The sequence below is a fragment of the Argiope bruennichi genome, chromosome 9 (genome assembly GCF_947563725.1).
Source record: "Argiope bruennichi chromosome 9, qqArgBrue1.1, whole genome shotgun sequence".
NCBI classification, from domain to species: domain Eukaryota; kingdom Metazoa; phylum Arthropoda; class Arachnida; order Araneae; family Araneidae; genus Argiope; species Argiope bruennichi.
Genome location: NC_079159.1, coordinates 65,914,097 through 65,986,185, shown reverse-complemented (window position 1 = coordinate 65,986,185; position 72,089 = coordinate 65,914,097). Strand labels below are relative to the sequence as shown.

Genomic DNA, 72,089 nt, shown 5'->3' with positions numbered 1-72,089 from the left:
ATTATAAAAAATTATCAAACTATTTAGTAAAAACGTTTAAAGTTTTTCAGATAAATTAAGAAATTTATTAGAATATCTGTATTAAGAATAAGCTGTATCTCTATCTAATCTTTAAATACTGAAAATTAAATACTGAAGTTCGACTGATAAAATTGGAAATTTTATCAATATGAAGTATTAAAACAATTATAAAATGTTAAAATGAACAGATAATTTGTTTTTCAGTTTAGGAACTACAGAGCGTAGATGTATATTTTTTTGCTGAAATTTGATATAATGACATTAAATTCATGAGATTTTTCTCTTTAAGAAGATTTTATTTACATAAGTTTAGATTTGTAGGAAATAACGATTAAATATGACTGAAACATAAATTGTACAAATATAAAAATCAAATGTCACTTCAAAAAAAAACAGCAGAAGCAAAATTCAAACGATTTTATAAAGACTTTCAGAAACTTAAATAAATTATTGAATAAAAAGTGTTTACATATTTTCGGCAAAAACCAAGGAAATATAGAAAAAATAAAAAGGGATTAAAATGTGACAAAATGATTAAAAAATAAAAAGAAAAAGTTTAACTTTTCTTGTTCGCGAAAACATGTTTGTAAACATCTTTTCTAAATACCTAATGTTTAAAAAATATTTTTTTTAAAAAAAAGAAAGAAAAAATAATACAGTAAACTGTTCTTTAATTTAATTTTCAAGGAATAGATCGTTGTTCATATCATCGACATAAAATTATGACAATTCATACAATTTTTGCATCAATGGGAAATTTGAATAATTTTTTGCATTTAACATTGCATTGCATTAACAACATGCATTTAAAAGTCAAATAGTTTAAAGTTACAAGATCAAGATGTTTCAATATTTAAATATAATTTTCTGAACTTAACTGCTAGTCATATCAAAACCGTAAGTTGAAAAAAATTCTTTTATATTAAAATCGAAAAGGAAAAAAAGTTAATCATTGGAGCGAGTACAACATATTAAAAGTAAAGACGAAGTATTTTTTACTACCCTTCATTCAACAATAATGTATATTAGCAAATACATAATTAAAACACATATGCACTAGTAATAATTAAAACAATTCTACGATACTGACTTAAAATTGCTCTAAAATAATTAACATTTTTATGATTTCCATGCAATCTTAAGTAGATTTTAACAAGAAATTATTTTCCGCATATATATTATGATAAAAGTTAAACGAAATAAGTTTTACTAAGAAAATCATTCATATGCTTTGAGTTTTCTTATATAATTTTTTATTAACTTTTATTTTGGTAGAATTTAATTATACTTCCAATTTTTTATAAAAAAATTCAAAAATTATTTTTTAGATTTAAAATTATAAAAGTTAATATACAAAATAAATTGATTTTATGGACATTAAATACTGAAACAGTCATTTCATTTCTTTTTGCTATAACTATTTTCCTTTTAAATTGACGTACATTTTTGAAACTCTATAGATGTAAAGAAAACAAAATGTTGACAGTTTCTCTTTAAATAATTTAAAATTAGAAGTAATAAAGATTTTAGTGAGCGGAGAATAATTAAATTCATAATAAAAATAAAAACGTATCTCTATATTTCAGAAGCTGGTTGTCTTCAAAACTCATTAAAAATTGATAAAAGATTTAAAAATTGTAAGAGTTTAGTAAATTTTTTCTTTAACCACTTAACTGTTTTATTTTCTTTACTATCATACAAGATGGCATCTTCTATTTTGGGAATAATTTCTTATTTTGATTCAAATGAAATTCCATTGAATTCTTGACTTATCTATGTATTCGAAGTAATTTTAATAATGAATTATAATCGTTATGAATGGTTTATTTTTTTTTGCTTACAACTGTCAAAATTCGATAAATCGATGCACGTATGACACTCGGGCAAAACAGTTAAGTGGTTCAAGACAAGAAGCCAAATTTTTTTGGCTTTCACGAAACAGGGTACCCTTTGATAGAGGTCTGGTGGCGATTCTTAAATGACATGCTCTTTTCTATGCAAGTAAAAGCAGCCCGCCTTATTAATGTTGTAATTTTTGGACAGGAACTTTGGTTTTGTATGTTTTTTTTTTTTAAATTTTACTAACCCTTCTTTTGCATGATTTTTTTCTTTTTTGGGGAAATAAATCAGGGTGATATTATTCATGTTCTAGATTAAAGAAAAAAAGGTTTAAAAAATCCTAGTATGAATATATATAATATAAAATAATTAAAAACAGTAAGATGGAAATATCCATTGTGCAAATTCACATATTAAGCGCAGTACAAAATCTTAAATGTCCCTCTCTTCTAAATTTTTCCTCTCATTATTGCTTTTATTAGCAAAAAAAAAAAATCTGATTAGTTATAAAAAAAATATTTAAAAAAAATCGTTTTATCCAGCCATAATAAACAGGGGAATGACAAGTTCAAACCCGCTATAATGATTGTAACATTTGATAATTGTTTTGGCAACTACTCTTCTTATTACGCAATAGCAGTGAAAAAAAATGGCCAGCAACAACCAATTTACAGTACACATGTTTTGAGTACAATCTTTTGTTCACTAAATGTTATGATGCAAATTTCCATCATCATGTAAAGAAGAGTTAAAACGGGAAGAGTACAAATAAAAATAAGAAGATAAATTTAGTTTACAAGCGAAAGTAAAAATACGAAGGAGAAAATTTCTAGGAATAATGTCCTGAAATCAAATAATTATTTGATCTGAATTTGAGTAAGATCGAATTCACCGCGGGTCCAATCGATTCAAGTTAGCTCCGCAAATAGATAAACTTTCTAACTAGGATTTCGCTCAAATTTCGATTAAAAAAATAGCTGGAAACAAAGATTATGAATCAAATTTTGTCTCTCTAAATTATTTTGTTTTCGAGTTATCATGTTCGTAGAAAAACAAACACAATTTCAAAAAGTGTGTTATTCTGACTCAAAGAGGTCTGAAACACAGATTCGTGGAAATCTGGAAATGGAAATTTTTGATAATTACAATATTTTCTCTTTGTTCTCTTGGTATAAGAAAAAAAAAACTTCTTATGCCAATATAAAGATTTCGTTTTCGTTTTGTTTTGTTTTGTTTTGTCTATGAGCGTTGAAAGTGTAATAAATATAAGAACTATGTGGGAGTATATTAATATATACTCCCACATAGTTTAAGCATATAAAACATAAGCATAATTAAACATATATACTGCTAATATGTATATGTTCCTGCATATTAGCGTTGCCCTTATTTGATTATAACAATTCAGTTATTTCGACTATTTTAAAAGTGTATGAAGAATATAATATTATTTTTTGTGAATTTAAAAATTAAAGTGTATTATTTATATAAATTTTTGAAGGGATTACATATAAATATAGTACCTACAAATAAAACATTTCCAGATACAGGCAAAATTAATTATAAAGAGTATTGTTCCGCTCAATGAAATAATCTCGACATAATAGTAATATATTTAAACAAAAATTGAAATTCTTAAATATAATTTTATTCTAAATACCAATGTTCAATATCATGAGCAATAAAAACATAAGCAAGTGGCTATTTATAGTTTCATTATTTAAGAATAAAATATTATTAATATTTTATTTTTACTACTCATTAAAACACTTTGTGTTTAATAACGTTTTTAATCTAAATTAAAATAATTGTCTTATTATCTTCAAAACTATATTTAAATTTGATGTAAATTAATAATAATTAAATATTATTTACCAGTCTAGAATTTGAAATAATTTTTATCGGCATTGAATGCTGTAGAAAGGAAAAAAAAAATATCGCCAAAAAGAGCGCTAAAGAAAAACGAATGTGGCAACCATGAATTTCATACTTGCGCTATCTGAGTGGTGAAAGAGTGAGAGTTACTAACTGGTCGTTTCCCATCCGCGGAAATTAGACCAAGGTCTGTAGGTCAGAAAACCATTAACCAAAGAGTAGAAAAAAACAATTGCTTATTATTTTTATAAAATAAAGAATGATCGCGAAGAAATGCAAGTGGAATTCATCAACAACTGGCAACATCAACAAAAAATAACTTTTGACATTTCGCCAGATTCATAAAACAATGACCGTTTCAGCAACGAGTTTAGCTACTTGATAACGGTGAAGAGAATGTTTTAGTTGTCCATTGATTTGGAAGAATGCCATGTGCAAAACGAGTTAACGAATTTAATGTATAGCTTTGTGAATGATTTATGTTATTTTAGATCAAGTGAAAATAAAACAACTCATGTTTTCTAAAAACATATGTGAAAAAAATACTAATTATTTTAATTTATATTTTAATGCGCAATGAGGGCTGGCTAATTTTCAGTTAAATGATTTTAAATATTTACTGACATTTCTAATTTATAAACAAAAAAAAAGGGGGGGGGATTCTTTGTTGAATACTTCATTTATTTCTGTAAATTTTGAAAATAATTCTTTTAATTCAGGTTTTGAAGAACTCGGACATTTTATAGGTCATAATCGTATACATGGAAATAATAATAAATTTCAAAAAAAATAGTGCGTTTATTTTATATCAATAAACTATGAAAATAAGCAGGCGTGAAATAATTATTTTAAATTGACTTTTCAGAAATTCATACATTCTATAAACCTTTATAGTAAATAATGACAGAGTTCCAACAAGGAAGGTGCCTAAGGCTGCTGCCTGAAGGAAAACTACAAACAAGCGGTTTTTTTAAAAAATATTTTCATAGTTGTCATAAAAATAAATTTGTAAAAAATACAAAATTCTTTGAATTATAACTTATTAGGGTAAAACGTTAAACACTTTATCAAGCATAAGTGGACAAGTAACTGTATGTTTCATTACTTTCATCAGTTATTAGAACATTATATAATATATTAAACTTCAGTTTCAATAATATCGTGTACGATCAGAAATGCGGAACAATCTGAAGTCTTTATAAGTATTTAAATAAATACATTGTCTCAAAGTTAGCAAAATAAAAAAAAAATTAATTTAAAACAATACATCATTAACATGTTAAAAATGTGTTAAAATATGAAACTAAATTGGGCAGTGTGTTAAAAGAGAGGCCTCATAATATGCACTGTCTAGTCGCTAAATATCAAAATCAGTCACTGACTGTAAACTATGAAAACAATATTTCTAATTCAATTCGATTTTAAAATGCGTACAGAAAAGAAATGCATATGAAGATGTTTTCAATATTTAAAAAAGCTTGAATATTCAAGTGCGCGTGCTCGCACATTTTATTACACACCACCTTAGAGCACTTCGCCATTTAGTGGAGAAAATAGAGTATAAATAGGGACTTACCCCATTGAATCTGTTGGATACGTATCTACAATTTTAAGACACACGTAAATTTTCACTTGTTTAGCTTATTTTGTTTTTACGTATCTTACCCATATATATGCGAATACATAGCCAAACAGACGTACAACATGTTTCAAAATTAAATACATATAGATTTTAATTATATTCACAATTTCATATAGATCTGCCATTATAATGATTAAACTATATTCCGAATTCGAATCATTCAATTTGCTTTTTTTGCATCGATAAGCAGATAAACTTCTTATTCAAGCTTTTTGACCATGATTTGATATAATTCTTAAATTTGGGTACATAGACCACATAGAAAATTTATTTGATCCATGCTTACCAGTTTTCAGTTCAGTTTTCACATTCACATATAGTCGTAGTTTAAAAATGGTTCCTTCGGATTCATTGTTTTCGAATTCACTCGAAATGTTTGCTGATTACTGTGACAATAACTGTGTTATGATAATGTTATAAAACATTGCTACAACAGTGTAATAACAACGTTGTAACAATAATAAATAACAATTTTATAAATTTTAATCACAACCAACCATTCAATTCGGGTTTTTTTTTTTTGTGTCGACAGTCAGATAAACTTCTCATTTATGAGTTTTGGCATGATTTGATATAATTTTAAAATCTGAGTGCATAGACCACATAGAAAATTTATTTGATCTACGCTTTCCAGTTTTGCGTTAAATTTTCGCATTCACAGTCATAATTTAAAAAAGGTTCCTTTGGATTCATCGTTTTCAATTCACTCGAAATGTTTGCCGATTACTGTGACAAGAACTATTTTATAATAATGCTTTAACATTGCTACAACAGTGACGACGTTATAATAATGTAACAACAACAAATAAAGATGTTACAAATTTTAATATTAAAGTAATGGCTCTTGACTAGATATTTTAATAACTACAAAATTCATATAATTAAAAAAATGCAGCTGAAAAACGATAAAAAAGTAGCTTGAAAATTAGCTTTGTTTAATGACAAAGAATGCATATTCTAGAGAAATACTGACTTTTCTCATGAATCACATTTTTATTTTTATATTATGCTAAAATTTATGGCATCAAAAACATTTTTCATTTATGCATCCCATAATTAAAAAAGATTTAATTAAATCTATTTTTTTCTTCCTATAAAACAAAAATCTTTCATAACATGGCAATTTCTTCTATCTCTTCAGCGCCGTCTCAACTAAATTTAATGTAATTTAAAATTGCTTATAATAATAGAAACTAACAAAAATGATACATTTGCATGACATACCGATTATATTAATTTCTATTAAAGGCTTGAAAAAGATATTTTCATTTATATTCAAAAACAATTGGTATGATTTATAAGCATTTTAAAATAACTATTCATAGTTATAATAATTCATTTATAATATATTGTCTTTGACTGAAAAATGATATTTTATTTCATCTTTATTGTCAATCGACTCATATCATATATTCCTAATGGAATATTTAATGAAACAATGGATATACTGCTCATTGAAGTTATTAAATAAGATAAGTAAATTTAAATTACGTTCATTTATTTAAAAATTAAAAACATAGTAAAACTAATTTACTGCAGGTAACATTGTAACGACTTCGCATATTTTCCGGATTCTTTAATTGAAATTCTGAAAATTAAAGAAGTCTTGGTGGAAAAATTTGACCTAAGAAAAAAATTTGAAATCGAAAACCTACTTTTGCTTTCCCAATTTATGAAGTGAAAAAGTGTTCTAATATATTAAAAATCATTGTCATTAACTAATTACCTTTGAAATTAAATTAAACTAATTACCTTTGATATTTTAAAAACAAATTGGAGAATTGGATTTTATTAATTTTATCTACGCAGGACGATTTAATATGCATAGAATCTTAAATCTTTGAATTATATAATTATTTTTCAAATAATTTGTTTTTGCTTGATTTACAAAGAATTCCGTAGTAAGGTGGGTGAAGGGCTAATGTGTTTTAGAGGCAGTAAGGCACTAATTCTATCTAAATTATGCTAAAAACTTCAATATTAAAGAATTCTTCGAAAATAACTTTGATTTTGCTTTTATAAGGTAATAAAGAAAGTTGCATTTAAGATAATGAATAGTTAAAAAAAAAAGCATTGAAAACAAATGGACGATTAAATAACTACAGTTAAACATTTTATTTTTTGCATAATTCTTTTATAACAGAGTCCGAAATAAATTAACAAATAGTTAATTTATTAACAGACGATGCACTTTAAGATGCATCATTAAATATTATTCATAACTTCCTAATGATAAACAGCCAAATAAATTTTTATTTTTATACATAAAAAAATGCCAGCAATAAAGCATTGTTTTCGCGGTCTCATTTATGCGTCTTTCACCACAATCTTGATTCATTTGTTACCATCGTATTGATAAAGTAGGGAAAAGCGAGGCAAGATGATGATTTTTAATAAATTCAGTTTTTAACAAATTATTTTTCTTTGCATATATTATTATTGAACTGTCCTTGTATTGCATACCTAGATGGATAAATTTTTATTTCAGTATAATCAATATTATTTTTCTTTTCTAAAAAGACAATAAAAACAGCAGGAATGGTTTCTCCCAAATGTTCTCTGGTAGTCTGTAATAAACTTGTCATGCCTTGAATGGCATTATCATACAATAATTAATTTTCCACATGAAATTAACATTTTTACTGAATCTATCGTGTCATCTTTGGACAATTATTTGGCGATTAATCCCTGGCATTAGTTAATAGTATCCAAAATTCGAATATGCGTTTTAGGCATGTTTTTCTCAATAGATTGAAACAAAAATTTGACACAAAATTGTACTTGTAGTAACAACATACTATACTAAATTTGATATATTTAGGCCACTGCGTTTTTGAATTATTGCGATACATGTTTCTGAAAGCACAGGCCACAAGAAAGCCAATCCTTTGTTGGATTTGGTTCAAATAGGTGACAATATAGATACTAAATTCTTCCACTGTTTACTGAAAATTTGATAGAAATCTACAAATTTGGTGTAAACTTATACCAAATTTCATCTATCTAGCTCAAAACGTTCATGAGTTATTTTTATCATAGACAGATGAACATTTTCCAAAAATTTGTCTTTTTGAACTCAGGGGGGTCTAAAACAAGGAGATTCTTCGAAATTTCGAGTTCGAATTTTTTTGACGATTACACTATATTTTCTCTATATTACATGTACGAGAAAATAAAAAAGTGATATCGTTTCAATTCACATGTATATAAAAGCAGTAACCAAAACAATAAAAATTAATTCTGAAAAAATATATATAAAATTATTTTTAAAAATCAATTACTATTAGAAAAATCATATAGAAATAAATAGTCTCATTGAGAGACTATATTTTGGAATATTTAAATATTGTAAAATTCGTTTTTGATTAATATGTTCCGAATTTATTGAAAAAGAGCACTAATAATTCGTTAAATTTTAATTTAAAAAAATATAATTTTAAAAAGCATCTTCTTTTCATGAAATAACTACATTTCAAATTTAATAACTCTAGATCCTATAATCTTTTCTACTGAACGTTTTGGAGATTTTTTTTATTGCATAAAATTTGTGAAATATGGGCAAGGTCGTGAATGCCATGAACGCTCAGATTTTTATTTTCAGAGCCCAACGTATGAAAATATAGTAAAGTAGACGAAGTATGCATTTAGGACGCTTTATTTCGTTAAATACTATTATCAGCGTCTTCTTCACAGATTAGAATTTTAATATCTAGCAGTGTGGAATACTACTGACAGTATCCATAAAATGGCTCAACTGGCAGAAACATCCATCAAATCATCTCAAAAGTGTCCTTTGACCCATCATCTTGGAATAGGCTTGACATTATCTTTGCAACTGGCCATGGCCCTTTCCCTTCATATTTGAAGAGATTCCATATTAAAGGATCTGATCAATGTGGCTGCGGCGAAGTAGGCGATCCCCTTCATTATGCCACTAGTTGCCCTCTCACCACATCTTTTCATCTGAAAAAACCCACCCACGACCCAGAAAATATCTGGTGGACCAACGTTATGAGAAACAAGATGTCCAAGGTTAAAATTAGAAATCTCGTGCGGTTCCTACAAGAGAACGAGGAATTGATTTCTCCAGACCCAATCCCAGTATAAATTTTCGTTTCATTTCTCAACCAAGCTCTTCTCCAGAATATATTACCTTCAATAGATTTCATCTACTCCCACTCCCCACCGAACACCTCCCTCATCATTATAATATTGTATATAGTTACTTTTTATGTGTATTGATGATATTTTATGTCTTTTTATGTGTATATTGATATTTTATGTCTTTTTTTTTGTGTATATTGATTTTTTGTCTTTTTATGTGTATTTCTTTTATCTTAATAAATTCTTCCACGTATATCCCTTAAACCGACAGGGAATCCTAGAGATTCCAAGTTCGGGGATATTCTGTGGCGAAAGAAAATATCCATAAAATGACGAAGTTGGAGTTGAACATAAACTAAGTCATACTTTACTTTGCTCCGCTCTCTCCAACTTCGTTTAAACAATACAAAGAAAGTAAGGCTTTCATTCTATATAGTTTTTGGGTATCAATTAAAGACTGGAATCTCTTGAGAGTGGGAATACGATCAACGTTCTCAGAATCATTATTTCGGAATAATTTCAAAATGATAAATTAATAGATGACAAATCCTCTGGTGCTAATTTTAGCGATGGTGAAAAAAATAGGAAGAAAATACATCTTTTCAGCTGCAATAAACTTTTTTTTTGAAAATTTCGAAATTATTTTATTTCCCAGCATTTTAGTGAAAAATATTCAATGAAATTAATCCGATTCATAATTCCTTACTTAATATTCCCAAGCAATCAGTAATCTATACGACGGTTTATAAGAAATAAAGATGAATTTTTATCAGCATGCAAAAAACATTATTGAATAAGAAATGTATAACTAATAGTATTCAGACTATCCAATAAACACTTGGTTTTTCTCAATTTATGGAAAATATTTATTCTTAAAATTTATGCAGTTATAAGCTAATATTATTTTAAAGACTATGAAATTATTACTTTTAAATGAATTAGCATTAGTAATATTAAAACTATAATAATCAAAATTGCTTATTAAAATTTCAGTTATATACGTATTCCAATTATATATTTGTTGATTAAAATTTTTATTTTCTTGAAAGGAATATAAATAATGTTTTACCATATATTTTTAATTCTTTAATTATTCCTATATCATATATTATTATACTTTATAGAGTCTAATTAATTCTATATACATTACATAACCAGGATAAGAAATATTATCAGCTTTTTAAAAAAATGTAATTTTTTTTTTCAATTAGGAGAGAAGAAGTAGTAGTTTCTCCTGTCGACTTTCATTTTCGAAGTGAGCTACTAAAAGGATTTTGAGCCAATTTTCACATCAAATAGTAAACGGATAAAAATAATTCTCCTTAGATATTATTTCAAATAATAATTAACGGCCAGAGAATCTTTTGCTATTTAGAATATAGAAAATCTTCCTCGCTTGTGTCAACTCAACGAGCATTTCCTTAAGAAATATTTAACAAATAAGCTTACCATCAAAGTATTCTGCATTGATTAAGCCAATTAAAGGAAAATTATGAATCCACGAGATTGGAAACTGCTCATCAATTGATAAAGAAAATCATGGCTAAATAATTTTTATGGAAAATCATGGCTATATAATTGATGTGGAAATGGCTGATTAATTGATACAATTTCTGATTAATTATGTTTAAAAAAAAAGAAAAAGGCAGGCAAGTCATGGTTCACATCATTTGCATGTGCTTCCGAACTTGGTACTCAGGAGTCAACCTCACTAACTGAATCAAATGAATATTACACAATCATTGTAGAAAATTTAACACCTCCTATTACGTCTGAAACATACAGCATACAGTTGCAACAATAAATGATGCGCCGTGACAAAAAACATGTTCTATTATCGTCGAGTAAAAGGAGACTTCGTACTGATGATTCTCTCTTCGAGAAAGAAATATACAGGGCACTTTAAACTATTTAAAAAGAAAATAAAACTTTCTTTTTTTTAAAAAAAGAAAAAATGCTAACAATTGTCATGTTTATAATAGTTTTCGGAATATAGAGAATTTTAACTTCGATTATTATTTTACCAATGTATTAAGTTCTTTTCCCTCCTTGTTTTGGTTATGAAGATTAAATATCTTTTTGCGAGATTATAAATTAGACTAAATAATTTTAAACTTACAGAGAGTTTGTATTTACATCATTATTTCCAATTTAGTCGTTTTGGTCAAAATTTATATCAAGTAATCAGCATTATTTTCCATAACAGTTATATTCAATATCATTTCTATCACGACTTTCACATTAATTGAAAGAAAAGACAGTTCAATTATTCAAGTTCAAATAATATTTACCAGAGTTTTGATATTTTTTTTTTATAATGAAGCAATCATTTTCTTTATTGAAAAGTTTTGAGAAATAAGAAATAAATTTGAAATTTAAAAAAATAAGAAGTTTTCCATATGTTCTGAAGTCATTTTGCCCATTTTTAGAGTATGTTTAGGAAAGGGGGGGGGGTTAAACCATATTTGATATCATTTACCTTACACTAGTTAAAATACTGTTACAGAAAAACCAAAAAACCGTACGTGAATTCTACGACAAACAAATAACAAATAAACATTAACATTACAAAGCACGTACAGGAATTCATAGGCGACTTTACTCAATCACTTAAGATCAATTTAACTGACCATTACTGATTATTTTAACCCCTCTGCTATTCTTATTGATTAAACGACTCCGGTTTTGTCTCTCGGCCTTTTCCGAGACAGAGCACAGAAGTTTCGAGAAAGATATCGTATCTCTGCTCCTAAAAGAGTCATCGCCAAATTTCTCGCTTAGTGTGAACCCTTCATTTTTACTCCGATTCATATCCCCTGTGTCGGCATTCATTCAGTAGCCATTGCTATATTAAAACTGTCAATCTTATCAAGAGATTTTACGCGTAGTGTATTCTCAATAATAGTAATAATATATTTCTATTAGTATACATTCTCAGATTCTATTATTTGGAAATACTAAAACTTTCTATACAACTCGTTCTATGGAAGTTAATTACCAGAAATAAAAGCTAAATCCGGACAAGCAATATTTAAATCAGACGATTGAGAAATATTTTCCCTCGTCAATTTTAAATTTTGCTCAACGAATTTTAAACCGTAGATTCAAATTCTTTGTTAGGTTAGTTAGTTCGACTGTATCATAGGATAGAGAAGATCGATATTTAGTTCCACAGGAAACTTAATCTTTCGGATCCAACAAAAATACAATATAAGGGGAAATGATTTCTATTGCAATAGATTTTAACTAATTCTAGGAACAGTGCTCATTAAATGCATAGATTGGATGCCTCATTAAATCCGTTAGTTCTAGGTTGCAGTAAGTGTTAACACAAAACTCTGAATAATTCGTGGAAATTCAAAAGGCTGTATCGAATGAATGATAATTTTCTAGCCTAATCCAGGAAGTAGAAATAAAACCATAACCAAAGGTAAAAATAGGATTCTGTTCAATTATAAGGATTTAACGAATATAAACAGATGTGGATCAAGTTTAAGAACAGAGCAATATCTTGATTCTTTTCCAGATATGAAAGAGCCGAGATGGTCTGGTGGTAAGAGTTCAGCTTTGACTCAGTAGATTTTAGGTTTAGATAGATTTGTATAAGAATTATACCGCGATGGGTTGATTGGTTGTCAATCCGTATATTCACGAAAAAATGTGAAAATGGCAACTAAGAGCGCAACGCGTTACAGAAATTTTAAGATATAACATTTACTCCGAATTTTGTTTAGACTCATTTCATCAAAGGTTGGATTTGGATTGCTTATTCATTCATTTCTAGTATATAAATACGAAAATTTAAAAACAGTAAATAAAATAAAGCTCGGTATGTAATCTTGACATTAAAATTGTAGATCTGTAGAATTGAATCCATTTTGAAGTTAATTGATAAATGAAAAATGGTCCAAAGAGAATATTTGATTCTCTTTACCATCTAAAATTAAACACAATCTGAAAATATACCATAAATTTAAGGGTTCTGCATATCTATAATTTTTCTTATTATGCAAGCATGTTTTTTTTATATCCGTTAATGTTACATTGCATAAACCTGATCAGCATTTATATCTTTACTTTCTCTAAAAAGAAGCATAGAAAGAGAAAGTATTAAAACAATTAAAAAATGGTACACGGAAGTTTCACTAATATCTATCAAATCTCTCCAAGTACGAAAAACTATTGGAATTACGTCAGTTTACCTGTAAACACGATGATTAAAAAACACTTTGAGATAGACGGATCATATTTGGTATATATACATTACACTAGTTTGCAAATTATCAGGTTTTAAGCGAAATCCATTCAGAGGAAGTCCAACTGTCTGAATTATTAGAAGGCAACACAAGTACTGATTTTCTTTACTATATTACGAAGCATGCAGTAGTCATATGCGTGTCCCAAAATAAAAGTTCGGACACTCAGTATTCACAGTCTTGTCGAAGGTCCATAATTTTATAACCAGAGAGAAGAGGGTAAAACGTTTATTAGAGATTATGCAAGAAAGTTTTGGAAAAACCACTCTCTCAGGTTTTCTAAACGCTCATTAGCCGTCAAACTAATGATAAGATAAAGCAAATATGAAGTAATTCATGAATGAAGAGAATTAGAATTCTATTCTACTAACAAGTCATTCATCTTATTTATATTTTCGAATATAATTTCCATTCACAGGTGCTTTGAAAAGCTGAAATCAAATACCCAAATTATAAACCGTGATTATTTTAATAAAAGGGCAAAATAACTGCAAATGCTGTAAACAAAAATTCAATCTGAAATCACGTTACATTTTGAAAGGTGAATTTCCTTTTTTTTATTTTCTCGTCTACATAGTATTGTAATTTTTTTTAAAAAGTGGAAGTCGAGATTTTGACGAATCTTTACATTTTAGATATCCTTGAGTCAGAAAATAACATTTTTGTCATTATTTCTGTTTGTGTTTTATAAAGCTAGCTCAAAAATGCTTTGAGCTACGCGAATGAAACTTTGTAAACGGCCTTTACCTCAAATTTGTAGATTATTATCAGATTTTTAATGAAAATTCATTTAGAGAAAATCTGCCTGTCCAACTGTTCCGATATAAATTAATACGATAGGTACAAAATGAAGAGAGCTAGAGGAAAGAAATTCTTTATACAGATTTATCTTTTTTAGCGCAGAGACCTAACAGATTTTGAGTCAAATCCAACAAGGGCTGATTTATTTTATGCATGCGATCACAAAATTTCAGAAACGCAATGACGTAAATATATCAAATTTGGTATGTGATTTTGGAAAAACACACACACACACACACACACACACACACACACACAAAAAACAAACTGTAGTTTGTCAAATTTTTAATTCAATCGGTTGGGAAAAGTGCATTTAGAATACAAATTCAATTTTTGGATATATTAACAGCATGCCAGGTTTAATCGCCAAACCCTCACCTAAAATCATATTGAATATTCAGTAAAATTATTAAATTCACGCCAAAGTTTAATATTTCTTAACTATTGTACACCAATGCTAGGTGAAGCGTTCTCTGCCTGACCCAAGGTTCTTATTTTATTGCGGGAGGTGGGATGAGAGCTAACACCTTTATCAGAGAGTAAAAGAGAAATTTTGAGGAAAACTATTCTAGCTGGTTTGTTATTTCAAATGGAGAAAAAGATACATTTTGTATAAATCGGAAATAACAAACACATAAATCCTTCATTGCATTTAAAATTTCAAGGTATTCATGTAAATTCGTTTTATTACAATAATTACCTTGAAACTTTACCGACGACTTTTAAATACATACAGCTAGTCTATTTTATATGCCGAATGAAACAATTTCCCTAAAATAAACGAAAATTAACTGCCACTCTGAGATTCCATAAAGTGTTCCATTTCTCACTTCCTCTTAGCATTTAAAAGCTGATATAATATCGTATTCCATTCGATAATTGAGAAATCATAGAACAGTCACTGTAACTGAGCTTTTGTGTAATCAGAAATTTTATAACCGGGCACCCAGACAGTCCTAAGAGCCTTTCCGCGTTTTAAAATAACTTGAAAAGACCACAAAGCAGCTGCATTGTTCCTAGATTGTTGTTATTAATGTAACACCTTTTGTGAACGCAGGCGCGCTCTTCAAGATACTGGAACCAATAAAAGAGTGAAATATGTGCAAGCGATTTCATAAAAGTCCTTGCACAACATTTAATAGCTACATATAAACCATGCGATGGCATCAGGTAAAGCAGAATAGGCCTTAAATTAACCGCCTTTATAGATAACAAACGGGATTGCCAAATTTATTTTTCGTGGTAATAACTCTTGAACTAATAGACTTCATTTCAGATTTTACAAATATTAGATGCTTAACTAGCTTTAAGCTGGAATACGGAATACAAATGCAGGTTGATCTTTAAAATCGTTTTCTACAGGCCAAATTTGAGCAGGGCTTGGAACTTTTTACGATTGCTACCTCTATGTTTCAGAGATGCAAATCTTCCAAACATTGATTGATTTGAAGAATATTTTTGTCCTTTTATTTATTCTTTTCTTAACTTTCATTGAGTGATTAATTGATTCTGTATAGAAAATTCAGGTTGTCCATAAATTCCGCAGTAAATTTGACGGTCAACAATTTTTGTCAATAATTCTTCTTCAATATGGTCAATAATTTCATCTTTCTTTCCTAATACGAAGTGAGAAATACAAGAAAAACATTATGATCAAGGAGTTAGACTGGTAGAACCTTACTTTTAAAAAAGATTGAAAAAATATATTATTTTGTGGCGTGTTAGAATATTAACCATGATTAAAGAGCAAGATACTTAATAGATTATCGATTATTAAGGGATATCATCTGCTGCAGAGTAATACCACAGGTAATTTATTTTGAAAATGAACTGTCACTTAATTTTGACATAAAAATAAAGAGGATATCATATTAAGACAAAAAATAAATAAATAAATGCACTAGATGCAACTTTAATACTTGCTATTAAAAAGACAAGTTTCCGAAGCTCTTTAATACATATTAATAGAATAATTTTTTTTTATAGTAGAACAAAATAAATAGAGCATACAGGTTGATATAGCAGAGCATATAGGAACATCAATCACTTTTGTAATATAATGACTTCAAAATATTTGGTCTATCATTTTCGAAATAAATCACCATCACAGCGATTATTTACTCATAATAGTTTTTTTATTTAAATGCTAAAAGAATGGAAAAAGAAATTTTCTGCATTAAATTATCTAGAATCATTAAATTCAGACTAATTACTTATTAGTTGTCATCTAAATGTCAAGTTTCAAATACGTTTTAAAAGAAAGCATATCAAATTTATTTTTAATAAAAAAATATTAATTTGAGTAATACTTTCTAAGAATCTTATATTTATTTTAAATTTTTATTGTCTTATAAAGTTCTAATTTATTAATTTTTTTAAAATTTTTTACAAATTCAAAAATTAACATAAATTTCCTAATTTATTTTTCAAATTTTTCTTCAATCAATCAATTTTTTTAATTGTAAAACCTAACAGGTCGTTGTATTTTGAATCGCCTCTCTTTTCCATATAGTAAATAAGTTTTGCGATTGTTTCAGCAATCTTAATGTAAAACATAGATTAAATGGAAAAAGCAAATGCTTAGTTATGTGCATTTGACAATTCATTTTGACATTTCAACAAAGTATCTTAATGTTAATTTAAATAAATGTTAAGAAATATTGCTTAACCCATAATGATAATATTCAGACTTTGCTTTAAAAAGTGGAATGATATAAACAAATCTGTATACGAAAAAAAAATCTTCTCATCTCAAGTACTAAAAGATAAAAACGACTTAATTATCTGTATACTTAAATTATTAAAGTGGAACGATGGATATCGTCTTTCAATTTTAGTTTTAATAATTAGAGTTTCATTTAAAACTAAAAGATTTTCAATTTATTAATATAAAAATATTGTTTTCTTTACACAGTGAAGATGTTATTCGGAAGACAAACTTCATCAGTACTTAACAGTATGGCAGCAATGTCGATTATTTGGCGTTAAAAGAGGACAGTTATCAAAAAATTCTAAAAATTCCCTCGATTTTTCAAAAATTATTGTGGAAATGTATTTATAAAAGTTTTAATTTAATATGATAATCGTTATATGGTATGGATATTGTGAAGTTAATAGCAACCTATAAAATAAATTAATAAATTATTTTATTTGCAAGTGAGAATTATAATTTTTTATAAAATTTTTAGAGTGGATGAAAACAGTTATAGAATTATTTATTTATTTTAGTATATCTTATTTAATTCTTATTTTAAAATAATAAATAATTAACTACGAAGAAATTTTCTTTGAATGCTTTTCATAAAAAAATAAAAAGAATTGGCGATCCATGAATTAAAAGTGCTTTCATGAAATGTTTATCACTATTTTCTTTGGTTAAAATAAACTATCTAATTTTTTTAAAAATGTAATGCAAATATTATTACAAGAACTTGGCAATGGAATTTTTGGATATAAAAAAAGGCACCAAAGATGAAAAAAAAATATATTCAGATAAAATAAATATGAATCTAAAGTACAATAATTGCAAATAGCGACGAATACTAACTATTGAAGAACTGCATATAATACAAAATGCTTTTATATTTCAATATGGGAATTCCAAGTGTTAAAAAAGTTCTCAAATTTCCTCTTTTTCGAATCTTTTTATAACAGAATTAATTATTCATTTTTACCGAGTTATTTTTTTCACATTTTGAGTAACTAAATAGTTACTCAGTGAGTTCAAATATTCGAGATTAAAATAAGTACACATTCTATCCAATGTGATCACTTAACTGACCTCGTTTGTTTTAACTGCTTTTGTAGCAAACACACGTTCTTCTTCCAGCTACAGTTTCATCCTTCCCAATTACGACTTGTAATACTATTAGTAAAACAGATAGAGACGCATTATTTTCCAATTTGAACCATTCCTGTCTCATATTTTCTCATATAACATCTTAATAATAGGATATTAAAACAAGACTTCTGTTTACTTTTGTAAGTATACTTGAAAAAAAATGGAGGATTGGATTTAGACTTTATTTATGACATTAGAAACATTTTAATAGAAACTCGCCATAAATAATAATTATTAACTTATACTTCTTTTGAGTTTTGACTAAAAATCCAATAAGTGAAAAATTTTCATAGAATTAACTGTTTATTAAACTAATAATGATTCATGTAGGCACAATTCTAAACTAGATCACGTTCAACTATCTTTACAAAACGCAGCTTTTCGATGAACAGTAAACACAAACTTCTAAATAAATGTCAATTTCAGGGAACTTTTAGAAAACTTAAAAAGATAAGCAGAAATAATTAATTCTATAAAAGTCAGATACCTTTTAAATAAGGACATTTCCATATCTTTTGCTCCAATAATATTTTCACTAAAATGCTCGAAACAATTTTACAATAGACCAGTAGATATTATTCTCCGATTAAGCCTCCACTTGCTTGAAAATCGAGTTATTAAAAGTTCTTTATGATTATATACTATTTGGACGAAATAATATGCGTAGATATTCTTTATTTATACAATACATTTTTTTCTTATTTTACAGTTTTGTTGCGCAGGTCTTCAAGATTATTAAATAGAAGCAAGATGAAATTGCATATGGTTTATATTTAATCAAATATAATTTTGCATTTAATATATATATTAATTTTACAGCAGTAAGTCTTATATAAATATATATAAAATAAAAAATATTCTAAACATAATATTTCATACTTGAAGGCAACGGCAATTTTATCTTTTAGTCTATATTTGAATCAAGATGATGCTAATGTTGTTAAACATTGAAAAGATTTTGACAAAAAAAAAACACACACACACACACACACACACATTTTTATAAAGGTGCAAAGAAACGTAGAATAAATCTTAGAAATAAAAAAAGAAGAAATTGTGCAACTCTCTTAAAGAGTCATTTCTATTAAAGAGTTGTTTTTTTTTACAGACTCTTTCCTTTTTCTCAGATGTTTTCTTAAAATAACAATCACATCTGTAAGTGAAGTGAACAGCTGTGCTACATCGATAGACACCAACTTTAAAAAATGTTAGAATGAAAACGAATATTTTCTTTAAATATATTCTCGCAAAGAAACACATAGTAAATTCCAGCTTATCCTCATAGATGATTGGCCCGACAACCGTGGATAAGAGATTCTGTGGATAATCCGAGGGAAGACAGAAAAACAACATGAAAATGATTGCTGTTTACAGATACAAACAAGACTTAATAATCAGTAGAATTTTATTTTTACAAATTCTTTGTTTATTTTTGTAAAGAAAAAAGGGGAAAAGAATCTAACTATATTTTTGTTTATATTTAAAAATCTTCATTTTTATTTGTGATAGAAAATTTTAAAACAGATATTTAGGGATTAGTACTTTTTGACAATGAATAATCCTGACCTATCCAAAGCAGAATTCCACATATCCGATTTTGATTAGTCGGCTATTTTTTTCTATGTTGGATATCGCAAACATAGAAAGGGTAAAAAATATAATATTGCGAAGAATGATAACAAGCAAGAATGCTTTACTGAAATACTTCCAGCAAATAAATAATAAAAAAACTATTAAGAATCATGTTTCGTTAAAAATTTGTGATTATCTTTGGAATGAAAGCTACAAAATCTATGAAAGCAAAAATTTAAATGATTACCATTTTTCAGTTATGGATATATTTAAACGCAAAAGAAAATCTTATAAGAGGTTATTAACGCAATATTTGAATTTGACTCCATTCGTGCAGTAAAGTGTTGGCAACCCTATTAAAAAACATTTGACAGTTCATAGTTTAGAGTTAGTAAAAATTTAACTTTACATTATAGAACAAAGTGTTTCCATTGTTGAACAATATTTCAAAAATAATGAAAGACTGGTGGCCACAGTTCGCAAATTTGGGAACTGGCCCCCTAGATCGTATGTTTTAACACCATTGGATTTTTTTGGGAATGATTTGAAGTCAAAGGTCTATGTCAACAAGTCCTACACGTGCATCAACGAAATTCACCCACATTTATGCAAAATGGCCATGGAAAATTTCGACAAAAGAGTGCGTATGCCAGCATAGAATGTGCAGGCCTTTTCCCTATATGCTATCCCATACATAAACCTATCCTGTGTACTTTACAATTCAATAAAAATATAACAATTTTAAATTTTTTAAAATTTAATTTAAATTTAGTTTTAAAACGTTGTTCTATCGTTGTATACTTTGACTTTCCCTTAACTGTCAACTGTCAAATGTTTTTTTATTAGGGTTGCCAACATTTTACGGCACGAATGGTGGCAAATTCAAATCTTGCGTTCATTTTGGGACACCCTTTACATGACTAGCACTGAGACCACTCGGATATATTTATGCACTTCATGTGCTGAAAATTCCTCTTTTTTAAAAACGCGCAAACTTTCTGTATACGAGCCGTTTCACGGATAATTTAACAAAAGATAGAAAATAAAAATCACACAATGATCATCTTTTGAATCAGCAAACCAAACTGAAGCACATTATCAAAACTATTTATCTTAGGATAATTTATGCATTTCACATAATAATAGATACACAGTACAATCGGAAAATAAATAGCTGTCTGCAAAGAAAAAAAAAAGTGTTTGATAATATCGCATAAGGAAAATGCACCTATTCAATTCAATGGTATATTAAAAATTGAGTATGCTGTCTGGGAGCCATTATTAAAATCAAGTATGAATGCGATAAAAAATTGCATAGTAACACACAGCAAAAGGAATCTTCAGTAGTAAATGCTACAAAGAAATTTTTAAAACTAAATTGTTTGTACAATATTTGCGAGATGTCGATAGACCAAAAAATATCTGGATACTTCTGATAAACAACACATTATATGCATGAATTTTAAAGTAAGTGTCATTGTATCTGGAGAATATATATTTTTCTTAGTTATAGCAGGACACATGGAAATAATATTTGGAATAGTTTCAACTTACTCGAGCAAATGTAAATTTCAGCATCATATTCACAAATTTTTCTTCATTTAATATAATACAATATTTGGAATTTCATGATTTTATTTAATTGCTGTTATGTGATGATTAAGTCAATGAAATAATTAGCTGGAAATAATTGAGATTTTAGAACTTTAAATACAAAATTATCATCAATTATATATTTTTTTTATTTAATTAAACTATAAATTTTATAACATTTTAACATAATCGTTCCATTACTAAAGTACAAACATTGTGTAATTTCTTTAGAAGCTAATTCATCAAAATGATACTTTAAAAAGAAGAAAGAACTATTGTACATAAAACAAGAATCGATTCATATCTTTATAAAATAGTTTTCAATGTTTTTTTTCTGCTCGTATTTCATTTAAAAAATAGAATATATTATGAAATTTTTTCAGATATTTCAGTTTTTCATTCACATGATGAAGTAATTGTCTAGTATAATAGTTTTCACAATTTAATTTGATTTGATTTTAAATTTGTACCGCTCTCTTAACTGTTAAATCGAGATTTTCTTGTATGTTTTATAAATTTTCCCTATATATATTATTAACTAACTGATATAGAAATATTTTATAGAAAAAAATTTGAAATAAAAAAAATCATGTTTTTTACTGATGAGAAATTTGCTTTTAATTGTTTCAAAAACTGCATTAAAATCTTGCTTATACTTAACTAATTGTGAGCAATATTTCAGATTACGTCGCCTGCGAAAAATTAAATATCTGTTTAATTTTACATACAGAAACTGAAAGCGATCACAGACAAACTATTTTGATATTTTTAATGCAAAAAAAATCATTTTATATAAAATATTATTATATACAAATCATTCTATTGTCTGCAAATTTGGAATTAAAATTAAAATCTGCAATACAAACTGATTTTAAGTTTTCGTAGCTTTTCGGAAAATAATAAATTCCAAACGATTTTAAAAACCAAGAAAAGTTATTTTCATTTATAATTTTTGAAGACTTATACAAAATTTAATTAAAATAATGGCAACTAAAATATCTGTTTATAGAATAGAATATGGAGTTTTGATTGGTGAATTTTAATCTCCAATGACCGTTAAGAATAAGTAATAAAATTTAAAAATAATTCTTTAAAAAAATGTAAATGAAATCTACGATCTCAAATTTCGAGTTATCATACGAGAACATTATTTTTTAAGTTATTGTTTGTCTTAATTTAAATCATTAACCAGTTTACACTGGTTTGAAACAATCACGAGACTTCTCTATCGGTCTCTATCTCTCTCTCATATATTAATATGTATAATTTTTTTAAACGTTCATTTTCAATTTTTCTAGCTGGCAAACAACGTTTTGGAAATCGACCGATTTTGAAATCAAATAATAGCTATGATGTCATACTTCTATTCCAACCTTTTAAAAACGCATCTGCTGTCAAAGCAGCATACGTAATAGTAAAGCAATACTGGTAAAAGCAGGACAATATTTAAAAAAAGAATCTGCTTTCAAAGAAGCATACATGATAATAATGCAATACTGGTAAAATCATATAATATATATTCGATTAAAAGATGATGATGAAAATTGCCATTTATGGTTTATTCATTGCCTACCCGATTTCGAGCTTCAATATTCATTGCCCCCTAACTAAAACAACATCATCTTTTCTCAGACGATAACAACATGAAACCTCAAAATAAATTTTAAATTAAGGGGATATTTTGTAGCATCAACCAAGTAAAGTAAATATTTGGCTATTTTAAATTGCATGTGCTAAGCGAATTTTCGGCACCATAACGTTCTAGTATAATACTGCGCATGCAAAAATGGAAAAGTTTATAATCAATTGAAATTACACATTTAACCAGTTGTCGAAAAATTCTAAAATATTCTTTATACTTTACAGAATTTTCAAGAAAAACATACTGAAAATCATTTCAGTAGTTAGTAATTTTGATAGATAACAAAAAGATTGCTTTGATAATTTGTATGCAATTCATGAATGTTTCATTTGAATCAACTTGAATCTGTAGTATCCTGTGGGTATTTGAAAAAAATCAGAGCTAACATATAATTTCTATTCTAAGATATAGCTTTGTGAAATTGCAATTCGTCTTAAACGGTAATAAGAATTACCCTCATTTCTATAAACTGCCGTAGTTGGTCATTTGATTAAATTTTGTCTTAAGTGTGTAATGCTCCCAAAAATATATCCAAGCAATTTTCTAATATATTTTTGACAACCTCCATTCTTCAGTTCCAAAACTTTCGAAACTTTAACTTTTAGCATTTTATTTAATTCTAATAGGAATACTATTAAAGTGATATAAAACTCAAGCAGTTAATCATTTTAATAATCAGGTAGCATTTTCATTTCATATGCATGAACTGAGATTGTTTCAAATGATACTGAATTACGAATCTGTGCAAATTCATGCTTACTGTATAAAACGAAGACTTAAAAAAAAAAAGAAAAAAAGAAGTCATTAACATTTAATAAACTCCAGCACGTTCGAGTCCGCAACATTAAAATTATTATAAATAACAAGACAAAAGATTTAAAATAATTTAAGTTTTAATTTCGTTTTTTTAATCAATGAGTATTTTATAACTATTTTGAAGTGGCTTGATGATAGTAAGATATTTGTTCACAAAAATTAATACTTTTACTAATTTATCAATAATTTTGATATGATAAATACCGTTCATTGTGTTTTATGTATTTATAATACATAAACTTTTCATTGTTTTATCCCTAATACTAACTGTTTCTTAAATTTCCATCTGCCAATTGCATTTTATTCATCCCGAACAAAGAATTTAGATTTTTTTTTGTTTCCGTTACTTTTGTATTGATGAAAATCAGATGTTCCGTAAAAGTTATTTTCGCTTTAATCACAGTTAAAAACCGAGCAGTTGAGTGACTGACACTAAAAGAAAAGTAAATAAATATATTCATATTGTCAATTTTTTTTAGTATTTTCAACAATTTAAATCTTGCGTAAAAAGTATCAGAAATAAAGGGGAATTTTTATTTATTCTTGAGTTACAATAAGTTAAGCTATCCGTAAATAAATTAACAATGAATATTTTTTTATTTTTTATTTTTTTTCTCAGTAGATGTCTGACATTAAAATAAAAGAAAAATTTAAAAATAAGCTCTTTCAAAACCATTCTTTCATTTTCGAAACAGATTTTCTGATATGATAAATACATTCAAAAACAGTTCTTTAAAACGAATTATTTTTAATAATTCATAATACTTACTGATTCTTTGCATCTTTAACGCAAATAAGATTAAGAATTTAAATCACTCAAGCCTTATCGAATGAAAATTGGCTATATTAATTCGTCTTTCACTTAATTTCAGAAACCACTGTTATTTAAATTAATATGAAAGTTTTTAAAAATGCTTGTATTAAGAATTGAGATATTAAAACCAACTTTATGCTTTTAAAAAAAATATTTAGGTGGGTTATTTTGTAGTAATTAATTTATAATGTTTATGCCGGAAACTGAAGCGGTAAAGCATATTTTCCTCTTGAACAGTTAAATGCTTCAGCCTTAATTGATAGAATGCAGAGAAGACTTTTTTTAGTTGTTATAAAAACAATTAAAACTTTTCCGGTGAAAGGATAGGATTTTACAGATTCATTCAAGTTTAGAACCTAAGATCCGGAATGATTTTAATCCCATTTGAGGAATAATCTTCTTAAGTTTAAAGGTATCATTTTCCAAAAGTTTACTTGAAATTTAAGCAAAACACGAAAAAAATTCCAATTACAGATCAAATCAAACTTCAGATATTAAATAGTTTTTCACAATGCATAATATCATCCAATTAGCTGTACAAATGCTAAGCCGATTAGCAAAACGTTTGTTAATAATCTTCCATTGCTAAATTGTTGAAATGAAGGGGGAAAAAATCATAACTTACGGAGATTTTGATGGAGAAAAAAAAACTAAAGATAATACTATAAAAGACAGATGAATAACAAACCATTGTATAAAAGCAAAAATTGTCTTAAGTATCTAATTATAGCTAGAAATAACGCATTTCGCATCTATCTTAGCAGAATAATTCAAAAGATTTCCCAACTTTTTTCATATCTTTCATAATTACGCATTATGCATTTTCACATTAAAAAAAAACAACTGGCAACTTAAATCTGATGAATTTAATTGCACTGTAGTAAATCAAACAGATTTTTGATGACAATGGTTCCGAGAGCATGATGTTTAAGAAATTACAAAATTATCTTACAAAAAATTTTTAATCTTCATCGTTAATTTGGAAACGAAGGATTATTGTTCTTTCAGAATTTTTATAAATGGGTTCTTCTTCGAATTTCGCAAATTTGCATTGCTGTGTAGCTAGGAAGATCATTATGAAGTATTTTTACAGGGGATGTTTTGTACTGAAAATTAATTTCCGTTCACGCTTCTTTGACAAGAGGGAACGCAGTACGGGTATTTAATCTTCTAAAATGTTTTTAGCTCCAATTTTGATGGAGAAAAATTCTACTTAAATACTAAATACTAACCAGTAGCGTTAATCTTCTTAACAATTAAAAAATAAGAATTATTTTAAGATCATAACTTGATCGATGCTATTCCTTCTAATTTCTGTATTGCAATTTAGGTATTTATTCCTTTGGTGGCATTTCTTTGATTCTATTCTTCTTGATGCGCTTTGTAATTATATTTCTTCTTTGAGAATTGTTCATTTGAGTGCAACAATTTCAATCTTCTCTTCCAAAAAGAGTAAATTTTTAATGCCACAAAGATGTAAAAGATTTTAGAAACTAAGTAAAAACATAAGTAAGGAACCATTTAAAGAAAATACTGATGCTTTAAAAATTTAGTTATTTTATGTGAAAAGTATGCATTTACTTACTTTATAATGAATGGTCTTGATAAATAAATTCATAACTGGTTCTTTTCGGTATATTTCGGAAAGTTTAGAGTTGAGTTGCTCCTCAGGTATGATCCTTATTATCTGAAAGAAATTCAAAATTACTACTTCAGTTATCCTAATAAAGCGCGATTTGGCATGGTATGGCTTGATTAAAAGATTTCCAGCAATTTCGAGCATAAATAATATTTTAATTAGGAACAGTTTAAAAAAATGATTTAATGATGTTTAAAGGAAAACAAATGTATATTTAAAAAATATTCTGGAAGAACATTTAAAGAAGAAGCTTAATAACAGATGGTTAACAATTTAGATCAGAAAAAATTATTGATTTGATTTATTTCCATGTTTCTGTTAATGAGAAATTAACTACTTAATTGTATTTATTAACTAAAGGTTAATTGTAAAACACTTTTTAAATTTCACTATTTGAGTAAAAAATTTGAAATATGTATATAGCAATGTAGAAAATATGATATTAGCAATGTTTGAAAAATCGTCTGGTTCAAATGATGTTCTTTTCATTTTAAATAAAAATTCAGACGATTAAAAGATTTTATATATTATAATATTTTACACAAAAGTAGTTTTTGTATTGAAAATAATATTCATGTAATATATTTTAATCCCCATAAATGATGAATTACCCACTAATGTTTTATAATTATAAACTGACTTAATGAGAGCTTGGTAAACTTGGTGAATTAAAAGATAAGCCTAGTTCCGAATGATTAAGAAATAATTACTATTAGAACATAGATAAATTAAAATTATTATTTTTTATCGTTAAATTTTTAAAAATCTATTTTACATAAGAAACTATCAAGCAATCAATAAACAATTATTAAAACAGCAAAAGAGTTATTCGTAATTTTAGCAACTGCTAGATGCAAGTTGAAATTTGCGTTGAAACGGATATATTTAAATTTTAATTTCTCGTACAAGAGGGGGGGGTATTGAAACTGTCGGAAGTTCGAATACGAACTTGTAACAAAGCTTCATGTTACAAACATCTGAGTAATTAAAAACACATTTTTGGAATTACACCTTTCTGTCTGAGAGCACAATATTTCAAAAATGTTTTGAGTTAATCAAAATTTGGTACGTGTTATTTTGCAGATTTTAATTCAAATTTTAAATAATATCAATGCACAAGAAAGATGTTTGTATGTTCTAGTCAAAGAAAACAAAATTACTTCAAGATGCAAAAGTCTAGATAAATAAGATTTGGAACATAGCTTTATCATCTAAAGCATAAATCGTCGACTGATATTGAAATCAATTCGTCAGTAGATTAATGTTCTGCTTAGTCCGGACATTTGAAAGTAAGTAAGCGTGAAAACTCAAAGAGGCAACGTTTTGAATAGATGAAATTTGTTAAGTGATCTTGTTACTGAAATTATAGCTTCGCGACAAATTTGATTTTCAAGAGTCCTTCAAAAAATCATTTAAAGTGTATAATCAGTGTTATTCATAACTGCTACGAAGAACAAAATGTTCATATGCGCAATTTCATTCATGATGTTCACGCTTTGGCCCAAAGTAGGTAATTTGAATGGGGGAGTGGAAAAGGAATCGTACTTTTACTAAGAAACATGCGAAAAAGCTTCGAGATGACCACACCCTCAATTTTTTATATGCTTCTAAATTGAATCAGAAAAAATTTTGTAATAAAAAAAATAGTATTTAAAATTTATTTATCGAGGTTTAGAAATCAAAGCCACATCATAAAGTAACAAAAGTATTATTTTGGAATATACCTTGTAGTACTAAACAGGATTCAGACAGCAGGGTTGACACCTGAACCGGCATTCCCTCCCTTTCTCTGAGTTTCCGCATTCCATTAGCTGGATCCTGAAATTTAGATTTAATATGCATAGGATATTATTAAAATTAGATAATATATGTTTCACATATTTCCACTTACAAGATGGATTCTAGATAGATTGAAACATATCGGAACTTGTAGTTTATCTGTAAGCTATCCATGGCCCATCAATTTAACATATTCCTTATTATTAATAGAATCTTAAAATGTATTTGTGAAAAATGCGCGATAATTTTTAAAAAATAATACTATTTAAGAATTTTTAAAAAGATTGATTTTCTGATGGCACCACGACTGACCAGTTTGTGCTTGGTTCACCGACCAGAATATTACTTTACTGACTATAAGACTATTAATATGAGATGCATTTATTTAAAATTTTACTGTTGTTTATGAATGAGACTAAAAATATAAAATTAATGGATGCAACCTAAAGTGTATATACTATGAAATAATAGTGGAAATGAATGTCTACTTCTGCTTGTTAATGTCCGTAAAAAACGTTTCCTTCAGTTTAATATTGGCAAACCTATGATTGAATAATTTGATGGAACAATAAAATTATTTTAAATTTTCATCATAACACTAAATGTATTGTTAAGGAGTGTATCAAGTAAAATTAAAAAAGAAATTAAAATAGGGAAAACGAATTGCATGCATATAAAATGGGCCTCATTAAAAAGATAACTATTTGAGCTGAAAGATTATATGAAAATTATTTTTGTGAGATAATATTTTTAAAAGATACAAGTTAAAAAAACCCCAAAATCTTCCATAGTTTTTCATTAACTTATATTTTAATTTACTTTTGTATTTTTTAACTTGAATAAAGACAAAAAAACATCCATCTTCGTTTGTACAAATTGATTGTAATTATTTATTATAAGTTTTTACATGCTGTGATTAAGTTCGTCTAATCTTCAAGTTATTATCCAGTGTGTAAAATTTCTGTTTTGAAATAAGATTTGGTACCAGGTTTGAAACGCCAAAAGATCCAGCCTCTGATATGATATTTTTGTTGCACAATTACTTAATTGTTATGAAAAAATTTCAAAACAGAAAATATTTTTTATAAATTTAAACTAAGTTAAAGAAATTCGAGAATAATTTTTAAATTACCTGCAGTAGTTTGAAAATTACTTTTTTTAAACAATCTTATCAACATTTCATTTCCATTTTTAAAGTAAAAGCTAAAGCTAGTTCTTTGATTTCTATTTTTCAATTGAAACTGCTGATATTTCATAAAAAAATACATGTTGTAAGTGATGTGCGCGTGTGAACTTTTACTTAAAATTTTGTTTCAATATTAAATAAGTTAATTGATAAAACTACACTATTTATCACAAGTTTATATGCAGCTTCAATGCTAGCTAATGGTCTTAGGAAAAGGAAGGCAAGAGTGTGAGTATAGTACCTTGAGTATATTCGGTGTAAATAACAAAAGAAATTGGCAAAGCAAATAAAAATTTAAAAAGGCTATTTATATTAATTTTCTTTTAAAAAAATTGAGAAAAAATTTCATTTTGAAAGTTTCGAGGCTGACAGGATTAACGAGTTTTACATACAGGTCATTAAAAGTTTAATCGACACCTTCTACATAAGACGATTCTGACCAGCTTTTGAGACAAAATTACTAACTAATAGTAGATCGATATTTCAATTTGAACTAAAAGATACTATGTTATATAGTTTTAAATAAAAGCTTTCAAAACAGTTAAAATGTTTTACTTCTTTTCTATCAAAACATTTGAACCATTTTGAAAATTCTTTTAAATTCACTAATTCCACTAGACATCCAACTGAAATAATTTATATATATATTTTTTTGTCCAGCCATTAACTGTCTGCGAGTTCCATCGCCCCGACTCCACAAACAATATTACCGATCTCAATACCCCTAGAATTTAACAATAACCCTGGCTGCCCTCGGTGATCTTTTCCTTGGCTGGCAGCCGCCGAGTAGAAGCACGCAACAGAACAATTCAAAGGGTTGCCTCTGAGAAACCCGATATCGCCTAATTCCATTCTCACTTTCACCCTTGCTGGCGATTTTTGCCAAAACATTGCGTCCGTTCTCCTACACGTGTCAAACTTTTGCGGTGTGTTATGTAACATCGTTTTTTGACCTTGAGATACGCACGCACCGATCGTCCAATAAATTTTTTCCTGTGACGTCACGGACACGAGTCTACGGAAACAAGAAAGGAGTATCGATTGGGTTCCAAAGGGGTTTGTAAAGCATCTTCGGGATCTTGGGAAAAGAAAATATCAATGATAAAAAAAGACAAGACCGATTTTTTCTCGCTAATGAACTATTAAATAGAACTCATTTATTTAGTTTTCTATTTTGAATGGCTGTTACTTTATTTGGGAAATCTCACTCGTTGATGAGTGAAAATAACTTCCAGCTGTTTTCGCAATTTACGAAGACACGTGGTAGGAAGGACGGTCTCGGCGTTCAGGAGAACGAAATCGGAGCCAAAATGTCCAGTGGGGATTTATTTGTGGAGGGAGACTTCCCATCAGACACGGTGTCTATGAGATGGATATTTTCAAAAACGTTCCGTGGTTCCAAATTCTGACACAAAATCTAATTCCCATATTTTAAATATATTTTAATAAAGATCCTATTGTTGTAAATGATAGGAAAATACTATGAACTGGAATGTAAATGCAGGATAATTTTGTGTCTTATAAAACTTTAATTGTAATGAATAAAATAAGACCGTCCTAGAGAAAAAACAAACAAACTTTACAGTACATTCCCGAGTATCCGGTTGGTGACTATCTGACCTAGTTTTCTTTTATCGTAATTAAATGAGGCAGGCAAGGCGCCTATTAATGATGTCAATTAAGTCATCTATTAAGAACTTTTTCAAAACCTAAGAGCTTAAATTTTGACTCTTATCTTAGGGTTACATTTTCATATCTGTGTATTCATTTATCAGTGAAAAATAAAATCACTGAGCCAGTTTTCTTAAGTATTAGGCTTACGATTTACGTTAATGTTTTGTTTGTATTTCCTACATTTAAGTTAGGTATTACAGAATTTATGTTAAAATGGGAACAGTTTATATGCTTTAAATTACTTTTTCTCTAATAAATGCTTGAAACGTGCAGCGCAGTATATAAAAATATATTAACTACCAGTGCAGAGCCTTCTATTTTAACTCGACACCTTACCGGCAACTGCTTCTATGATTCAGCGGGTCTCTGCCACGTTCACATTCTACGTGGCTTGAGATAAATGGAGGGCATAGAAAATAAGACGCGAGAAAATACATATTACAGCAATGACTTTTATTATAAAAACTTTGGTGGGTAAACAAATGAATTCACAGAATTCTGGCCCATCCAGCCAGTCCTTCCGTCACATTTGGCCGGATAATAAGGAGTGTACTGTATATTCATACCATCTGCACTCATATTTTACAAGAAAAATATTTAACAAATATTTCCGATTTCCGATTTTAACAAAACAATACTTCCACAAATACGAGGGGAGAGGGGGGGCGAAGTGAGGTATGATTTCAGCAAAAAAGTCTATTCCAACCCACATAACATAGGACAATAAATACAGTAGACTCCCGATTATCCGCGCCTGCCGCACAAAGTTTGATTTCTTCAAAAAGGTGTAGTTTTACAGTTATGCTTTTGTAATTACATAATACATTACAGTATTAAAACAGTACATATGCATTAATTTTTCTGTGTATCCTTGACGCCTCTCATAAATACAAAACACTTTTCTGTTTTCATTAACAAAATGCATTTTAAGTTAGTTTTGAGTGATATACTAAAATATTAAGCGTTAGTTAAACATTTCCTGCTGTTTATTTTACTTTTTATTGTACATAAAGCGATTTTTCAAAGTTGGAATGACTGTTTTCTCATTTGCTATACCCGTTTTTAGCTTTTTTTCGGATTATCCGCGATTTTTGTTATCCGCGGCGGCCGTGCCACCCAATTCCGCGGATAATCGGGAGTGTACTATATAGTGCATTTCGTGACATCATTTGAACATCGTATCGGGCAAAATTTTGCTTACGATGAATAAAGTAAGGCTATCTTTAGATTAAGGTGTCTATATCAATACCGGAACTTCATTTCTCTGAAAAATATTCATCGTTGTGGCAATTAATTATTATTTCCAAAAACCTAATTAAGAGGAATGGATTCAATGAAGTCCATTCACGTTTCCTCGGCATATATTAAAGGCACTTTCATTTGGAATGCTTTTAGCGTCTTGTAGAAAAGGAAGAGCAGTTAGATATTAGATAATACGTACAGGATTTTTACTCGTGTGACTGACGTCGTTTGAACATTTTGCACCGATATATATTAATATTAAATTTTAATATAAAGCATATAAAATAATGCATTTGCTATGTGTAGCGTTTTATAAGCAATTAGACGATTTGAAAGCATGACATTTTAACCAATTTTTTTAATAATTTTAGAAATATTTAATGCCATTAATTATAGAGTTATCAAAATATACTGTAAGCTAATAACTAACAACTGAAGTGTCTCTTCTGTGTTCTTCAGAGCGGTATAATGTTACTAATTGTTTTGTAATTATATAAAAATCTTTCGTATTTCAGTTATAAATGAAAGTTGAATATTAGATAATTCACATTTATTTCTTTAATTGTGCGTTTTTGACATGGTTTGAACATATTGAGCTGGTATATATATTATTTCAAATTTTAACCTTTTGCATTTGGAAAAGTAATTCGATGCATAATTATTCACCTAATAGAATTTTTTTTATTGCTCTGAATAAATATACTTAGTTTAATATAATAAATATACTTTTAAGTCGTATTTCTTTAAAAAATTAATTTTCATCTTTTCACCATTCTGTAGGCGTTTTTATCAAAACTGAAAAATAAATAAAACGTCAAAATGATGCATCGTCTTCAATGGTGAGAGAGAGAGGCACCATTCGAGGGCAAAGGGTTCATGAAACTTCTGTAGCATACAAAATAATAAATTTTGCTATGTGTAGTGTTTTATAAACAGTTAATTAGAAAATTTAAAATCATAATACATTAATCAATTTTTTTAAATAATTTTAAAAATATTTAATGACATTAATTACAGAATTGTTAAAATAAACGTTAAGCTAATAATTAACAATTGAAATATCTCTGCTGTGTTCTTCAGAGCTCTATTATGTTACTGTTTTGTAATTATATAAAAACCTTTCATATTTCAGTTATAAATGAACAGGTGTAAACTTATCAGCCGATGATCGGTAACAAAATTCATTGACGGGATTATTGCGCAAAATGTATCATCTGTATAAACGGAAGGTATTTTTCGAACAGGTTGTTTTAAGATAATTTTATTATCTATTATGCATTGGTGTATATCTGTTCCTGATAAATTATTCAGAACTTCTAGATAAAAATACGGCTCAATTTATAAGTAAAAACACGAGTAGCAAATCTCTTGTTTTCATTCTATGGCATGGAAAAGTTAAATCCCGAAGTTATTGAAGCATGACATTAATTCTTACTTTTATTTCTATGAATTATTTTTTTTTCTTATTTTCAAAAAAAAAAAAAAAAAATCATAGAACTAAAGAGAGAAATTATTAAATCCAGTAACTGCTGTGGTCTGGAAGTTTAAACTTCCATATAGGTTTGAAGATGATATTTATTCTACACAATTTCTGTACAATAAATATCAAAATTCTGTACAATAACATAAATATAAAATTATTAACCAAACAAAATGAAATTGAAACATAATTTTACAAAGAATCAGGAAATTATTTGTATTGTTGTAATCTTTAGTTTAAAGAATTTCATTTGCCTTCATTTTAAAGAAGCGCAATTTGCCATCATTAATTTATTTGCAGGAAAAATGAAGCCACGCAGTAAAAAAATGTTTCCTGGTTATGGGAAACGATATTTCAGAAAACAATTCAGAGGCGCTTCAAACATAAATCTAATAAATGTGGCTTGATTTCCTTGATAAAGCATACCCAAATTGACAGGGATATCTTCCGATATCAAACCCTTCGATTTCTTTTTCTGAGGATATTTGAAGAATTGAGTTTATGTAACAGAAGTTCGCACCACCGGAGAATTAAGAAATAGAATTACTACAGAGATAGCTACTGTGATTCCGCAAGTGTGGAAATACTTGATATTTGTCTAACAAGTAATTATGATTACGTTAAAATTTTTTAACATAACATTTTTTGGAATGTTAAATAAAATCATGTAAGTCTTTTTTCCCTATCTCTTATTCTGTATTATTTATAGCACATTTTTAACAGTTAAGTAATTTATGAACACAGCAGAATCTTTATAATTTTATTTGCATTTTAAATTCATTTTCGAAAATTGGGGCATAAAGCGTTAATTATTTATTTAAAAACGACATGAATTAAAACATTTTCTTATGATGAAATGACATCATTAACTTAAATTATGTCGTTAAGACATTATTCATAAGTTATGACCCCAAAATTATCAAACCTCAGAAGACTCAATTAATAAATAAGTTGTGTTTTTTTGTATGGTTATGGCAAGATTTTTGCGTATATTGTATCGGTATATCACAAACTGACTACTCCGACCCGCCGGAAAGCACACGAAAAAACTTGAATGACCGGACCGCCGCAACAGCAACACTGGTGGGAATTGTGGTTGAGCCCTAAAGGCTATCACCGGCCACGGTTCAATCCTTCCCTAAGGAAGTACGTCTTGTCATCGATGGGAGGAGCCAGACCCCTACCTTTTCGTGTACAAACAGGGGTGGAGAAAATCATTCACCATGCCGGCCATTGCTCATCCTCAATTAGGAGATGGCCCCTGTGGGACTTATTGGTATATAAATGCACAAAGTATTCTCGAAGAACAAGTTAGTAATTTTAATAATCGCCAGTTCGGTGTCCGAATTCCTCAAACTCCTCCACGCACAGACAATTAAAAGTCAGAAATCGGGATGAAAACACCAAATATTCTTTGTCGGCAGAGGTTAACAGCACTTCTATTTTAACACTTTTTTTTTTTATTAACTCGCCTTTTTTGTTTGTCTGCTAGTATGTCTGTTTGCCATAAATTTTGCAATCGGTTTTCAATTAACTTCCAGATGAGTTAGCGTAGAATTGGAAGATAAGGCAATATTAACTAGATTTATTGTCTGTTCAGAATTAATTTTGTCATCGTGTAACTCATTGCGGAATTAGGTTAAAATTGATTGCAGAATTTCATATATGCAAGCATAAAAAGCAGTAAATGATTATTTAAATACTTTTTTTAATATTCCAAGTCTATAAAACGGATTAAAAACATAAAATAATTTATCCTAGCCCAATACAGATTCGTTTTCCTTATACATATTCAAAACCCCACACAATTTGTCTTGAAAATTTATTCCCCTTACCGATTGTCATAAGAGAAATTATTTTATACTCTTATTTTTTGTTTTGTAAACTTTATATACTAAAAAAATATTTAAATAATTACTTTAAATTATAAGAAATCCAGTGAGACTGTTTATAGATGCTTTCGCACTTTTGCCTATATCGCTTTCAGTAAATATTACTTGAGTTTTGACTATTAATAGAAAAGGAATATTCACTTCTAAATTCTAAAATTCACAGAATTTGAATCGCTTTCGTTTCAGATTCGTGAGAAGCTGGCTTTTCGGGATTTATTGTCATAAAAGCAAAATATCAAGAAAAAACAGTATGAGAAAAGAAAAGGAGGTAGTCTATTCACCGATCAACACGCTCATTTATACACTAATTATTAATTATATATTTAAAATAGTAATAAAAAAAACTAAACACCCAGTCAAATTCCCAGTTATATTATTCCCAGTTCCCAGCTATTCAAAACATTTTTTTTTGGTTAAAAAATTAATAAGTCATGCATTCTAGGTTTGGTTTGGTTATATTAACGTCCCGTTTGAAGCAACACTAGGGCTATTTTGGGACGGACCTCGTAATTTTGAACCCCGGTCAGATGACGAGGACGACACCTGAGCTGGCACCCCCCTCTCCACACCACACCACACCAGCATGCATTCTAGGATTTAGCATGAGAATTCAAGACTAATAAGACAAATTCGTATTATTTTAATTAATGTGCCATAATTTAAAATAAAGAATAACTGAAAAATTCACTATCTACTTATTTGTTTTGGATTCTTCTTTGTTCATACATTTCTCAAAACAACAAATGATATGATTTATTTGATAAAATATGTTCGTTGCTTCAAATACTGTTTGCATAAGCATCATTTTCTCCGCAATCAGCAACTTTCCTCTAGAAAATGAATAGTTACACAGTCTTATTTAGGTTATACTATTATCTTATTAATCATTAAGTAACATCAAACCGATTATTTCTTCCTTTATTTTCATTTTAATTATCATGTCGCAAATTCGATACCCATTAACGTAAGGGTGTATAACTTTTATACTATTATCTTAACTACCAACTACTTGTAACTAATTAGCACTTCTGGTAACAAAGTAATTTATTTGTTACAAAAGTAACGATGTTGTCTTGAGTCGACTTATGAGTGTTGATAAATTACATATTGATTGACGGGGAGGGTTTTCTGAAACGCCTAGAAAATTGCAGGAAGTCTTTGAATCGAAATTTTGATAGTTCAAACCAGAGAAATATAAATGAATTAAGTTTGACCAGCTGGAATCATATTTTAGACAGCTTTAAATTCGAAGATAGTCTGCAATACATCAAATATCTAATTCGAATTGTATCACTTTAATTTTGTGTTATAATGTTTAAGCCAAATTAAGCAGATACGAAAAAAAAAAAAAAAAAAAAAAAACCGCATAAATTGTACAATTTTAAAAAACAATTATTGTTTTGGTGGAAAAAATTGTTTACAGGCAGCTTTTGGTGGCCAGTTGGTCCATCAAAAATAGTGGTTTTGATGAATTCTATTATGCATTATTGATTTTTATGCATTATTTGATTTTGCATTATTCTCATAACAAAGAAGAGCATTACGAGAATAATGCATAATAGTGCATAATCGCGCATCAAATTTTAATTGATATTAAATCCGTGTTATTTTAATAACACACTTATTCTGTTTATTGTGCATATGAAATTTCTTAATGGAGTCCAGTCCCGTGATGTCACACTGCCATTAAAACGTAGCTATTTTGGAAATCTGTTTTCTAATTGCCTGACATTTTTCTCGGCACATTTCATTCACTTTCTTATTTCTTATATAAGTTTTCCAGAAAATAAGCAAACTCATTCTTTCTTAGCTTTCAAGAACGAAGGAAAATCACAAGATTGAAAATTCGACGAATCCAAGGAAACGATTTGAATTTCATTGAAACTATGAAAACTATTGTTGAAAACAATTTTAAAAAAATTATTGAAATCCAGAAAATTTTGTAAGCAATTTAATTTGAGTCATAAAAATATATTTTGTAAATTTTGAAAAAATATTTTTTTGCTATTCTATTTTTGAATGTTATTGCAGAAAGTGAGAAAAATCTTAATTTTTAATTAATTAAAATTACAAGTTACAACAAGTTGTACATTCGCATTATCCAAAGTATATTTGTGCTAAATTTAGTAGTTTTTGGTCAAATGATTAGGCCTTCGTAGCATCAGTCTCATACATCTTCCATTATTATTAATAGAGATTAAAAAATAAAACTTTAAAACATAATATTCATATCGTCATCAAATATTGATTATCAAGGGATTATTAGATACATTGTATAATAAACACGTTCGCATAGAAAGCAATTATTAAATTGACTGACTATTTTTATGCATGAGTAAAGTTACAATTGCTATAACCAGCAAGACTGATCTCTCCCTATTCCACTAATAATAATGGGTTACTTTCAATAAATACATTGTAACATTTATTGTATACATTGTAACATTTATTGTATACATTGTAACAGGGGATAAATGACATCTAAGATTAGAAAACATTCATTGAAGATTACCATGTCATACTAAAAGTTATAATTAGTTGAAACACTTAACCAATAAATGATTTCTTAATCTAAAGGGAAATGGTATTTATAAGGAAATCTTCAGTTTTCTAAAGAAATTTTGGCTTAATTTAAATACTTATCACATGTTATCCATTGTAGAAAATCAATAAATTTAATCCTCATCCTAGAGCATAATTTAATAAAGGTATAAGTAAAGTTATTAAAAGCTAATTATTACGAAAATACTCTAAAATCATCAAGACGAATACTTTCGAATTTTAATTAAAATAGAATATAAGACCTTTTAAGTAGTTAATAGTATTCAAATATCTATGTCTATGAAATACTGATAAAATAATGAAATAATAAATATATTTATGTTAAATGTTTAATTGATATTTCTAAGAACTTGCTTTATTAAACTATATATTTTAAATATTGATTCATATTGTTTGAAGATACTTACAATGTATTTATATTTAATCATTATTAATTAAATTATGTAAGTTTGAAATTATTGCTTATCACTGCTATTGTACATAATATATATAATATAAAGTATTTTATGAATCTATTACAAATATTAATAAAATATTTAATGCTCTAATGAAATTATCAATTCATTTAGATTTAGATTTAATTTATGAACTCAATTCCTAATATTAAAGTAAAATTTTAAAAATTTCTAAATTTGATACAGTTGATAATAAACTGCAAGTGTTAAATGAATATTTAAATGATATTAAAATTTGATTATTAAACATGGATAATAAACATCTCCGAAATTGCTTGCTTTTTAATTTATACGAAATTATGAAAAAAATTATTTTTTAAAAAATAGATTCTTTCAAAAAATTTATAAAAAACAATTATTTTTAAAAAATTACTTTTCAAATATGTCTTCGAAATTTATCTTTTAGCTGAAAAGACTCGTGTTTTTTTTTCTATAATTCAGAATTATTGTTATAATTAATATTACATAACAATAAAAAATATTGTTTTATAAAATATTAACTAATAATTATATGGGCCAAATTTCTTGATTATTCTGAAATTTATTACAATTCTCAAATTATATAAGTAACAAGTCTCAAATTATATAAGTAACGAATTTATTTTATATTATTATGAAAATCATTATTCATTTCCTTCAATCCTTCATCTGCTTATTATATATCCTACTGCTTTTTTACATATTTTAACAGTTCAAGAAATTTTGTGAAGTTACTACTCACAAGGCAGATTATTGTATTTACAATATTTTTACGAAATCGTCCAGTAAGTTTAAAATGAAAGAAATTCGAAAAGCTAGCTAACAGGAACTGAAGCTTTATCCCTTAAAAAAGAACGAATCAAAAGCAACAAATCACAGCCGAAATGTACACATGGAACAGTATTGTAGACATTAAAAGCGCGAACATATGCAAATCTTTATGCATAACTATGACTCCCACTTTGCAATCAAAATTCAAAAGAATGAATGCATTTGGTTGAAATTGCTTTAATCTCTCACATCCATATAGATTTTCAGATAGAGCATGGAATTTTCTAGCATAGCCAATGGATCTCGGTTCTTAATCAAGATATAATCATAACTTTTTATTTTTTTACAGAACTTTCATTTTTGTCACCAAAATTATCAAATGGTCGCCAAGGCCGGGAATCACTGACCGGGCATGCATTCAGCACCCATCAAAATATCTATAATTCTCTTTTCATTATTATGGGAGAAATATTACAGCTTTGTAATAATTAGTTGATGATGATGATGTCGTGTCCGCGTGACCACGGAAAGGGGGCGCGATAGCTTCTGAGGGTGAAGACCCCTGAGCACCCGAGGGCAGAAGTCTGACTTCTAGCTCATATGAAGATGACACACACACATTCGTTTGCACAACCCCTTTTTAGAGGAGGGCACATTCACACACCTCACAGATAGAACACAGATGAAGAACAACCATACCCGAACCGGGATTCGAACCCGGGACGCCCAGATCACGGGGAAGATGCGCCATCCCTATGCCAGGACGCCGGCAATAATTAGTTGACAGTAACTTGTAAGAAAATGGGCCAAATCCTGCTTATTTGATAAATTTAAAAGGCATGCACTATTTTAAATCTTGAATCTATTGTCAATGCTGCTTGTATTAGAAAAATAAAAATCTTTTATTTTTCGAAATAATTGTTTATTTTTTCCCACATGTTTTCTCATATTTTAATTCCAGTTCCAATTTTAGAGGCGTAATATCTTTTATATGTTTATTAATAAATATCTGCAATGGGACTTCCAAATACAATAAATCATCATTTTCATAGAACACAATTTGTTGGAAAGATTTGTTTGTTCTATTCGTTGACGCATTCTCCTATCAACCATCATTAGAAATGATATTACTGGCAAATGCATCGAAAAATTTTCCAAAACATCACAAAATATTAAATATTCAATTCTCCTGATTAAATTTTTTAATTTGTATTTCATCGTGAATTCAGTCACCATTACGAATAATAATGATGGACTAATTTTATGACTGTAAGTACAATAAATTCATCAGAGCATCATATGCACGTGCACGCAATGATTCTAGATTGTGTTAGAAATTTGTCTTATAAAATATAAAACATTCGCACCTAACACTAATTACCAAAATGTATAACGAAAACTTCTAGTTTTTTGATACAATATCTGTTTTCATCATTTCCATTCCAAATTATTTTATTAAATAAAATCTATTTAATTAATTCTCAATAGTCCAAACATGACATGCGATAGAAAAAGATAAGTCCTTTGTTTTTATCAGGTTTATGTTTGGGTTAGGATGCTCTGAACTACTTTAATAAATAACACAAATTATAAGACTTTAAAAAGAAACTTTTCTGTCTTAAATTTTTAATTTCTTATAAAAAAGATAGCTAAATATGTAAAATGTGATTAAATAGTTATAAAAATCTTAAATGCCGTTGATTTATACTCACCTATGTACTAAAATAGGCAACGAGAATTTGCTTTTTGAAACCATTGCGCATTTTGCGTAAGGAATAAAAGTATGTCACAGATAATCAACAAATTAGATGACTTTTTCAATCATGTAATTGTAACTTTACATGAAATGATTCTTAGTGACAATGATTTTAGAAATAATTCCATCGATTTGTTTCAGGAATTATATAGTTTTCATATTATTTTATTTTGATAGATTCAATTAAGAACGAAAAACTTTATGTAGATCATTGATGGTACGATTTTTCAAGAATAGTTAGTGCCAAATAATTTGCGCATTTTCCTTGAACATAGCAATTGGTTTTAGATTTCAAAATACATTACCTTACATTCTGTCGAAATTTGATTTCATATTATCAATTTTTTCGTCTCATTTCTAAAACATTTCCGCACATCAAGGATTCCTAGAAGTAATTAAGTTGTCTAGTAATTTATGCGTTTCCTTCAACATTGCTGTTGTTTCAGGTCTATTGCAAATACACTATAATTACAATAAGATTAATTTTGCAACACTTAAACTCGGTATATTTGCAAAACGCAATTCCTGTATCAACGATTCCTTGTAATAGTTAATGCCTAGTCGTTTATGCACTTTTCTTCAGTATTGCAATTCACACACTCTGAATTCACCTAGGCAATAATATTACCTAGGCAATAAAAGTAATTCTATTATTTTTGAATATAGCTTCATTCTGGTTTAATTCTATTTATATTCCGTTTGGAATTTCAGCTTGGTGCTTTCAATTTATAGCATATTTGGGATTTTTAAAAATAATCAGTGTATCAAAGCATTTCCCTTCATCATTGTATCAATGCAACTTTAAATTAGATTGTGTATGTGTCATTTAAAATATACTGTCATGACATTAAAAGTAATTCTGCCATGCATGGACTTCGTGTTTTCAATTTTTAATATTATTTATAAAATATATCGCATTTCTTTGAAGAACAATCCATATTTGGAGATATCTTGTCCAGTATTGAACCCATGTCATTGAGTAGTTCCATACCCTTCGTTTAAAACAGCGGTTCCCAACGATGGTCAACGGATATCATTGAGCATGGGGAGGACCAGCACATAAGGTTCCAATAAATAGGGGTTTAGTTTAGTTTAGCTTAGTTTAGTTATATTAACGTCCCGTTTTAAAGCAATACTAGGGCTATTTTGGTACGGACCTCGAAATTTTAAACCGCGGTCAGATGACGAGGACGACACCAGAATTGGCACCCCCCCTCTCTCCACATCACACCACACCATGAGAACCTGTAAGATTATCTATATACTCTCAATTTTATGTATTTTAAGCACTGCCCCTGTTCTGGGCAATAATTGTAGAATTTTGCCAATTTTAAATAAATTTGATCCGAGGGTTGGGCTGGCCCGTGGCTTCTTGGCGTGCTGGGCTGGATTTCATCCCCGTTCCTCCCACCAAAGGTTTAACACCCAACTCGGGTAAACCGGGAGGTACGTGGGTATCAACCACACCACAACCACATTAGAAGATGACAAGCTACTTTTCACAATCCTTAAAAGTTTTTAAAATTCCTTTAATATTTTTTCTAGAATATGAAGCATGCTAATTTTCATAGCCTATTTTTAGTGTTAATAAAATGAACTTGCTTTACACTAAATAGCGGGAAAAGTACAGGTTTGAGTGTTTTTGTGGGTAAATACTCTATAAATGTGCCTCAAAATGCACTTTTTAGCATCCTAATTTTCAAAACATTTCAGGTGGTGAATACCCCGGATTGCTCTCCGTCCCCTCCCAGGAATGTTCGATTTTTCAAATCTGACCCCTTCAAATACATTATACAATTTCTGGCTTAATGATCCGCGTAGTTTTACTGCTTGAGAATCACTGGCTTAAACAGCTCTGCCTCTTTCTACGGATCTAGGATCACAAGGGCTTAGGATACTATCTTTCTACGGATCTAGGATCACAAGGGCTTAGGATACTATCTTTCTACGGATCTAGGATCACAAGGGCTTAGGATACTATCTTTCTACGGATCTAGGATCACAAGGGCTTAGGATACTATCTTTCTACGGATCTAGGATCACAAGGGCTTAGGATACTATCTATACATGCAGAGGGATATCAGCTATAATTGGAATTCTTGTGTAACTTAAGGATTTTTTCCCTTTAATCTCATCCAGTCGGTGCTAAATATCTTCTCATTCCTTTGTAAATGTTCTTTTTCTCTGATTACAAAAGTATGGAGAATAGCATGCGCAATCGCATAGAAATGGTATATAACTCTTAGAATTCAGCTTATATTTCCTTTAAATAAAATCAGAAATTTGGTAAATCTGTTCTTTAATGTAACGTGATTAATGTTTTGGATTTTAAAAAAAGGAAACTCGGGATATTTAATAAAATTTCCCAAGTTTTACTTCTAAGTGAATAGTTCTTAATAAATATATTTAAATAATATAATAAATAGTTCTTAATAAATATTCTTAATAGATATATTTAGTTTTTCAAAAGTTATATAATCTTAATTCGTAGTTTTTTCCTACTCCTATAAATAAACCAATTATTTTGGATAGTATTAAGGACACTCCGAATCGTTGTTTGGTCTAAAGCAAAACATCCAAAATTTGAATTAAATTCGCTGATTTTACTGCATTTTATTTATTAATGAATAATTTATATTTTAAATAGTATGTTATTTTATTATATAAAAGTTTTTAATTAGTCTTTAGATCTTGTCAATATGCCGTAAGTCAGTATCCCGAATTTACAGAGCATTCCGAAAGCACATTGAGTTAATCACCTTTTTTTTAATTTAAATTTTCATGCCTTTATTCGTGGTAAGACGATTAGGTATTAAAATTATTAATTTCGTCATGTCAACAAGCTTTCAAAATTACATCTTACAAATAATTTTTTTAAAGAATTATATTTTTGCAATAAGTACAGAACATTCTGCTTCAATGGCTACATTTAATAGCCATCCACGTTATTCGTTAGCTAAATAGCAAAATTATTGATGGATGATATTAGCGAAATCGCTCTTCTTGTTGAGGCTGGGAGTTTTAGTTTTGCCAAACATTTATTAAAGCAGTATTTCTTGAGATTGGAGAGTGATGAAGAGAAAATCCTTTGATGTATTTAGCGATCATGATGATTCCGATGAAATGAAACGATTCGAAATCGGTTGAATGATTGTGGGTGGGGAACTCTCATTTTTCTTTCTCCTCCCATTGAAAATGTAAATAGTGAAGAGGTTTGCCTCCCCCCCCCCTTGTTGAAAATGGTGGTGGTGAAGGGCCGAAGAACATTGATGACATATCTAACTGCCATTCGGTTTTACAAGAAATAAAATTTTCGAAATCGGTTCCATGGTTGTGGGTGGTCAATTTTATTGCGATATTTACAAATACAGAATGTGCGACAAAGCAGTATTTTTGAAACTTCATTTAAAAATAGAGGATGGTGGGGGACAGACAATCGTTGATGACGCATTTAGGGATCATGAGCTTTCATATTAAATAAAAAATGTAAAACCTAAACCCATGGTTTGGAATTGTTGGATTTTTCAATTTCCCAATTACTTTAAATGTATAGATTAAGTATCAATATTTTAATTGCAAGTTTCTACAGCAATAGAAATGTCCGGAAATGAAGAAGAATTGGTCTAAGAACTCCGTCAATCCATAGCATAACAGCGATTTTTTTAAAGAAGTTTTTATTTTTTAATATTCCATTATGCTAATTTCAGCAGTAAAAAGAGTACGATGAGATGGATTTATCGATATTATTTTTTCCGAATAATCAACTCTACTATATGGTTTCTTTTACCAATATACATTTTTCTTTTTTTGCAGTGAAACCAAAAAAAATCTTTAATATAATTTTTTAATATTTTGACAAATAAGCGTCTATATTTATCAAAATAATATTTACATTTGTAACCAGAGCTTTCCTGAGGGAAGGTTAACGGTACTGTAAACGTTTTTGTAAACATGGCATTTACTGTACCGGTGTCCCATAACATTATTTCCGCTTAGGAATCAGGAATGGTTAAATAGTAACAGATGCACGATAAAGAAACAACTGTGTATAATGGATTTCGTAACTGCAATTTCGAGTGCGAAAAATCTATTATGTGAAATTCAATACGCTCGATAACAATTTTAATTCTTTTCATGGCAGACTGCCAATACTGAAATAAATAGAGGAATTCGATTTTTTCCCTGTAATTATACCAAAATGGAGATAAAAATACTATTTCTCAAACATATGCATATTAGGCAATAGAATCTGCATGCGAAATTTAAAAATATGAAAAAAAAAAAAAATCAATTTTATTGCTTTAAACTATTCTTTTGGTGATCCAAGATAAGCCGATCAGTTTTGCTGCCGGATATCGGACCAAATAAAAGGAGGGGACAAAAAATTGTAAAATAGACTTCTCATTTAAATTGAAGGCTATAAATCTGAGTCAAAAAGTTTAAATAAGAATGTTACAGGTATTCAAAAAATCCATACAATGGACTTTTGAAAACTAAAATGGTGGCTTAGGTGCCAGCAGTTCACGTCATATAATTTGGATTCAAAATTAAATGTCCCACCAAAGGCGGTTCGTCCATTAGGGCTGCATAATTGCAATCACCTCTAACATTATTTCAAATCCTGCCTTTTCGTTTTATAATTTTATTATCTTGTCGCACTGAAAGCGCGATGAATAAAGAAAATGTTAAAAGAAAGAACAATAAAAATTAAGAGAAGGGACGAAGAAATTGAATCAGCATGTAGAAAATACGCACCCTGGAGCTGCACGGTAATGTGCCATCTACAGCATGAAAATTCGATCACTGAATATCGTTAAGTGTCCAATCAGAAAATAAAAACGTCGTTTTTCTCCCATTAAATTGAGAAAGAGCGAGCTTTCTTGGCGAAACTTTACACAGCCAATATTTGGTCCTTTGCTACCTTTTCCCTCGCATAAAATGCTGGATTCGTTCTTTTGATTTTTCTTTTTTCACTAGCTATTTCCTGGTTTCAACTCTGCTTTAATGCTTAGAATTGTATCTTATTCAGATTTTTTTAAATTTCTCGTATATGAAATATAGAAAGAGAAGATACTATTAAAAAAAATTCGAATTCAAAATTATCTCCATGTTCCATATATTATACCATAGATATACCTATGTATATCAAATTTTACAATCCTTTTATTTCTTAAAAAATATTTAATTCACAACTGGGAAAATATTTTTATCGACTCATTTTCTGTTCCTTCAGCACATCAGTCGGCTTTAGATAATAGCTTAATTCAATAATTTGTAAATTCGTCACGATATTGATATAATGATAGAAATGTAGAAAAAGGAAAATGAATAAAAGAAGAAAAATGAATGAGTAAAAAGAAAAATGAATTTGAATGAGATGACATATATACATATTGACGAGATGCCGTATCTCTAACATTATACCATAGATATGCATACAATATTTTACGATCCTTGTATTTCTTAGAAATTATTTAATTCGCAACTAGACTAATAACATTTTATCGACTCATTCGTAGTTCATTCAGCGGATCGGGCCTAGATTACTGATTAATCTATCCAAAAAATTCGTTACTAAATGGATGCATTTAAAAGGAGTTTTTCATAGTCGGATTCTTCTTTATTACAAAACCTTTTTCTTATAAATGTCCTTCACTTAAATCGAAAGGAAAAACTTTCAAATCGGTGAACTCAGTTTGAGGAGTGTTGGAGCAATTGCTCGCAAATACTAATTTCTCCAATTGGTGTAAAAATGAAGGATTATCAACGTGGAAAAAAGATAAAACTGTACAATTTCTTTTATTTTCGTATATACTAAGTGTACAAAGAGAAAATATTGTAATAATCAAAAATTTCGAATAAAATGTAGCTAGATTTCCACGTTTCAAACTTCCTTGATTCCGACAAAAAAAACAAAAAAAAAAAACGCATGCTTGGAATTATGCTTGTTTTTCTCTCTATCAACATGATAAATCAAAAACACTTATGAGCTAGATAGATGAAATTTTGTTTATGATCTTCACAGCAAGTATTTTTTTTTGCCTATTCCTTTGTTCTTTATTGCAAGTTTATATACAAAATTCCAAAGGTAATTTACTTTTTATGTACCTGTCTATGTACAAGGGTAGACGAAGGCTACATAGACTAAGAACTAGATAGATAAAATTTGATATACATTTTTAACATCTAAAGTGTCAATCCATATCAAATTTTGAAACTAATCCGTCAATTTTTAGAATCGCATGGGCGATTCTACAAATTGACGAGACGACGATAAAACGCGATAGCTGAAAAACCCAGTGGCTTAGATAAATGAAATTTAGAAGGGCATCATGCTATAAAATTGCAAGTTTAATTCAAATTTTGGTTTTAATCAGTCAGCGAAAGGCATACAAAATGCTATTTTATTGACTGATTTACCTTCTGAATGTTTTGTGTTTTGCAGTATGGTAAAAGCCTATCGGGTGAATATGTATTATGGGGACCTTTCATTTATTGATTGAAACCAAAAGTTGACGTAGAACTTTAAGTAAAATAAATAAAAAAAAAACGATTCTCAATTTTGATTCCATAATTAGTCTACGTCAATACGTCATAATAGATCATTACTATACGCTAATACATAATACGTCATAATAATAGATCATTACTATACGCTAATACGTAATACGTCTTAATATATAATCACTATACGCGCTAATACATAATAATACGTCATAATAGATAATTACTATACGTTAATGCATAGGTGTTATACGTCATTTACATTCAAGCAAATAATTGGATCTAAAACGTTCAACCATTTTAGTTATTTCGGTTTAAAATTTAACACACATCCACACTTGAAATTCTAAAACTATGAAATATATTTTATATACCTTGATCTTTCAGTATCACAATTAGCCTGTTCAGTTGTATTCAATCAGACAGGTAAATTTTCTTTCCTTCATTATAGCTTACATAAGATTTCTGCATCACTTGATCACGCGCAAATCACATCTCTGTGGAGCATGCGCATTCATGAGCGAGAAGTGAGAAAAGAGAAACCGAAACAGAGATTCAGTACAACCAGATGATTACGAAATACATTTACGTTTCGTACAACGACTAGGAAATGTCGGATCAAGAATTATTCATGTATAAATATGTGTATTTATGCACATAATTAAAAGTTTAAAAAGTAACTGATCAGATGCTTTTACTTTGTATCGTGGAATTTCTTTGATAGAGTTAACCATGCAATGGATTTTGTTCAAACAAGGAAAAAGAATCTATAAATTTGGAGTAAAGACTAAATACCAAATTTTATTCGTATAGTTTCAAACAGCTTTTGAATTATCACATTCATTGACAAACAGACAAATATAATTACAGAAATGTGTCCTGGGAGGTCTGAAATGCGGCGATTCGTCAAAATATCAAATTAAACATTTTAACGTTTGCCGTACTTAATTGTAGTACACATCGCATACAAGAAAGCAAAAAAACACATGCAATTTCCTTAATTTTAAGAATTAAAGTTAAATTATTACAATGATTAAGAATAGAGTTAAGGTTAGTAGGAGACAATTTTATTATTTTTTATGTAGTATTTTATTTGTACGCTATTGCAATATTATATATGTAAAGACATTATTGAAGCAGAGTTGTGGCCGAAGAGTTTGTTTATGTTTGTTTGTTTAGTTATATTAACGTCCCGTTGTAAAGCAACACTAGGGCTATTTAGCGACAGACCTCGTCATTTTGAACCTCTGTCAGATGACGAGGACGACACCTGAGCTGGCACCCCCTCTTCACACCACACCACACCAGCGGGAGGACGTTTGGCCTGACGGATATAGCGTGCAACAGACTCCCTTACACGACTGTTCTTCGGCGGAATCGGGTCTCGAACCTGTAACCTAACGGCTCACGAGCCAAGACCTTACCACCAGGCCACCGCCGCCCTCGTGGCCGAAGAGAGAGAAGATACTTTGAATTTTTAACTTTATTTTATTTCATCAAGTGAGTCTTGATTAATGCACAAGAGACATGACAAGGCAGCGCGATACAAGAGCAGATTAGTGTAAGAGAGGGAGCATACTTTTCCCAGTGCTTATATACAATGACATTCTGATAGAGATTTCTTACACATGTCGACTACAGGCAAGGGAATCATAGGGATCTTTTAGAAGAATTTGTTTAGATCGGCAATTTTGTATCCCTTCATTCGGAGCTTGGAAACTCCTGACGAAAGAATTTTTACAAAGTTTCTGTTGAATGAATTAACTAGAAAAAGTGGAATGGGATCAGGAAATAATATTTTAGAATAAAGTTATTATGGACTAAATTAAGATAAAACTTCGGAAATTAATTAGAATTGAAATTAGAGCTTAAAATATCATCACACACACACACACACACACACACACACACACACACACACATACACACACACACACACACACACACACACACACGTAAAGATTTCGAATCCTGTCGGCTAAATAATATGTAACATAATTTTGGTTTCAGTAGAATGCAGGTTCGAAGCAGTGAAGAGACTTGGTATTTTTAATTTCGTTTTATTCTATTCCGAGTGGCAGGCATGATTATATACAAGAAGGCGCAGTGCGGCGCAAAAGCAGAAGTAAGAAAAAAGCGAGAAAGGGCCGAACAAATGATCACTTGCTTTATATAACATAGGATTTCCGGCCAGGTGCCGAGGAAATGACCTTTGACATCTTTTCAAGGGTACCGAAGTATCACTTTAATTTGAAACGTAGTTCTGATGGCGCATTATTTTTACAAAGGGATTAATTAAACCGAAAGTGGAATTGGATCACGAAATAAGAGAATATTTTAGAATGAAGTTACGATGGGCTAAATTAAGATAAAATCTTGGAAATTAATTTGGATTAAATTACGACCTTAAATTATTATATATATATATATATATATATATATTATATATATTATATATATATATATATATTATATATATATTATATATATATTATATATATATATATATATATATATATATATTGCAATTATATGCGAGTTACTGAGCGACCACTGCGTTCGTCCCAAAATATCGCATGTGTAGATTCAAAGTGTGGCATTGAACTAAATTAAAAGCTAAAAAGTGTGCTTTATATCTATTGAAAAATACATTTTTTTATAGGAAAATAAAAGACTAGAGAAAATATTTGCTTCATTTGCTGAGAAAAGGAATAAAAAGGAGATTCCAGTTGAAAAATCTGGGCACACTAAATATGAAACGAAAGTGGAGAAGAAATGGAATCAAATACAACTTTGCTGGCACGTGTGGTGGATTACTGAGAGCCACCATGAAAATAACTTGCGTGACATTTTTTCCATTCATTTCAAATTCTACGAAATGAAGCAATTGAGAGTTCAAAAATAGAAGCTCAATAAATAATAGATTGAAAAACTATATCACAGAATTATTGCTTGTATGAATTGCGCTGATTTGGGAAAGAAAAGAGAAAGGAGTTATATGAGAATAGTTTTGTAAAATGATCGTTGTGTGCTTTCTTTCTTTCTTTCATGAAGCTCCAGTTTTTCTAAGTAACGAATGGATATATTTTTTTTAAAACTTCGGTTGAATTTTTATTGAATAAGATGTTTGAGTGCTATTCACTTTATTTTCTTTTATTCGATTATTTATTTGTATCGCAATCACAAAAAAAAATCTAACTGAAGATTTTAACAAATTTCTATGTTTCTGATCTCTCTAAACACGACAAACTCATTTTTGGAACTATGTTCGTTTATCTATCTGTAAAGATGATAGCTCAAAATGCTTTGAGCTAGATGTATGAAATTAGGTACATGAATTTTTGCATGAAATTTGTAGATTTTTTAAAAATTTTGAACGAAATCCGCTAAGAGAATGTGTCTGTCCAGATGTCAGAGTTTAAGTGAGCTAAACATAACATGGTCTTTACTCTAAATTTATACATTTCTTCCAAAATTTGAATGAAATCCCTTAAAAGAAATTTTGTCTGTCTGAGTATAATTTAATGTGATAATTATGATTCATAAAAAACAAGATATAAAAATTTATCAGTTTTAGCACCTAAATTGTAGATTCTATAAAATTTTGTAATTTGGTAACATTACACACACATGTAACTCTGTGCATTTGCATACTATAAATGCAACAACTAAAAGTCTTGGTGACTGAGACAAGTGAATTTGATTTTATCACTAAAATTGTATTGCTAAATCAAAATTTGGTTTCATTCGGTTTTCGGTTTTGGTTTCATTTCAATAAAAAGACATACAAAATGCCTATTCGGTTCTCTTAATTGTACTAAGAAGCACGAAACATTTATGTCTGTACGCGGCGTGACTTAAAAGTCCACAATTAACAAGTGAGTTTAGGTTTAGTTTAGTTATATTAACGTCTCGTTGTAAAACACACTAGGGCTATTTTGGGACGGACCTCGTCATTTTGAACCGCGGTCAGATGACGAGGACGACACCTGAGCTGGCATCCACCTTACCACTCCACACCACACCAGCGGGAGGACGTTTAGCATAACGGATTTAACGTGCAACAGACCCCCATACAAGACAGTTCTTCGGTGGAATCGGGTCTCGAACCTGAAACCCTACCAGCAAGCCACCGCGGCCCATTAACAAGCGAGAGAAAGGAATAACGTTTTAATTAGATTATGAGAAAGTTTCGGGAAGATCACACCTGCTGATTTTTATTAGAAGTCATTCATTAAAACCAGAGGATTTGTTTAGTTATATTAATGTTCCATTTTAAAGCAACACTGGGGCTATTAGGGGACGGATCTCGTGATTTTTATCCACAGTCAGACGACGAGGGACGAGACAGCTGAGCGGGCATCCATTCTCCAAACTTCCACACCTCACCAGGGGGAGGACATTTGGCTCAGACGGATTGAATGTTCACTAGATCCGCTTACAAGACGGTTTTTGGGTGGAATGGTGTATCGAACCTGAAGCTCTCCGGTTCCTTATATCTCGAGTTTGGAACCCTTGAGTTCCGAAGAAGAGCCCTTACCACCAGCCCACCAGAGGGAATGTTCGCCCCAAAACTTCCTCGCAAACTTCCTAATGAAAACGTTTCCTTATTCCAACCAAATATAAAAATTGTGTAGAACAAAGGCTCTCATCCATATTTTCTGTGTCCCCCAGATAAGCATTTTGTGTTTCGCAGTTAGTAAAGAAAAGTGAATATATATTATGTACACCTGTTTTTTTTTTACCGTTTGAAACCAGAAAGCGACACAGAATTATAATTTCATTGAAAAGATAACGTAATAAATTTCATTTACCTAAAGTCATTGTTTTCCAGCTATCGCGATTTCGGAGTAACGAAGGATTTGGCCGACAGATTGTCAATTCGCATACGGATTAAGCTCAAAATTTAATACACATCGAGAATTTAAACGATGAAATTTGTATATTTCATAATTATCATGTTCAATTGTGTTGAGAAAAACAGGCTTTATTTCAATGGAATTTGTTTATATTTTGAAAGAAATTTATAAATTTGGTTTAAAGACTATCTACCAAATTAATTCGCGTTACTCAATGTGTTTTTGAATCATAATTTTCACAGACGAAATGAAAATTTCAAAAGTGTATTTTCCAGACTCAGCGAGATCTGAAATGTGGAGACATTGGGATTTTTGATAAGTGCAGTATTTGTACATTTCATATACAAGAAAGCAAGAAATTTTGTCTGCAATTTTCTTATACAATCCAGGTTATGACAATAAAAACTTTTTTGGCTCTCAAACTATAGTTTCCCCCCCTTTTTAAATAATATTTAATTTATAAAGGGTGTCCCAAAATTAACGCAAGGTTTGAATTTGTCACCATTCGTGCACTAAAGTGTTGGTAGCCTTATTAAAAACATTTGACAGCTGATAGTTTAGGGTTATTAAAAATAAAGCATTGTACTATAGAACGAATTTTCATTGTTGAACAAAATTTTTTACAAATAATGAAAAATTGGCGACCACAGTTCGAAAATTGGAGAATTTGCCCCTTTGATCGTGTGATTTAACATCACTGGATTTCTTATGGGGTAATTTGAAGCCAAAGATCTATGGCAACAAACCCACAAGCACGCGTGCATTCCAGGAGGAAATTTACCACTGCATCAAAGTAATCCAGAAACATTTATGAAAAATTTCGACAAAAGAATGCGTTTGCTAGTAAAGCCGTAGAGAGATTCTGCCCTATGTGCTATTCCATACACAATCCTATCTTGTGTACTTTATTATTCAATAAGAATATAACCGAAAGAAAATTTATTTAATTTAAATTTTGCGTTAACATGTTGGTTATATCATGTAATGTTAAATTTTTAATAACCCTGAACTATCAGCTGTCAAATGGTTTTTTTAATAGGGTTACCAACATTTTACTGCATGAATGGGGGCAGATTCAAATCTTGCATTCATTTTCGGACACCCTTATTATATTGAAAAAAATATATATACATCTTGCACTTCGATTTATTAAGTCGTCACTATGTTAATCCCAACATGTTGCAAGTGGGGATTCAAAGTGAAGCGTTAAATTAAAAGCTAAAAACGTGTTTCATATGGTTCCAAAAATTGAAACTTCTTCTCTTCTTTTGGTCCTTTCAGAATAAAAAGACTAAAGCAAATATTTATTTCGTTTGACGAGGAAAGGAGCGAAAAAGGGGATTCAGTTGGGAAAATCAGGACAAGCTAAATCTAAGGAGTATAAGACGCAAATGAAGAAGAAATCGAATCAAGTACGTTTGTCAACATGTGCGGTCGACTGGGAGTCGCCAAGAAATGAATTTCTATGGCATTTTTTCCTACTGAATTCGAATAGAAGCAGATGAATTCTAAAGTGGAAACTCGGCGTATAATTGACTCAAAAAATATTTGTCACAAAGATATAAGCAAATTACACTGATCTAAAAAAAGAGAGAAAGGAGTTATGCAAGATATTTTCGGGAAATAGTATTTATTCGGTTGATTTTTTTTTACATAGATTCAATATTTTTATCAAAGGTTTTTCCCCTTCAAATTTTGATTGGATTTTCAGTAAATAAAATACCTTAATGCTCCTTATTTGGCTTTCTTCAATACAAAGTATACAAAGAGAATGCGGTATTTGTCAAAAGATTTAAAATCGGGAATTTAAGAAGCTTCACCGTTTCAGACTAACGAAATTTTTTGCATTATATCCGTCTATATAGGAATATGTTGTCTGTGTATGAATATGAATTCGAAACTGCTTTGGGCTGGGAAAATGAAATTTGAATCATAGACTTCAGACCAAACTTGCGGATTTCTATTAAATTTTGAACGAAGTCTTTTCTGGAGAAATCTGTCTGGCTGGCTGTTCGATTACAAGCGAATTCCATAGTTATAAAATGTAAAGAACTAGGCAGACAAAATTTGGTACACAAATTATGCGTCTGAAATGTAGATTTATCAATGTCTGAACCCGATCTGCCAAAATGTTGACAATCTATCGGACTGTGCTTTTGTATGCTATACACTTACGAAAATACTATAATTAAAAGCATTGTCAAATAAATGAAATTTGATATCTGTAACTATAATTGTAATTGTATGTCAAGTTTTGGTTTCAACCGATTGAACAAAAAGGCTTCCAAAATATATATTCGATTTTCGGGTTTTTGTATATTAACCGAATGTAAGGGATTAATCATCAAAAAATTTGCGAAAACTCGTATGGCAGATTCACAGTCTATCGGCCTGTGAATCTACCACGTATACATATTAACGTTAATATGCATTAACGCTTTCGTATACATATAACGTTAATATGCAATGACGCTTTCGTATACATATAACGTTAGTATGCAATAACGCTTTCGTATACATATAACGTTAATATGCAATAACGCTTTCGTATACATATAACGTTAATATGCAATAACGCTTTCGTATACATATAACGTTAATATGCAATAACGCTTTCGTATACATATAACGTTAATATGCAATAACGCTTTCGTATACATATAACGTTAATATGCAATAACGCTTTCGTATACATATAACGTTAATATGCAATAACGCCCTGCCAAATAAATGAAGTTTAATATGTCAAAGTATAACTATAATTGTAATTCCGTGTCAAATTTTGGTTTCAATTATTCGAAAAAAAAAAAAGGCTTCCAAAATCCATATTTGATTTTTGAGTACCCGAATATTAACCGATTGATAGCGATTAATCGTCAAAAAATAATTAAAGTTCGCAGGGAAGATTCAGTAAAGATACTAGATTCACGGCAAAGATCAATATTTAGCAATTATTTTTCGCCAGCGCCGATCAAGACATTCTCAAATTCGCTCAAATGTCCACAATTTTATGCGAGGGAAAGGTATAAAACATTTATTAGAAAGTACACGATAAAGCTTTGGGGTGACTATAACTGTTGGCTTAAAAATAATATGGCGAAAGAAGATAGTTTGACCAGCTACCTACTTTCTCGATAAATCTATTTTACTGAGTTTCATCTAATTAGCCCTTCACTGTATTGAATTCTTATTATCTTATTAGATAATACCTTCTATTTCGGAAATGCGTTGACTTACTCATTGAGTAAAGAATCCATTGAATATTTGATATGTTTACGGATTACATCTTAATTTGTTCATTGCATTATAGCGTTTCCGAACGATTTGACAATTTATAGGTTTGAGATAATTCGATGCCCGGTATGGACCTATGGCCATGGAAATTAAGCGAATAAGCAAAATATATATAAAAAGACAATGATATAAAAATGCAGCCTTGTTATTTTTTTATGTTAATAACTTTTTAATTTCTATCTGAAATAATCCAAATGCAAATAAGGTTTCCAAAAAAAAAAAAAAAAGCTTTTGTAACTGTTGTCGAAAATTCAAACTATCAAAAATGTTTAAACCATTATCTAAAAACACAATAATATATGATAGAATAAGTATTAAAGAACAGTTCTTGAATTTTGAAGAAATACTGGCAGTCAAGTATTATATTATGGATTTCTTTATAGTTACATTTATAAAGTCACTTCTAATGCATATAAACACCGACTTTAAAAAATCAATGAAACATTATTAAAAAAACATTATAAAATCCTATCAGTCATTACAGAAGAAGAGAATAAACTTACCAAATCAAAATAAGAACGAGCGATCTGGAAGACAAGCAATCGCTTATTTCCTCATGCACAGTTATTGGTTTAATTCAACTTGGCCAGCTACCGTAGAACATTCTAAGATTTCTATTCAAAATCATTGAGTGTTTTTTTCTTTGGGGGGGGGGTTTAAATTAAAGGTGTGTTTACAGTCAGCCAGTTAGAAACCATCCAGTGAGACCACGCATGTGTAGAAATTGTACTGTAGCAAGTATTTGTACTGTCGAGACAAGAACTTGTTATTGTTCCCTTTAGGGATTGCAATACCGGACCAAAATTTCAATACCGGTATTCGGTATTTTTTAAATCTTAATACCGGGATACCGGTTTTAATACCGGTATTAGAAAGTTTGGAAAAAGAAAGAAAACACAGGTGTTTCTTTTTTTTATTTGCCAGTTTTGTTAGAGAGTGTAAATATCACAAAAAATAATTTGCAACTCATAAATTATAACAGTATATAATCACAAAAAAGTAAAGAAACATCTTATTTATTTATTGTTGGTAATGTTAGCAATGCGCGATATACTTTTTCCAAGTATTTACCTCTAAATCCCTCATCTTCAAATAAATCGATTTCTCGCCGGATGGTTTTGAATACAGCTGATTTTTGTATTGTATTTTGGTTCGTTGAAATTTTTTTATTTATCTCTAATTCTAATTTTTGTTCAAGAGACAATTCCTTTTCACTATCGACAGTAGTGACATCATAATCTTCGATAATTGAACTGAATTCTGAATGTGGATAGGTTTGTGGGAAAAAATTTTAAGAAACTTTATTCTAAGTTAATCAGATTTGAATTAGTTATTTTCTTTTCTTCTTTTTATTTTCATTTTTAAAATCATTAGAATTATGTAAATACCATAAGACATTTTCTATTTCGGTATGCCTTTCTTCTGTGCGATTTTTCAATGTAATATGTAATTCTTCAGATACATATTACAATATTTTATTTCAGGGATAATCCATGTTTCGCTAATTTAGATTTAAGCAATTAATTAAGCCATTAAAAAGCTAATTAATTTCGCCCGTTAGGGAGACATAAAAACAAAAACGTATACTATATTGCTATGTTCGTGATACCTGAACATATAGTGGAGACAATTTTAAAAATTTCTAATAAATGCCGAAAAACCGGTATTTAAACTTGTGAATACCGATATTACAAAATTGTACAAATGGCTCAAAATACCGGTCTTCGGTATACCGGTATTGCAATCCCTAGTTCCTTTCCTCCCTCAGAGCATGCGCAAATTTCTTTTGCGTATGCATGATTTACTGGGATATTATAACTGGCTGAGTGTAAAGCCACCTCAACGCTGCAAACCGCCTAGCGGTTATAAATATATATATATATATATATCAACCTCTAAAGCGACAAATTTACTTTTCTAATTTGATGACATATCTTATTTGGAACATTTATTTTTATTTTAATTCCTATACTAATATAAAGTTAGAGAGTATTTGAGATATTGAAGTATTTCTAAGTTACTTTTACATTTTAAATTATTTAATATTTTCACTTAACTGCAAATTTAAAATTAAAATTTAGTAATTCGATGCGCATGTCAGACACGTCATCGTATCCTTGAATAACAAAAGCATGATTATATTTTGATAAAAAAATAATAACTACCGAAGTTTTCACGTTACATTTAACTTACAAATACTTTCAATTCTGAGGTTCAAATGCAGTATTCAATAATTTTGATCTCCTTAATGATTCTTCCAGTAAGTTTTAGAATCCTTGCATCTTAATCTCTGTCTCGCTTAAGCAATCTGCAAAAAAATCTGCAATAATTATGTAAAATAAAAAAAGAAAGAAGAGGAATTACATTCTATCGTAACTAGGCTTGAGTTTAATATTTTCAGCAGGAAAAAGACTTACCGATTTTCTTAATATATCACTAACGCCAGACATTGCAAAATGCAAGAGAACTTCTAAAATAGTTTGTTTGTAATCACAAATGATTTAAAGCTTCCATTCTTTCTATATCGGATTCAAATCAGATCAAGATTAGATTTTTTAGAACACTCTTGAGCATTTTGTATGTTATATTTTCAACTCCTTCAAGGAAATTGGAAACATTTTACTGAAACATTTTTATCCAATCATTATGTGTTTGACGATACGTAATAAATACATAAAATGTGCACATACCTCACATTTTATATACTGATTATTATTTGCAGTCTGTCAACGCTCTATTCAATTACAACTTTTTTGCTGTGTTACATTTTCTTTTCGTTGATTAAATTATTATTTTTTCAGGTTATATTTACAAAATAATCAGTAATGTTTAGTAAAAATTTAAATGAAATTGGAAAAAAAAAGTTTTTTTTTAATTGAGAATATTTAACGAACTTAAAAACCATTTTAATATATAATTTCCATTATAGATTACTCTTTACTGTAAGCCACCTGTAAGCCACCTGCCACCTTTACTGTAAGCCACCTGCCAACAGAGAGCGCTGTCGTCTCTACGAACGTCAGAGCGCGCGGAAACCAAGTAAAGATATATTGATTTTTCTGGAAAGATGTTTAGTGATGACGTACTATCAAAGTTTAAATCGTTTCATAAGATGATATATGAATTGTAGTTCTCTTATGTTTAAAATTCTATTGAATTGAATTCTAAATTCGTTTGAATTTTTAAATTACATGGGTATCTAAATGCTGTCTCAACTTTTTTAGTTCTAATTATCCCGATTGGAAACTACAATGTCACGAGTAGCACGCTCAGATAAAATAAATGCTTGTTCAGCTAAATCTAGGACAAGTTCCCTTTTGAAGATAGAAAAGTTCCAAATACTATCTGACTGTCCTTTTTCTTCTCATTTTGTCGTGCTCTTTGGGATATGTCGCTTATTGATCATGGTTATAACACAGATTTTTCAAAAACTGCATTAACAGTTAAAGCTTTTCTTTACAAAGAAGACTGAAGAAAAATCCATATGAAAAAAAACTGTTACTCAAAGAATTCCTTGTCTGCTCTTTCACCAGATTATTAAAATATTAATATCATATTTTTATATATTAATATCGTATTATAAAATATTTCCACAGATAAACTGTAAATTAAATTTTATACACCAATAATTTTTACTCTATACAATAGATTAATCTATAATTCTAATAAAATATCATGAGTTCTTAGTTTATCAGAGTCTACACACTACAAAATATCGTTAATATTGATTAAATTTACTTCATTTTTAATTATCCGGAAACGTGAGTAAACTGCTTTATTTCTAGGATGCTTTTTATTTACGAAGTTATTAATATTAAGCAACATAATTGGTATCAATTTATCAAATACTCTTTTTAAAAATTCAACAATATCGATAAAAACTTTGCAATTTGCACATTTCTAATAAAATATTAAGCTTTTTATAACTTTCTTATATCTTATCTAATTGCGTAAAACTAATTAATTTTCAAGGCAATAAATGGTGGCCTTAAGTAAACGGCATTAAATTATTAGCGGATCTTCCTCGAGGAGTCTACAGAAATGGTCGACATTTATCGAAAAGAATACAATTTAAAGCTTTGAACTCGATGAATTTTGCTAGTAGAAAAGATAAATATTTTTGCTTTAAATTTTAGTGTTTCAAAAATATTTTGCTAAATATGCGTAATAACATCGGCCAATTGTATAAAAATTTTGACATTGTGATATTTTTCAAAAGTACATCTTTGATTCAAACAACACAAAATTTAATTTGTTACATCATTTAAAGCATTTCTCCAACTGGAAGTAGATCCCTATTTTTAACTATTTAGAAATATGATCTTGAGAGACGATTAATTTTGGGATTCCATGGGAATTCTTGTATTAAATTACATTCATATGCCTATCATTAATTAGTTTCTTGGTTATGATGGAACTTTGTATTAAGGTATGCATATATGTTTCTCTTTAATTAGCTATTAAAACTATTTTACTATGCTAAGTCTCTGCCTCATTATTATCCTAAAAAATAAATTGTACCATTTAATGCTTATATAGGTTTTTTTAAATTTCATTTTAAACACGTTTAACTCGATGAATTCGGTTAGTGTGAGAATTCCAGTGCTTCAAAACTCTGTTTAAATTTCCGTGCGCGAAAACAGAATACAATCGTCACTTCTAAAATAGTGGTCGGTCGCGCATTACGCTTCACTTCTAGATTGCAACTACGTGCGCAAAAACGCCCGAATCAGGTTTCGTCGAACGCGGCGATTTGAGGCGAATCCAGGTTCAGAGAGTTTAAATACAGTCTTCACTATTATCCTTCTGCGCCACAGTAATTTTAGAGCATCGATCAATATAGCACAAACTTGGTGTTTATATATAGTAAAGTTTCTATGTGCTACACGTTCGGATTAATTACACTACTGCTAATTATGCGAGGTGTCAACCCTAATCGTGATTCGATAGCCAGATATTTAAACCGATTTGAACGACACCTGAGCTGGCACCCCCTTCTCTAAACTTCCGTGCTCTCGTGCGCGCACCAGACCTGCTTACACGACGGTTCTTCGGTGGAATCGGGTCCTGAGCCGGAAAACCCTCCGGTTCCGAAGCCGAGACCTTACCACCAGGCCACCGCGGCCCTTTGCTTATCTTACACTTATCGTGAACAAAATTTATTAATTTCTTATCCTAATCTTTTCTCATATAACACTTATACATCATATACCAATTACTAAAAGATTTCCTCATCCACAGTTTATATCAAAAATCATAATATCCCCTAAACGTTTTGAATAGTGCAAAATATTATAAGGAAACACAAAAAATATTACCAAAAGTTCTTTCTTCACAATTGCACGAGAGTCACGAGGCGCACCAAGTTTGATGTGCCTGAATAAAAAGAAATACCTATATGCATCCGCAAAGCAGATAGCAAACAGGTGCTCATCTTTATATTACATGAAGCATAAATATCCAAAATAAGTAAGCTGTCTAAAAATACTTTTTTAAAAAAACATCTTTCGTTCTTGTTTTTCTTTGTTCGTTACTTTTAATAGCGATTTCATTGCGCTTCTGTAAAACACAAGCGTTTTTTGGCTAAATTTACAACCAATTATAATGAAGAAATAATGACACATGCACATGAGAAAATGTGACTATAAATCGAAAAAAGTTTCCGTTCTCCAGTGAACAGCCTTATTATTTTATTATAGCATCGAATTATATAAAGAGAAAGTACAGGAATAGATTATGTCGCGTATAAATGAAAATAATAAAGAATACCATGTTATGTACGTTGAAACAATTATTTTCTTTAACAATGTATCTTTTAAACATATTTTTACCGATACCGTATTTTTCTACTTGCGAGGTTCAAATTACTCTGTCCACATTCCGCGCGAAATCTGAACCATGAATGAACGATCACGTGTACCTGCTCACGTGCTTTATTTTCACTATGACGTCAGAAGTTGGGAATCCCCCGCAGATGTCTTTTATAAGCTAGGCGCATGGTATAGATGGACTAAATATAAAGTTCTTTGCGATATGTATTCCTGGCATTTTATTAGTTATAAGAAACGCTAGTTTGTTATAGAAAGAATGGAATGATAGCAGAGGAGAAACTCGAGCAATCATGTGAAGGAATAAAGAATGAGCGAATCTGAAAGAATATTTATTGTTGATCATTTCATATAAAGGATTGATGACGTGCATGGAGTGAAAAGTTCCATACTTGTAATTCTTTCTTTATGGGCATCAAAGAAGCTATTTAGAGGTTAAAATGAATGTACCAATGAAAACCAGATTTTAACTTCACGTGAAGATTCTATTGTATAATATCTTATATTATTTCTATCAACATCATAGACTGGTTTACAATGCGTTTTGTACAAAAAAAAAAAAAAAAAAAAAAAAAAAGACATGTTACTAAGAAGAAAGGGTTAAAGTGATGTAAAATTCTTTTTTTTAATACATTAAAAGAGAAAAAAAATTGTTCTTCTGAAAATTTTTAACCAAGTTTGTTACAACGCCTAGTTACATAACTCCAGCTCACTTTATTTTATTTGGTTTTACAATGTATTTAATGAAACTTTACTAGTAATCTTCTAGTATTTTTCTAGTAATGATATATTAAAATATTCTGAAATTGGAAATAATTTAACAAAGGGAATTTATTTGTTATTTGATAAAATTCATTTTATTAAATATTGGGTACTTACGTATTAACGCAACCAGGCCAAAATTCGCATAAATCGCCAAATTTGGCGACCCTAATTCTTACTCAACTTGTACAAATTTGGCGACTAATTCTTGCTCAAACTTACAAATCGCGCCAACCTGGTTGCGATAATACGTTAAGTACCAAATAGGGTATATCATTTAGGGCATTTGTTATACCTTTTAAAAAATAATTCACTACAAAGTTGGATTTTCAACTAGGCAGCTGCCTGGGCCAGTAGTTTGAAGGGGAGATGAATTGCAAGTAAGACGTTTAAAATATTTATTTGCCAAATAAATAAGTTTAAAAAAACCATTTCTTTGAATTACAAAATGTTAGGATAATATGGATAATTAAAGAAGTATAATTGATCGGGATTGGCTCATTTCGTACACTTAAATATTTATCAGCAATAAAATTTTGGGAGAACATAGATGTAGAGAATTCTGGAATCATAGGGATGACATACCTATTTTCAGAAAGTTAATAAAGTTAAAAAATGATTAATCTAAAATAAATCATTAACACATTAAAAATGTGCAGAACTATAAAATGAAATTTATCATCTTATTAAACGAAGGGTCTCAAAATGCACATTGCTTAAACTACAAAATATCTAAATCCCACCACTGATTCAATATGCTCAGCAGGGCTGCCAAATTATTTATCTTGAATATTCAATCAAGCTCTTTTAGGGACTTTATAAACTTGTCACAATTTGTAAAATGAAATAAAAAACGGATAATAATAAAATAAAGATACATAGTAATAACATATCTGAAACATTGGTATTTATTATCACATTTTCATAAGAAGAAAAAGGAACAGGAAATTACGAAAAGAAATAGGTTTATTCCAATAAAATATTCACTAATCGAGTTTAATTAGCAATTGTATTCTAATTTTTCCATTATAGAAATTTTTATATTTCAATAATTCGAATTGGTATATTTTTTCTACTATGCGTATAAAATTTCATTCCAAAATTCGAAACAATTTTTAAGATTTTTTTTTTTACTCAAAATTGCAACAGACGAACAAAATAGCATAATACACAAACGTTTCGCGTCGAATGACAAGGTAGGAAGGAACAAAACAATTTTCAACTTGCAGAAGGCATATATAAACTATCGAATAGTTATGTAGCCTGGTGTTCTATCTTCGACTTCTCTAAATGCTATGCTTCCATACAATCGTAACTCAGACTTCGCCTACCTAATCAGAAACTCTTTTACACTATGGACGTTCAATTTAATTTGCATATGTATTTGTTTCGAAGCAGTTCGTTATCATTTGTTTAAACATTTATTATATTTATCATTTTTTTTCCTTCACAGAAGTTCCTTTTAGGCATGTAAAACTTCATTCCGAAAAAAAAAAGGTGCTGTTTTAGATCTCTAAAAAAATTCAATGTTCTGAGGAATAAGTGGTTCACTATATACTCATTTTCTAAAATGTGGTGTTTAAAAAGTTGGGAACTTCTGAGCTACAGTATATCATTGCTGATATTAAATAGTAATGAAACTCAAATGTTAGACCCAAATCATTTATTTTGTTCAAAGAACAAACAAACAAAACTCCTTCTCACTCAATCTCGAATACAATTAATGTGTAAATCTCGAAACCCTCACTCACTAAGAATAAAATTCTTAAAATAATTTGGGAGCTTCATGTTTGACACCAACTTAATAGAAATCCAACTCACAGGAAATAGAAATATGTGTGTGTACGTGTTATCAGTTGGAGTGACAAAATATTTCTCAGAATATGATTCATTCGGTCCATAGGCCTGTATAAAATATAGACTTCATAATTTTTTGAAGTATATTTAATGATCGAAAAATATCATTATTAAAATATTACGTCATTTTTGAAAGCAAAACTAAAAACTGAACTTCATGATGAATCAGAGAAATTTTTATTTAGTAATTATTTGATATATTGCGTAATCAAATAAGTGTGCTTATTTCTAATAAACAAATAATTTCATAATAATATTGCATAAATTATGAAAATCATTCTGTTGTGCAATAAGACTTCAATGCCAAACGATTCTGTTTCCTGTACTCATATTTTTTTAAAAAAACTTGCTTGGTTTCAGTAAAAGATATTTTTGTATTAATTGAAATTCATTCACTTCCGCTTCAATTTAAAGTACAAATTTTACTGGAACGAATAGAAAATTTGAGAGAAGCATAGTAAAATAAACGGAACGGCTTAAGGCTTCTATAATAGTATGAGTTATATGGCTATCAAAATTAGAAACCTGAAAATATTTTACTGAATTAGTTGTTAAGAAACGAAGTTACATAAAATATTTAATTGAAAAATTGCAACGAATGTTAAACCCGGCGAACCAGCTGGCCGCCAAAAGTGGCTGGTAATTCAATAAAGTTAAAAATTATGTGATATTGTAACGAGAAAAAATAGAATACTATTTTCTTGATTCAATAAATGTAATTTAAAAAAAAAGTGAAAGAAAATAGGGTTTTTTTTTCTCTTTTGTGAATGGAGTAATTCGTAAATATATATATATATATATATATATATATATATATATATATATATATATATTTCATGCATATCCCTTAGAAAAATTAGGAATCAACAGATCAAGTTTTTTTTTCCTAATATTTAATCGAATATTTCAATATTTCCATAGAATTCCATTGTGAGGGAAATACGTTACGAAATTTTCATACCTTTCTTTGAAAATCAAGCACAGTAATCCTTTTCTCCGAACGAATTCAGATATCTTCAGTAAAGCTTTCCTTCACTTTTCATTATGTAGAATAGATTTAACTGCTGATGATGTCAGTATAATATACATGAATAAAAGTATTAGGATTTGTTGCTAAATCAATTAATGCGATTAAAAGATGTTATTTGAAAAATTGCTTTTACAGACATTTAAACACCCGAAAATTTTCACAATGTTTAAGTGGCATCCCATTTTGTAGCATTTATTATAAAGTAGGTTGTGTGATTCATTGATGCCAAAACAGTTTGAATACCATGTTTAATAATTGAACGATTATCCGAGATCATTAAAGATTCAAGGAAAAATAATAAAAATGAATTTAAAATAAATTTATCGTTCTGGGAGGACTCTCTTTTTTGATTTTTCATCTTACCCTAAGATAAGTGACTTTGAAATCCTAGAATCACAGGAAAAGATTCATATAAAATTCAAGTTTTACCATTGATCAGTAGTTATTTTCGTATACATATTATTTTCTCGGTGCTCATTTAATATAATAGTGGATGTAACAGAAAATAGTTTTTGCTTGTGGGATTTGGTTAAAATAGCTAGAAAAATTATCGAATTAATTTTTTTTTTATGAAACTTGCCTTTTATTTTTTAATTAACAAGAATTTAAAAAAAAAAAAAACTATCCTGAGAATTTTCAGTTTTATAGTTTTAAATCAAATTTGTGTAATGCATGGTGCCTCGTGCACAAAAACACAAACACATAAAGAAAGACGCATTCTTATTTGTTTTATCACTTGTTGTTTTTATCTAAAAGCTGGCACGCCGGAGATAGTAGTTATCTTTAATGTTAGTTAAACTGTGTAGTTATAACTTCATATCCATGATACCGTGAAATTTTCCGCCATTAATGCAACTTTGCGTAAAGTTCGAAAGTTATGTGTTTCTTTACTAGTCTTACCTATGCTTTCCTCATTGAATATATAACACTGTCCATTGGAGACCAGCCCCATGACATCACAGCGCCATTAAAAACCTAAATGTTCATCCATCTTCTAAACTTCGTGGTATTATAACTGTACGTTTTTTATCCATCTAGTAAACCACACAAATGTTAAACAAAATTCATCCTCTTTAGCTCTTAACAATGGGAAAAAGATCATGCGATCAGATAGGTTATGAAACAATGAAAACGATTTAAACCTCAGAGCAACAATGTAATTTAAATCTATTTTTGGAAATTCAGCAACATTTAGCACGCCTATAATTGGTGTAATTAAAAAGAGAATATAAAGACTTTTTGAAGCGATGTAAAATTCATTTTTGTGCGATAATAGTTTTGAAAGTTATTCCAAAACATTTCAAAATTTGGCTTAATTTTTGATTAATAAAAATCTCAAAAAAGTCGTTTTGAGTGCACATTTCCACTCTTCAAATATTTATGTACCAAATTTGGTAGCTGTAAGTCAAAAGGCCTGGTTTATAGAGCAACAACATATACACACATTCATCTTTAGTATTAATGGAGATTAGTATATACACGAAGTCGAAAAGACACTAGAGCTGCTTTTTTGCATCCAGGGATACATATTTCAAACAAAAAAAATAATCATGATAAATGAGATTTTTTAGTTCCGACGTACTTTGAAACCAATGATGTTAGTTGGTTATAGTTCGAAATTTAATCAATCTTAATATTCCTCTTCAAAATATCTTTAACTTGTTTCGACAGAGCAATAAAAAAAACCCCAAGTTCCAATATGATGTGTTGCTTAACCTTTTCAACAGGTTAAACGACAATTTTTTCACACCATGCATTTTACATAGAAGAGTCAAATCCTATTCTTGCACCATAACACTGCAATCATTCCTACCAACTAGCGACGTAATAAACTATATTCCTTTTACGAAATAAGCTCCATCATCCTAGTCACAATGGTATAATAAATTCAACATTCTAAACTTTGAACAATGGAAAAATTATTAGATATCAAAAGCGTAACGAAGCAGTTATTTCTGCTGTTTAAAAGCAATTTTAACCAAATACAAATAATTAGTCAAAATAATGGAACAGTTTATATTACAGCTTTTTCTTAAAAATACAATAATTTCATGATATTATTGCTGTTATTAAAAAAATTACTAGATGTATTAAGGTATCCAGCAATGGAGGTCTTTCATTAAAAGAATGACGTTTGAAGTAACATTTTTCTATTTTAAAATGATTTTTATACGAAAGCTTAATATGTCACATTAAAGTTTTATAATTTTAATATTATTTTAGTTATTAGAGAAAACTTAAGACTCAAACTCAAACTTAAACTCTTTATTTAAACACTCTTAATTAAAAACATATCGCCAAAATGGTACATTCTTCAGTATATGGAATCACTAACAAGAGATTGAAGTAAAAGTTTAAGAATAATGTAAAATGTTTTGTAAATCATGAGAGTTTTAGCAAAAAATTATAGTTTTTTGTGGAATTTTGGTCCTTTCTTCAACGCTAAAAGGGCCGCTCCTACACCTTATCATTAGGCTACCGTGAGCTACTACTATATGCTAAAAGAAACTGAAATAGGAAAAGGCAATGATTTTTAAATAATTTATTCAAAAAAAATGTTTATTTATAGTATAGTTTTAAGTTCCATTTTCAGGTAAAACATTTTATTAAAATCTCTTTAATTCTGTTCTTGATAAATGTAGACATAAAATAAAAACAGTTTTGAATACACGGTATTTGAAAACATTTTGAGTGTTTAGACTTTTATATCTACACAAAATTTTATCCATTTTCTCTCTTTTCTTTGTAGTTATCATGTTTACATACATTCGGATAGCCGGATGGACAGACTTCCTTTGAACGGAGTCTTCTTAAAATTTGATAGATACCTACAATTTTGGTGTAAAGGCCATACACTAAATTTCATCAGTCTAGCTCGTAGCATTTTTGAGTTATCTTTGCCACAGATAGACCAAAGTATCGACACACAGACATAATATCATTCATCAGAGAAAATTAAAATTAAAATGGGGAAACAAACTCTTAGAAAAATTATTTAATACACATTCATAAATAACTGCGTTAATAACTAACCTGAAATGACTATTTTTAATCTTAACTGACAATTTTTAATTTTTGAAAAGTCTTTTATTAATTAGTGCGTTTTTCTCTATTAGTAGCATTTGAGAGATCTACCCATTTTTGCCAAGTAGTGATATTTCGGAGAGTAGATTGCCTCTAAGGAAGAGGTTTGACAATTTTAATTAGTAAAAAATAAGTCAATATTTTAAATAATATTTCAATAATTTGGAAGCAAAGCAATTATACCTTTACTAATTTTAAAAATCTTATACTTTAAAAATTCGAAATTTAATAAGTAAATAAATAAATAGTAAATAAATAAAAGTTTTTCACTGATGCCAGTTATATTTCTGTATCATTTTTTTTCTTTCAATTTCAACAAATTCTTAGAAATGTTTCTAAATATATTTTGCAATAATATTTTCCAAGATTTTAGTAAGTGCTTTCACACCTTTTGCTCTTTGCGATGACAGTTAATACGTCAAAATGTGTAATTTGAATTTTTTTGACGAATTACAATACTTTCTCTGTATTTCGCATACAAAAAATAAAAACTAAAAAGGCAAAACGAACTCTTACAAAAATTATTTAAACTTATTTCTCTATGCATTCATAATATACACATTCATTGTTTGCATATTTATCGAAACTACGCAACTAAATTCAAATTTAGAGAATAAAAATAAAATGAAGATAGATGAATCACCCAAAACCCTTAAAACATTTTGAGACTGCATGCAGGCTACCAGTTCGAATTTCCTTATCATCCCCAATTAGATTCAACAGGTGAGTGTCAACTGTAGTTCTAAATTTTATATGCCCGTTTCTTATCTCTTATTGTTAACAAATCTTTATATTTCCTTCAATTTTTCATATTTAAAACAAGTATGGATAAGAAATATAAGAACACTAGGCTATTGAATGTCAAAAATGGGAAACATTAATATTCATCTAATTGGAGCGACCGAGTATCCCAGAGTGGATAAAGACACTTAGTGATTTTCTTTTAATATTTCAACCTTTAAATAACAGACCACCCTTATCTACACGGACGTCTTGGCGACTCATTTACTTTGCGCTGATAATAAATACTTATTTGATAAAAAGCGAAACTGTATAATTGGGTATGTAAGCACTCAGCAGATTATCTTCGGTATGGCTGTACTCTATTCTTTATCATGCGTTGAACTTGCTGAGGTAAGGATATATTTCAGAAGTAATTGTCTGTGGAAGCCATCTTCCTCCTCTTCTCTCTCTCTCTCTCTCTCTTTTTTTTTTCTTTTTTCTTTCTTGTGACACTCTTATCAGAACAACCACCCTGACCTGTATCATCCGTTTAACTTACTGGAGCAAAGATTTTTTTAAAAAAAATGCAGTTCAGTCTGTGAAGGATTGTTTTTCCCCTCCATCACATTTTCACTTTCGTATAAGCAAAAGTATGCAGAAAAAAATTAAAGTATTCTACTTGGAGTCTTGGTTTTTGACTTCATTAAACCGAGAAAAATATTATTTTTGTAATGATGTTTTATCTGTCAGGTTGTGTGTGCCTATGAGATAAATGACATTTGGCATGTTGCTTTTTAACCAATTGTAGACCAAATTAAAAAATTTAATCTAATCTATGGGTGAGAAAAAAGATACTTATGCATTTTCCGCCTATCGCTGCCAAACCTTTGGCTTAAATCCATGATGTCTACAAACTTTTGGCTGAACTGCATGCCATTGGTGAACTTAGAGATTAACCTCATGCTATTTGCGAAAATTGTCAACACAATAACAAGACATATTTGGCTAGTTTTTGGCGATTAATCGCTAGTTGCAGTAAACATGATATCTTTGACAATTCCTTTTAGCGATTGATCACCGGCGTATTATTAATATACAAGTAATAGAAAAAAAATATTTTTCTAAATGCATATGTTTTTCACTTCACATTTCTTCTAATGCTTTCTATAAAACTTGCCTCCTTTTCGAATATGCATTGAATTTTCATGCTTCTACACATAATTATAAACATAAGTTACGCATCTACAGGGTGTTTCTAAAATCGACGGACAAATTCAGAGATATCTTCAGGGACGATTACAGACAGTAATCAAATAATTGTATAGAAGATGACTTCGTAAACATCATTTAATAAAAGAAAATCTTAATGAAAGGAGGAATGGAGTAATGCAATCGCAATAAATCGAGTGGAATAAAAAAGAAAAATAATAAAAAAATATTTATTATATCTGTTTTATATCAAATAATAATAAAAAAAATATTTATTTGATGTAAATCAGAATAACAATTAAGACAATGCATCACAGTTCAAAGTCAGAAAGGAGATGACAAGAAATTTTCATAGGAATTGTTCTAATTACACAACAGAAATCTAAAAACTGAGGATTACCAATAACTCACGCAGTTGTTTAGCCACAATGATTTTGCGATTTTTTCCGACTAAAAGTAGATTGCGACACAAAGTTCTATGGTAATTTTTCATCTCTTAATGCCTACTATCAACCTTTATCAGCAAAATCCTGTATAATTATTTAATTCATTTTCTACATTATTTAGTCCCGCAATTGAGGATGAGTAAATTACGGCATAGTGGGTGGTCGTCGCCACCCTTGTGGATACACGAAAAGATGGGGGGGGGGGGGCTGGCTCCTCTCCTCGATGGTGATACGTACTTCTTTAGGGAAGGGTTGTACCGTGGCCGGTGATGGCCCTTAGGACAGAACCATAGTTCCCGCCAGTGTTGCTGTTACTACGGTCCGGTCATTCAGTTTTTCTGTGTGTCTTCGGGCGGGTAGTAGTAGTCAGTTTGTTATTTCTCCTAATTTATACTCATCAACAAAATTAATATTAAATTTTATTTCTTGTGTTTATGTACAATTATGGAGCTGCCCTAATTTGAAACATACTAAATGCATGTATTTTCCTGCTCATTATCCTAGCTGTAATTGCAAAGTTCTGAAGAAATTTGAGAAATAGGAAACAAACAAATTATACATGTGGTTATATTTTTCACTCTATTTAATTTCATGTATCAAAGCATTTCCATCAACATTCAAAAATTAACCCTTTGACTACTAACGGGACATATGCATCTCGCCGATCTTTTAAAATTAGTTTAAATAATTCTTAGTAAAAGCAGCTTTTTTAGTGGGCTGAGGGTGTATTTGATCTTCTTGTCTCAATTACAGAGCCTTAAAAACATGTGAAACAAACCGAACAGATTTTCCTAATGCAGGAGCCATTATCTTCACTTTCGACGCAAATACAGACAAAAAGATTTAAAAAAATTCGTATCCAAAGGATTAAAACACTTGTTCAATTTATAAGTGGTGAGAACCTTTAATTTTTTCTAAGCCTCTCAAAATCGGATTACTGACACTTCCACTGCCTGAAATTGATTTGCTGTACAGAACTTTTCGAGAGCCCATAAAACTACCAAATAAACTCTTTTTTCTGAGATTTTCCGTTTCGGAAATATATAAATTGATCTCTCATCTATGACTTCCTCCTTTTATGATTTAATTTTCTTCTTTGCACTAGCGATTCCAAGCGCTGCATTTTTTTTTGGATCAATCTAGAAGTACAATTCTTTACAAATTCGTCTAAAATTTAATAATTAAAAGATTTATGGAAATCTTAAAAATAATTATTTTCAAATCACTTAAATTCAATTTTTTTCATTCATTCATTCTTTAAA

General features: G+C 29.2%; 1 long non-coding RNA gene across 1 annotated transcript; it reads right to left on the bottom strand.

Moving 5' to 3' along the window:
• Positions 1–26,407: 26,407 nt before the first annotated feature.
• On the bottom strand, positions 26,408–56,474 carry LOC129983787 (uncharacterized). Its single transcript, XR_008785451.1, has 3 exons — positions 56,392–56,474; positions 28,180–28,273; positions 26,408–26,503 (listed from the first exon to the last, which is right to left on the bottom strand). It is a non-coding gene; the product is annotated as an uncharacterized LOC129983787 (long non-coding RNA).
• Between the last annotated feature and the right edge of the window lie 15,615 nt (positions 56,475–72,089).